Below are 68,357 nucleotides of genomic sequence, written 5' to 3'. Positions count from 1 at the left end.
CCGAGTAGTCATGTGAAGAATTGTTTATTTATTGCATTATTTTAGAATTCACAGGGGGGTGTTTTGTATCTGTTTCCATACAGCTGTGTTATTCATTCTGAGCAATAGTCGCAAAAAAATTAAACCAGACTTGGACAAAAAAAAAAAAAAAAAAAAAACACTCAGCATACATGACATACGAGCATTAATGGCAGTCTATAGATGTACACATGCGTGTATATCTGTTGACTGTTTGTCAATGTTTTAAACTTCATAAAAGGGTTAATTGCATATTCATTAAATTGTAATTTGTTTAATAGTTTTCCAAATTGTAACTGTTGTGAACAGGACTAAATCGATCGCTAACTAAAGTGTTACCAATAAAACTGTACCATTCCCTGTTTCAAGTATTCAGCGATTTTTTAAATTAATAAAAAGTTCCTTATTTAAACATCGGTGTTTGAGGTACAGGTCCCGTTACAGACTTGACTGCAGTTAAATGAAGCACTCCGAAAAAGCATAAAAAATACAATAATACATGGGGAAATATATTATAACTTCTGTGTAGAACTTTAAGGTTAAGTCTTTTATTTATTTGGGAAAAACATAGGTACATTTTTTTGTTTTTGTTTACTAAAATACAATGGATAAAAAAAAAAATATATAAAGAATGAATAAAACGCTTTAAAAAAATATTGGCGTTATTTTTATATGCAATAAAACTGCAAGTATGTGCGCCGCTTAATCTTCATCTATAAGGCGGGATGTCGTTTGAGATACTGACTCCATTCTTGTACCAGTTTGAGCTTAATACCGTGGAGTTTGATTGGAAGGTGCAGTTCAAAATTACATCTTCACGGACTGAGGCATTCATAGAAGGCGGCTGGCTTACTTTAACGGCGCCCTGCAGTAAACCTGCGAAACATGTCGCATTTCAGTACCAGTACATTATGGTGAAACGTTTCACAATGTGATCTTCTATTTGAACAGTGTACAGCTTGTGCGTGTTGAAGGTCTGTGTGTTCATAATATTGAGTTGACGGAGAAGTAATAGAACAGATATTTTAATTAAAGCAATGATCATTTCAAATTAAAGTCTGTCTGAATATTTGGTAAAATGAAAGATTATTTTATAATGGTGCTGGTCATCTATTTATATTTCCTACAAAATCTGGAACAACAAAGTACATTGGGCTCCCAAATGAAAATAACACATTCTTAGTAGTATCATTGTTTCTTTTGCTGGTAAAATCTCATTTGCATGTGTTCTGCAATGCTTTTCTCCGAGATTAAAAAGCCGCATTTTGTGTTCCCCTAAAACTCCACAAATTGTTTTTTGTGCAAGACTGCTTTGTATTTTATTTCGTTAACCTACATTTATTTTTGTATCCCACCGGTCACATCAATAAAGAATGTAAAAAATATGGAAAAACAGTATATGCTTATTTTGTTTCGTAATACATACATTTTAAATTGTAATGTTATCATGCAACATTATATTTAGTCCTATCGAATACTGTCTTTTTTTTTTTTTTTTTTTTAATTGCATTCAGTGAGCCTTGGTGCGACATTTAAAAATTAGCAATTGAGAATGATGTATAATGTCTTATAAAGTAAAAACAAAAATAAAAAATAACAAAGTTTTGTTTATTATCTATGCAATTTTAAACGCGTTCTCGTATGGATGTTTTTGTTGTTAAACAAATGTTAGCTAATCGTAAATTTAATTTGAATTTAAACATGGATTCATTATTTATAAGCACACCTTTTACTCTGCTATGTAACTTCAGTAGCCTATGTTACTTCAAATGCTTTTGTTATCGATGCAATATGGAATGTATTTTGCCTAATAAAAATGCAGCTGGTTATTGCACCGAACAAGATTCGTGGGTGTTTATATTTAAGATTAACAAATCATGCCATGTTTTATAAGGAAAAAAAAAAAAAAAAACTTTATTAAAAAACTAAAAAAATTAAGAACCGAATCTCATTTATTTAGTTTTGTGCATATAGGTGACCGAAACCAATTCTCTCAATAGTCTATTCAACATAGTACACACGATCAGTCACACAATACAAAATTAAATCATTGAACATGCCTGCTAAAAAGATCCACGTGATAACAGCAGAGAGAGGAGTCCTTGTTTGCCTTTTCTTGAACAAGTTAAATCGGGTTGTACTCTGGCCAGTTAAACTACAAGGTTAAGGCGTGTGACGTGATGGAAACTGTTCGGTATCGGAGATCGCTTGTGGTTTGTCAAAACTATACGTATAAACCCATATATATTTATCTACTTGAGTACAGAATTCAAAGTGTTTATGTACTGGTAGTGGCACTAAAGCCTGAAAAATCCAATACTCTGCTCTCACTCATTTGCACAAATCTCTAGTGTCATTTTATTTTACACTGTGGAAGAAGTTAGTTAAATGCTAACAACAATGAAGCCCCCCCCAGATATAATCCTGGTTAACAGTGCCTACAGATACAAGTCATAAACGACGTGGAGCTCTTTGTCGAATGGCATGCAAAATTCAATAAAAAATATTAGCAGTGCAGTTGAAGAGGCAGATTAAACGCAACAGTTCATATCTTAAGTGTTGTCCAAGGAAACATCAATAGAGACCTGATCTTAGCAAGTGGTTGAAGTGAATCGGGGAGGGGAGGAATAAAAAAAAAAAAACTTATAGCAATGGGTACTGCATATTGTCACAGAATTCATTTAAAATTTCAGCAGATAAAAATATGGTCAGAAGTCCAAGTTTAACAACTATTAGTTGAAGCAATGGCTATATAAATTATTTAATATACAAAAAAATTCACACCTATAGAATTGTTTAATTTGTAGCAAGTGCATTAAAATTCCAAATTATATTGCAATACACAATTTGTTACTAAAGTCTCAAATTGCAGCCCACAGTAATGTTTTAATGTGGTCATCAGGCACAACCCAAAGAGACCAGTGTGTTTTTAATCAGTTTGTATATCTTAAGTGATCATGCAATAACCACAAAGTGAAGTCAAAGGCTGCAAAATGAGGGGGTTCTAGATGTAAAAGCAAAATGACACCCAATAAGAACAGCAGTGTACACAAAAAAAAAAAAAAAAAAAAAAAAACCCCTTTCACGACATTACCAGCAAAAGCCCATCAGCCATTTAACAGGGCTTTTGCCCAAAGTGTCCTGAAAAAAAAGTTTTAAACTTGGTGTACATTTTAATGTACAAGGTATTCCACTACATTAAGTCTGTACACCATCTCCTGTAAACCAAGCCAGTTTACTATTGTGCCAAACCTGGGTGGAACACATTCAGAAATTGTAGAATTAAACTTGCACATTTCCTGTACTGTTCAGCAATGTGAATGTAAGAAATGTTTGACGTCAAGCAAACAATTTCCTACCAAGTTGAAGGCCCCTTTCATGCTTGTTACTAGAAGTTAGACCCCTGGTTGTATATCCCATCCTCTTGAATTAACTCTTAGTGCACAGGACACCCATTTAACATTTATATAGCACAAGCCTTAAACCACTTACAAAGTGATTTTGTAAAATGTCTTTATTTCAAAAGGATTGACAAATACTATACAAATTAAAACCATTTAGCAAGCATAAAGACAGCCAAAACCAAACTCAGCAACTTTGATCCAGGTCCAGTGGTGGCAGCTCTATTGTTAGCTGACTGACTGTTTGCAAGAAGGAGTCCACTTCTGCACAGAAATTCTCTATTTCAGGAGACAGAGAAAAAAAAATACTGGTACATCATTTAGTATTTCAGGGTACAGGTTCCTACCCTTTACTAAAACCTCCCCTGTGGACTACCATCTACACAAACTATTACAAAATAATCCTGGCCCTATTACTCAGCAGGGATATGATTAATACTTGTACAAGATATCTCCTCTTTGAAAATTAATATATAGGACAGCTGACTAGCTCATAAGGAAGAGGTTATATGGGTGGAGTGGGAATATTTTGAGGGAACATGAATTTGCTCAGGGCAAGTGGTAGTTAGATCTGCAGTATTAGCGTGTAAACGCTTCACTAGCATTGTCTCCCAAGTGTGAAACTGATACACCCCCTTCAGAATTTGAACACTATTTTAATGCAAGGCTCAGAAGTAGATACTGGTCATTAGGATTTAGAAGAGAGAGTTTGATGGCATTACAAACCTTTCTGGAATTTCAATGGAGACCATTTCATACAAGAGTGCAACACACTAAAACTGTCCAGCTCTTCCTTTGGTGTTGGAGCTGCCAATCCTGCCAAGCACAGGTGGCTTAATCTTTGATCTTCTGGTACATCAAAGCTTTCAAATTCTAGTAAATAAAAATGGAGAATGCCCATTAGCAAGCAAACACCTTCAGGGAAAAGAGAAGGAGACATTGTGTATTTTAAAGGGCCCAGAATAGACCTAGGACACCTGTTACTCCCTTTATAATAGTATTTAGTGAAAACACCCTCTTATTTTGAAAGAATATGAACTTAAATGCTTACCAACTGGATTATATGGAATGAATTTCTCGATTTCTGGATATTCTTGAAGCTCTTTAACCGGTATGCAAACTTTAACCTTTTCAGTTGGCTGTTACAAAAAAAAAAAAATGCTGTACACTTTCAAAACCACATAACATAGTACAAGCTAAATTATAAATCAACCTGAAGTAACAATATCCCTGCATGACTCCCCCTCCCAGACAATATTGGCACACAAAAATAAACCACCTGGAACAGTTAACCTTAGGATTACAATTTGTATTTATCAGACTCTATACACAATGTTTAATATCATAAGAAACGTTAATTGTTCGTTATATACACACACTACTTTACCTTTGCAGCAACCTTGGACTTATGTTTGTTCCCAGAAAAGTCAGGTCTAGTAACAGAGCAGATCTTATTGACAGTTCCCAGAGCCTTGCGAGCAGAGGTGGGCTTAGCCATACCAAAAACCTTCCCTGGACGAGGAGTCTGAAGGACTTTCTCCCCAAATGTATTGGCTGCGAGACAGTTAGAAAATATCAATACCCAAAAATAGACCTGCCAAACATTCCTGTAGCCGCATCATCTGTAGGAGAAGTTGGAATTTGGAACTAGTCCCTTGTTTCTGCAGTATCTGACCATGCATGTACTGAAGAACACATTTAAGAAACGACTTTACAGCAAGGCTAAACACTCTGTAGAAGAACAACAACGTTTTACTTCTAGGTGTATGAGACTGCGCAACTGAACACCTGCGCTTACCTGGAGCAGACAGCAACCTCGTGCGGTTTTTAGGAACTACAGTTGTACCCAGCTCTCCGTTTTCCTTGTCAACAAAAATCATGGTAGCCATCTTCGGTGAATTTCTGCGAATACCAAAACGCAAACAGTAGTATAACACTAACTAGTCAAGGATGGCATTTATATTCTTTCTAATGCTGGAGAACAAACGTATATCATGAATTACTGAATTAAAACCTAATTAACAACAATAGCGAAAACCCAGTCCTTAGCCCTGGAATACAGCTGAACAGGGACAACGGAGTTATCAAACAGGTCTAGCTTAATGCAACTGACTGTATCGTTTGTCACCTGCTGCGTTTTACCAGTGAACATACAAAATGTAATACAACATAAACAAACAAAAAAGAAAGAAAAACAACAAACACCGGCATGAACGGTTAAAACAGGTTTTGCTGTCTTACGTGTTTGTCTTTTCGTTTCCAATCTGCAATCAAGTGTGTTTACAAAAGCAACAAGCACGTTACTCTCGCGGCTCGTTTTAAACCATAACCTGCCATCTGATTGGTTCATAATCATCATCACTATCATCACCGACCAGAAATCAGACTGGCGACTCAACAGTGCGGCTTGCAGGTCTGGAGGAATGACTCGGGTGAGGCGCAAAATTAACAGTGTTTTTAGATGGAAGATGTCAGATTGATTTATGTAAAGACTTGTCATTTTATAAATGTGAGGAGCAAACCACGACCTTTACTAAACTCGTTGGATAAGTGCATATGTTTTAAAGGAAAAAAATACGTAATGTTCTGACTTCTGTTGCTGAGTTTTACAGTATTGATTCATCTACTTACTGTCACTACTAAATGCTCAGGTATTGAAATGCTGTAAATGCTGGTATATAGAGTAAATATTGTACAGATTTTGATGCATGCCCTATTGCAGACACTGTGGTGTCTTGCTTTGTTGTCTAAAGCTTAAATGTTGGTTCATCGTGTATGTCAAACCTAACAACCATGCTGCGTTGATGAAAATAAACTAATAATAAATTAAAGTAGCCACCCCCACAATGTATTGTATTTAATTTCCTTTTGAGGTAGCAACTTCATATTTGCATGTCATAAACACTGAAAACTGTTATTTTGTGAACAATGCGTTTAGAAACCTTCTTTAGCCTGGGACCCAGACGTTGCTACATTGAGTAGACAGGTAGTTGTTGATTGAACACTCAGCTTGGGTTCCAAATGTGAACAACAGTAGTGCAGTGAAAGGATGAAGCGACACCTAGTGACCAGACTTGGATCTCATAAAAACATCCTTAAGAGGAAACCATTCACAAAGACATCTTCTCTAACAAAGAAAGCTTCAAACGATCCCCATTTAACTTCGCGCAACTGCAATGTCCTGTCAGTGGACATAGTTGTTGTAGGCATTGTTAATAATTAAAAATGATATACAGTACATATTTGTATTCACAAGAAACACACTACTTTCTGGTTCTTCAGATAAACTGAACTACATGCAGTTTAAGAAACTGTTTGGCTCACATTCAATTCTACTGGCCTCTAATCTCTTTCTAGTCAACTTTTCTACATAACCAATGATGAAACTAGTATCTAGTGTACATCTATGGCTACAAAATGTTTACCTTGTGTAGTTGAATCTTCTATTGTTGATGGGAAGAACTCAGTTCAAAATGTAGCTCTTGATACATTATTTCTTGGGGATAACATAATGTTTCTTATTTTTGACAGGTTTGTAAATAGACTGATCCCTAAACATTCTGATAAATTATGCCTGTTCTTGTTTATAAACAGGCCTAGCAAAAAACACAACTGTAGTGTTGCTAACCTTGACATCTGACTTTCTATATGTTGTATGGTAGGAAAAAGCCTCTAACTTGAATCTATTTGTTATCTCATTGAAAGAGCAGAGCTGGGTTAGTGTGGTCACTTACAACCCACACACTTCAGATTTTATCAGGTAAAATGCATCTTAACAGAGACCCTGCAATAACCACCAATGTAAAAAAAAAAGTTTGTTTTAAAATAAGCATTAGCTAGAAGACATATCTTCACTGAATATGCACTGCACATGCACCCCCAGAATTCCATAACATTTATTTCTTTCATTCAGGCAATGTTTTCCTAAATAAATCATTTCTTAGAAACCGACTGCAATTGCAGGTCACAGCATAGCACCTGGCATGAATAACAAGGTGGTTTTTAAGAGGTAGAAAAACATGTGACTGATTCTTAATTACATTCAACAGAAATCATACAGATGAATTTCAAAATACTGAATGTGTCATTTGATTTCTTTCAACTAGGGTTCTCAATAATCAATAACACTTGACTGGGTTTAGATTTAAGCCTATGCTGCTGGAGAACAGTATTGTGATCTGGTTTAGAGGCAACACGCATTGGTGTAGGGCTTCTGTGTTTACAAATACAGTAACTCCCACCATCAATCCCTTTCAATATGGATTGAAACGTGTTGTTTGTTTTTCTAGTCATGTTTTAACTAATAAATTGGTTTTTTTGAAGAAAATAGACGAGCAGTAGTTGATCTGTTCGAAGTAAAATAACGAGAATGCGACCATGAATGTCTTTACGGAAACTTTTGGTAAGCAATCTAAATTGAAAGTTGGGCTGAAAGAATTTTGAACTTCTGCATTGCCGTAGAGACTTTACTTTTACTATATATATATATATATATATAATGAAGGCTGAAAACTGGGACAATCACAGTTTTCCCGGGTCGTAAGGTGGTAACCCTAGCTATAATGTTATGTAAATATGGGGTGGTTTATACAGGGCGACAGTCGGTAATTGGAAATAAGTCGGTATTTGAAATTGATGACGCCAACGTGTTGACATCAGTTGCACTCTGGGAAGATGGCGAAGTTTTAAAGTGTAAAACGCAGGTCCGTGGTTTTAACCGTTGAAGTTAATATATGTAAACATAAGACTAATAGTTTTTGGTTCAACGAAAAAGGTATGTCTTGACAATTTTACAATTTCGATTGTGTTTATTGCGCTCCTCATAATAGTGTGCTTGTGTAGTAGGCCTGTGTTTGTCACCGACTCTCGAGTCAAATAGAGGCCGATGAAGAGAGCAAAGATTTACACTGATAATGGCGGAAGTGCATACGTTTATAAGTCCCTGTAGTTGTTTGACCTAGTTGGGGGGGCGACGACAATAATACTGTCTCGTCAGTTTCACTTTAAAACCATTACATATATTAAATTTTTACCCTGAAGACTTTGTGTATGATTGCATTTGGTTTTTGCAGTTCAAGTAAAAAAAAAAAAAAAAAAAAAAAAACAAGAAGTGTGCACTGCAGTTCAATGTACCGATTGAAATGTAGTCCTCTACACACGGGTACCAACGTACATGGCACTACATTTATAAAAGTAAGAGAATTTTTTTTATTGTATTTGTTTTTAAAAAAAGGTGTGTTGTGGTACAAGGTTGAGTCATGTTGATGTTCATTTCAATTTTTTTTTTTTTTTTAGAAGTACAATATAAATTATCTCTTTTCTTCCCTTCCTGTCAGTTTGTACCCTATTCTTATTGCCATGTTGGCCGGTAGTGTGCCAGCGGAGAATGCCAACTCTGAAGGGGCAGAGGGTGTGGTGGAGGAGCCCAAGAAGATGACAAGGGAAGACTGGAGGAAGAAGAAGGAACTGGAAGAGCAGCGAAAGCTGGGTAATGCTCCGGCTGAAGTCGACGAAGAGGGAAAGTAAGTGTTCATCCCTAGGATGACACTGGCTGAACCACATTGCATCAGTCAGTTTACCGCAAAACAGCAGGTATTTAAAGCAATATAAACGACACTGTAGATATTCATTTAGAAACAATAGTACCTTCTGTGTTTTTTGCCCAAGACCTACTGCATTTATTAACAAAACATTATTGACCAATTTTTCTATGATACAGATGACTGCATGAAGAAATGTTACAGGCATAACTTGTTTCCATAATTTCTTTAACAATTTACAGAGATATCAACCCCCACATTCCACAGTACATCTCTTCTGTACCTTGGTACATTGATCCTTCAAAAAGACCAACCCTTAGACACCAGAGGCCACAGAATGAAGGGAAGCAGCAGTACTCTTCCATTGGAGAATGGTATAAAAGAGGAGTGCAAGAGGTGAGAATGAAGCATAACCCAGTTCAAGTTGACCTTTTGTTTCAGAATATAATGTCAGCGAGTTGCAAAATGGATATGTATTACTTTTGTTTTCTATATTCAGGGTCAAGTTACTACTAAATTTCGGAAAGGGGCATGTGAGAACTGTGGGGCAATGACGCACAAGAAAAAGGAGTGCTTAGAGGTTGGTAGTCAGACATTACATTACTGTAGCTACCACTGTGATCTGTCAATATTTGGTACATTCACACCAAACCTAACATTCTATTAATATAACAACATCTGTCATATTCCTTTAAATAACAACGTAGGGCTATTTTATAAACACATAAATAACTTAATTGATATTTTCAGATGCATCACCAGTATTAAGAATTCTTGAGTCTATACTAGGGACTATTATTTATTTTTTAGCAGACTCCCTTATCTTCGTTGTTACAAAATATTAGATTGCTAAATATCACATTACAGATAAGAACAGCACATTTAACAAAGAAGAAAAATATAGTAAATTATTAGCAGAGGTTCTTTCTTTCAGAACAATTCTGCAAGTATGTGGTTTGCTGAATTGCTATGGTATCTAAGGTCCAGCAGCTTACATATAAATAGTTCCAAGGGTTTTAGTTGGTGTCAAATTATTTAGTAGCCCTTTCTGATTTTCATATTATTTTTACAGAGACCTCGAAGAGTGGCAGCCAAATTTACAGGAAGTGCCATAGCTGCAGATGAACATTCACAGCCTCAGTTATCACTCGACTACGATGGAAAGAGAGATCGTTGGAATGGGTACGATGCAGAGGAGCACATGAGGATTGTAGAGGAGTATGCAAAGGTTGATCTGGTACGTATACAACTAATCCTGGAGACTCAGCTTGTCCTTTAGCCTGTCAGTTGTAATAACAGACCTAATAACAACTGTTAACAATCAATTAGTCGATATAGTAGTGAATACACGACAATCATGGAATGAATGTTCCACTTTATTGTTGAGGTATATGTATTGTTTCTTTTAAAGTAATTCTATTTCCGACAGGCCAAACGTACCCTGAAAGCTCAAAAAATGCAGGAAGAGCTGGCTTCTGGGAAGCTGACGGAACAAGCTGTAAGTTCTGCATGGTGGTTTTTGTAGCTTTTTTTTTTTTATATTTGCATATATGTGTTTGGTATCTTGCCTGGGTTCCATTCCACGCCAGCCATCAAATCAATACGTGCTGGACTACTCTGGAGTTGAGTTATAGCTCCCAGTTAAAAAAAATAAATACATATTTATGTAATGTTTGCACTGAATTGTTTCCATAGAAACTAAAATAACCTTTTACCTCGTTTTGAATTACATGTATACTGCTTTATATGACATTTGAGTTGACATCCATACAATAACTATCCCCAAGTATTTCAATATGTTGATGCATCTTTCTTTTTATTACAGAACTCAAGAAAACAATGGGGAGATGGGGAACATAATTCACTGGCAGTACGATGGTTTATTTTATAAGTAGAAGAGAAAAATATAGTATACAGATACAACCGATAAAATATTGCACATAATTCTTTCATATTCTTTGTATTCACAGTATTTATTGCTATAAGAATAAAGTTTGGATCTAGTGAGAGCACCAACGTATCTTTTCCTGAAGTCCAGTTTTGAGTTTTCAGTTCGAACTAATGCTATAATCAATTTGTTTTAAAACATTTTTTACTGTACAGGACTATCATATTTTTTTTGTAGCCCTGCAAAGTATAACTAATGTAATGTGTAAGCCACAGAAGTCCCCTTAGAATTAAAGAAAAGCTAATCTGTTTATTGTTATTTACCAGTCCTGCCAATACATGTATTTGTAAAGAAATTATATCTGAATCATTCCAAATCTTAAGCACTTTAAGAAAAAAACAGATGTAATTTTAAACCAACCAACATTTAATTTTAACACATTTTCAAACATGTTAGAAAACAGCATAATGACTTTTCATTAACGTTGAACGCTTTCAGGAAAATAATTGGTGATCTTGTGAATTCAGAATACTGCAGTTATTTTTTATTACATGGAGTGGACTGGGTCTTGATTTTTACATTGCTTGATATTTACAGGAAAGAGAACACAATAGTGAAGATGAGGATGAAGATAAATATGCCGATGACATTGACATGCCAGGACAGAACTTTGACTCAAAGAGAAGAATTACTGTCAGGAACCTCCGTATTAGGGAGGATATCGCAAAGGTAAGCAGAAGTTGTGAATTAATCTATCAAAGTATAAATTGAATTGATCTGTAGCAGTTAACATTATGCATGAATCGTACTGTAAGTTGTACCACTTTTAAAACGTTGGCATGTGAAATAATCACCCAGGCACTCTTGTAACATAAGAGTGATTTCTAACTAAACAAAAAAGGTTGAAGCAGGTTGGTTGTAAACCAAATGTTGCTGTTTTGCTGTCCTGTACATTGTACTGTGATTTTGCTTGTGTATAACCATTGTTTTTTGGTTTTCTTTTATAGTATCTTAGAAATTTAGATCCAAATTCTGCGTACTATGACCCTAAAACAAGAGCCATGCGAGAGAACCCATATGCCAATACTGGCATGAACCCAGATGAGTAAGTTTTATGTGCTTTTTCTTTATGTAGTAGTATTGCCATCATGCTTTCAGTTTGGCAAACTCCACATACTACAAACCAACATAGAATAAACGTTCCCTGCAGTTTGCTTTAGAGCTCTAAAGATTGTTCTATATTTAATATGTATGCATTTCCATGTTGTAAAACTAAAACAGATTGGGATTGAGCACTAATAAAGGGTGGGCACACTAGGTTCATTTCAAGGTTTATATGATTACCTTATGACAGAGTTTCTCAGGCTGAAGTGCATGTCCTTAAATGTGCATACTGTGAAAATGATTAGACTTCTTTAACCCTTACATTCTGGAGGGGGGTGGGGTGTTATATCTGTGACCTAAAGCTGTTGATAAAGGTTTCAAATGCTGATTTCACTGTACAATCTAAGCTTGAGCAGATTCATTCATCATCTTGGTTTACTGGCACATGCCAGATTATACCATTAGGAATAGCTAAAGGGGAAGACTTATTAAATGAATTATAATACTGCTACTATAAATATATTTTACTAGTTTCAGCTTTTTATGTAAAATTGTTCCTGTAAATATAGGAGTGACACTGCTCTTATAATACTACAGTGCACAAATTGATGTAAATTTTTATTTTTTTGTAGAGTTGGGTATGCAGGAGATAATTTTGTACGTCACTCAGGAGCTACCATAGCCATGGCCCAGACACAGTGTGAGTATTTGCAGCTAATTTTTAAAGATTGTAGTCCTTGTAAATTGTAGAGCTGCTCTGCAACTGTTTTTCTGTGTATACCAAGTTTTTAGATATTTCTTTAAGTAGTTCTTATTTTGTATGCATGCAGCACGGCTCATCACACTGAAAGAGCTGGAAGTGTATTTTTGTGTTTGTTTGATAGTGTTTGCTTGGGAGGCATATGAGAAAGGCTCGGAGGTACATCTTCAGGCTGACCCCACGAAGCTGGAGCTTCTGCACCAGTCCTTCAAGGTGAAGAAGGAGAACTTCAAAAAGGAGCAGAAAGGAAGCATCTTGGAAAAGGTAGGAAGAAATACTTTTTTTATTCTTCACTGACCAGGTTTTATGAAGAATTTCAATCTGGGTGTGTGGATTTGTTTGTGTAGGACTGTCTGATTATTAAAGCATTTAATACAGGTCATTGACTTTAATGAAGGTTATTAGTTGGTTTACTGTTTATTCGTGTAAAGAAATATAATGGTTGTATGTATTTCTCTACTTGTATTAAATTAAAGCTGGTATTGAAGCATCATTTTTATGTATCTTATGATTAAGCACATCCCGATAATGAAACATGTTTGTTGTGTACAGTACGGCGGTGAAGAGCATTTAGATGTCCCTCCACAAGAGCTGCTGCTGGCTCAGACAGAGGATTATGTAGAGTATTCCAGGCATGGAGCTGTGATCAAAGGGCAAGAGAAAGCTGTGGCACGCTCCAAATATGAGGAAGATGTCCTTGTGAACAACCACACAGTGAGTGCAGATCTTAATACTGCAGCCTTCAAATACATAAGTCTGATGTGAGTGTTTTTTTTTTTTTTTTTGCAGACCTAATTTTACTATATTATATGTAGTAATGTTAAGTGGATGGGGGGGAGGGGGGACGATGACACCAGCAGGATTAATACAAAGTTAAAGAGCTAAGGTGTGAAGGTACGCCACTGTTTAAAATGTTTTAAGATTTTCTTTTTTTTTCTTTCTTCCTTTTTTCCTCAGGCACAAAAATAGTATACAAAAATCTATTAATAACTTCTAGACCATACCTTGTGCATAAATAAGACCTGAAATTACTTGAATTGAATGAATGTCTGTTGCTGCTTTCCAGTGTATCTGGGGCTCTTATTGGAAGGATGGCCGTTGGGGGTACAAGTGTTGCCACTCTTTCATCAAGATGTCATATTGCACAGGAGATGCTGGTAGACACAACAATGTGAGTATCCCTCAGGTTGACATATACTTCTCTTTATTGCTGTTTAACACTTATCAGGCTTGTAGAAGTTGGACAAACATCTGTTTTAAATTATGTATTAAATGTTATATTGATGGTGGATATTGTTGATTGCATGATGCTTGGACAGATTTATATTTGGCAGTGTATTCACAAATGTTGTTGGTTTTCTAGAGTGATATTGTTTGTGTACCTGGTGTGGAGGAGATACGGGAAGAACAGTGTGAGGAACCCAAAACTTTAATGGAGGTAAGTTCTTAACACTGCGAATGTGCTAATCATGTTTTAATTGCAGTGACTGTGAGTTGATTCTAATAGGGAATAAACATACGTAGTATTTAATCTGAGAGACCATTAGATTTCCAGAAGGTTATTATAGCATACCATAGTGCCTGGTGTCCATGGCTTTTTGTATTTGTTACAGATGCACCAAGAAAAATTGAAAGAGAAGAAAAAGAAGAAAAAAAAGAAGCATCATAGGAAGCATGACTCTGAAAGTGATGATGATGAGGCCAAGAAGAAAGAAAAACTGAAAAGGGTACATAATATTAAGTAGTCGCTTTTCTATTTTGAAATTGGTTTCAAAGTAGCTTTTTTGTTTGTGCTGTCGTCCGTCCGCTGCCCCTCCCCCCCCAAAAAAGCTAATTTTTGTACGCCTTGCTGTGTTTATGTGTAAGCCACTCCCAAATACGACTAACCTGAATAATTGCATGGTTTACCATAGCATGTGTTTGCAGCACGTTAGTAGTGTTCTATTATTTTAATCTATAAAATATGAAGAAAAAGCATCATTGCCCATAGAGGTTTTACATTGCATTCTCTTGTTGTTTGATGTTAGGCGTTGAATGCAGAGGAAGCTCGTTTGAAACAAGTAGGAGAAATCATGCAGCTGGATGAGCGTAACAGACCATACACTAGCCTGTCAGAGGTACGGGAACCAACAGAAGAAGAAATGGAGGCCTTCAGAATAAAGCGTCTCAGGCCTGATGATCCTATGGCTTCATTTCTTGGCCTGTAAAGAAACTATTTTTAACATGTAAAAAAAAATGGTTATAAGAGTTATACAGTGTGACCAATTTTAAATACTCTTGAGAGTTTAAAGGTGTCGCATGTACAGAAATATTCTCTCCCAGTGGACCATGACACTTGACCAAGAAATCCCAGGCCAGGGTATCAATTTAATGCAGTTAATTTAATGTTAAGTTATTTTTTTATTTTATTTTTTCTAAAGGTAACACCACATTTACATCAGCTCTACTAAATTATTAATAGTTTCTAATGGCTGTGCAGTACGTATTATTATAAATCAAAAAGGGTGTGATTTGTAAGGAGGAAAAAAATAGGTTTCCATCAATTCATTGAGTGGATAGGCTTTAGCCAAGGCAGTTTCTGAACTCTTGCCCTACTACAAGTAGTGTATTCTTAGAGCAGACTACAATCATGAAAATGCTGTCTTGTGAGTGTGATGTCCACTGGATAATTAATACAGGTTTAACACAAGTTTTTATTTCCAATGCATGTAAATACTATATCTGTAAATAACCTTTAAACCACAAGTAACGCTGGGTATGCTTGGAACTTGAAATAAACAGTGTTTCTTATTAACACTTATAAAACATGTGTATATTTATTTAAAGGTGGGGTTTTTTTGGCCTGTTTTGACCAAAAAAATGTATCACTCTGCAGTACAATAATGAGAACACTTTAGTTTTACCGGCTAGAGATGTTTCTTGGGCTTGATATCTGAATGTAATAAAACTAAACACATCTGTTCAGCATTGACTGCCAATTTTCTTCAGTTAATCCTCATTTCTGTCAGTTTTACCCTTGGCATTGCTTATTGTGTTGCATTAATTGTTTCCATTACAATTGCAATGAAGTATTTATTTTTTTTGGTTAATTGTAAAGTATGTGTTTGTACATATGTACATATACAGTATTTTTTGTGTAGCTATATATAATATAGACTGTGGAACTTTACAAATACCCAAAGTGAAAGGCTACCAACTCATGCATTGAGCTAGTCTTGTATTTAACTGCAGGATAAACTTTGAATAACTGCTGTTTTTCAATAGACTTTTTAAATGTTCACGGTGGGCCCACGTCATTTGGAACTTTTTGGGGAAATAAAGTGCAACGTGATTATTCTGTTAATGAGCAAAAAAAAAAAGTTAAATATTCGTCCATAAAACTGCTGAGGGGCTTACAGTAGTGGTCACAGTTAACGGGGCGTTACTCAGGACTAAGGATGGGCAGCTGATTAGGAACAGCCTCGTTGTTATAAAGTGCATAATTTTCTCAGGAAATTATTAGAAGTCTTGTAACCATAGCTGACTTTACTTAAAAATAACAGGCGGTACATGTTCCACAGTTGACATTCTCCACAGCAATATTTTCCGATCACATTTTACAAGGAACATATTTAAACTATTACACAACCTCGAAAGTATGTCCTGTTATCAGTGATAGAATGAAAATAAGTTAAAACGCTGTGCAACAGTACTGAAGAAGTCCAGACAAGGTAATCTTTTGTCAGTGAAAGCTGCATTTCCAGACGGAGTTTATGTGGACGGGGTAAACTTATTTCACTTCACGGAGCACTGCTTGTCTGCAGCGGGAAAGACTGGACATTTTGTTCATGGTATTGTATTTTTCTTTAAAATGTCATTTGAGTTGTATAACAGATTTGGTTAGTATTTATTATCTTTGTTTATTACACCGTGTAACAATTTTTTTATTTATTTTTTGTTCCTGGGTAGTAAGTGTTATTTCCTAATTGCTTATGCCTCAAAAGTATAGAAAATGGCTATTATTCCCCACAAACTTTGCTTTTGTGACCAGGACAGTGATATTTTGAAATATCACTATTTCCTATGGGAAAACGGGCAAATGTGTGTCTTTTCGTTCACATAAAGTCAGAAAAAAAAACAACACATGAATCCAAATTAACATGTATTTATATTAAAGTAATACAAAAATGACTACAAAAGACTTAGAAGTGAGTAGTTTTTCGAGATTTACGATTGTACTGTATTTACAGCATAATCGTAAATCTCGTTATATAGTGTTATCGAATCGTCTTTTTAATGTGTAGCCAATGGAGAATGAGTTTATAAATCGCTTACAGTAAACCAAACCTACAAAACAGTGTGCAACTTCTGAATCACTACAAAGTATAGGTTGTAAGGAATTTACAAGAAACAAAAGTATTACCACGATGGACAGGGTAGGGAATAAACATTTTTAATAATGGGAGTCCGTTCTGCATGAATGAAATGTCTTTGGACACAGCAAAAGCGCTATTGCTCTCTGCAAAAAGTTTTAACAATGTATTTATTAAAGATTAATTTTGATATACAAATATTATTTGTAATCCGCTGTGAATAGGCCCCATATAAATTTATTCAAATGAATACATTTAATTACAAGTTATCAACGTTAGACAAGAATATTGCTACTGCACGCTATATTCATTGATTTTTTTTTTCTTCTAATGTGCCATTTAATAGCCATTAAAAATAAAAAAGATTAATTAATTGGTATTGAAGAGTGTGCTTAGACAAGGCAGTTAGCTTGTTCAGTACCACTTACCAAACTTTAGGGCCAGTACAATTTAATGTAATCCCGTTATCCTGTTTTCCATCTGTTTGGCAGGGACGGATATAAAAAGTATGTTTTCAATTACTATAGAGCGATCAATTGTGTCAGCATTAAAAAAAAGCATTCTGTATGGGAAAAAAAACAATAAGCATATTATTTTAATTTGCAGTTGTTCGTTATTTAACCATAGCGAAATCATAAAACGTTGCTTAAAACGCCACCTAATGCTTAACTAGTACCTGAAAAGAATGATGCGTGGATTTATGGGTTACCCGCTAATAAACTAATACTGTAACATGTATGTTTATGTAATGCCGTTTTTATTGTAATTACATTCGGTCGATGTCTCAACACTGAGCTACGCCATGGTCAAAAACACGTTACCTCCTCCCCGAATACTCAGTACCACATATCAGTGATCAAAAAAGTCTACAAAGTGTAACAAGTCGAAGCACCTTACTTTTGTGCAATGCAATGCATTGTCCCAGCAAACCAATATCTTGGTGCATAAGCAAAAAGCACGTCTGCAGCGCTGTCTAGACAGATGGTTCTTCTGACATGTTGTCATATTTCTCTAACACTTTCATGTATTCTTGTGTATTGCTTGTTCAGGTGCCAGGATGCTTTCTTTTACCCTTCTCGCCTGCTTTGTAGCGTTTGTGGCCAATCAGGCTGTGAGCACTGGGGCCAAGAAAAGCAAGCTGCTCACCATTAATCCTGCACAGCTGGTCTGCAGCATGCCTGGTCCCCCTGGGCCCCCAGGTCTACCAGGGGCCCCAGGGGCCTCAGGCTCCATTGGGAGAATGGGCTTCCCTGGGAAAGATGGAAAGGACGGAAAGGATGGGGACAAGGGGGAGAAAGGGCAACAAGGTCATTCAAATTTCTTTAGCATATCAATGAACTACAGTTTATCATACGCTGGTGTGCATTACAAAACCGGGCCACCAGATGGCACTGTGCTATGCAAACAACAAAGATAAAAACAGTGGTACAGTAATTGTGATTAATATTCAGACTGTTTGTTCAATATTCAGTTGCTATATTACAATTGTATTTCTTTGTTGCCCTTCTTTTTCGTGCTATAGCCTTGTATGGGCAAATGTTATGCATTATGATGTTCTATGATATGCATGTTTCCTGATAAACTGTCATAAAACAGATTTATTTTCTTAGGTGACCAAGGTAGACAGGGGAATCCTGGAAAGGCTGGCTCTAAAGGCAAACAGGGTGTGATCGGCAAGCATGGGCCCCGGGGTAAGAAAGGACCCAGAGGGGACCCCGGCCCGGCAGGGGCGCCTGGGTCGAAGGGCAAGGCGGGGGACACCGGTGAGGATGGGCTGCCTGGTGTCTGCAAATGTGGCATCAATTTGGCTAAATGTGCCTTCTCTGTCGCAGCCACTAAGAGCTACCCGAAGGAGAGGATGCCCATCAAATTCAACAAGGTCTTCATGAACGAAGGTGGCCACTACAATGCCAGCAGTGGCAAGTTTGTATGTGGCATCCCTGGCATTTATTATTTCAGTTATGATATCACTCTGGCAAACAAGCACTTGGCAATTGGGCTGGTGCACAACGGGCAATATAAGATAAAGACCTTCGACGCCAATACTGGCAATTATGATGTAGCGTCAGGATCTACCATCCTGCGCCTGGCGCGGGGTGACGAGGTGTGGCTGCAGATCTTCTACTCCGAGCAGAATGGACTCTTCTATGACCCGTACCGGACCGACAGCTTGTTCACTGGGTTTCTGATATACCCGGACCAGGACTTCCTCAACAAAGTAGAGGAGAACCTCAGCTGACTTCACTGGTTGGACTTATAAAGTAAAATGACAAGGCCGAAAGCTAAATTTTTGGCTTCACATAATTTGTTTTACTTTTCACTGGGAGAATGCATTGTCTCATTGGAATAGTTCAAAAGGATGGAACCTAAATATTTGAAGCAGTATCCCGTGCAATTCTATTCCTGCTTAGCTATTGCAGAACATTGTTTCTGTTGTGTGAAGTGTCCTATGAAAGAAATTCATTGAAGTACATGTAGTGCAAATTCTACCAACCTGATCATTTTCAGCGACAATTTTACCAGTAAAGCCAGAAAATGATTACTTTGCATAATATGTGATAGACCCCTATCGAAGCAACTCCAGTAAGAAAATAATCATGCCCAGTTTTTATTAGCATGTGTTTGTCCTTGTGAAACTCCCAGTGTGCCCTTAACAGATAAAGGTGATTTCTGACCAGTTAGTGGATGCTGTCATGGAACGTATATTTGCTTTGTAATGTATGAGTATTCAAAATAAAATGCTAGTCTGGAAACACATTACACAAAGCTTTTAAAGAACTGATTAATAAAATGTGTGGGTGTGGGTGTGGGTGTGGGGTGTGGGGTGTGGGGGGGGGGGGGCAGCCTGAGAGAGTGGCAGCCTGCAATTAAATGCAACATTGTGTTTAGAAACAAATTCAATTTACCGCTTCTTTTTTTCTATATAAGAGAAAAAAACAGTGAATGAAACTCCCCTCAGGGCCATAAATATTCATGCTGTCTGTAGCACTGAAAAATAAGCAGCTTTACTGCTGGAAATCTAATTGAAACAGCAGGGGGCACCAGTATTAAATGAAAAAAAAAAAAAAAAAAAAAACATGAAAGGGGTTCTTATTTGTTTTTAAAATATACTTTACTACTACAGGAATGGTAATAAAACTCCATTGCATAGCTATTCAATCCATTCCTGGTTTTACTATGGGTTTAATAAGACACACATGACCTTGTTACCTTTACATGCATTCAAACCTGGAATGGGTGAAAATGCTATGGAATAGAAGTCTTATTTCTATTCCTGCACTATTTTTTTACTGTTTTTCTACAGTGCTAAAACAGCTCGATATTTGACCTGTTTTAGCACTGTTTGACCCCATCTTATCGCTGCTTGTCATTGTCTTGAAAGAAGGCCAGGGTGCTTCTACTTTGAAATTATCAGTGAAGATAGTGCAAGGGATGGAACACTGTACTCTAATAAAGAAGTCTGCTCTTTTATCTCCTGGCCTTCCTATTGTGGAAAGAAAGTAACCTCCTCAAAGGGAGGAGCCTCTCTTCTCTCCTGCAAAAGCTCAAGTAGGGGGTTACGGAATGAGTCCAGCTGTTGTCTCCTCACATTAACATTTCTGCCAAGTCAGGCTAGAGTAGGGGGCTTACCACAGGATTGGATTAGCTCTAATCGCTGAACTGGCTGCCAATTCAGTGATGATTTGGAACAGCTTTGTTTACCAATGCACTTAGCGAAACTAGAGACCCCAAGTCTCGCCTTTACCAGCACACAGGTGCCTTAAAGCTCTCTGCAATGTTTAAGATGGTCTAAAAATGTTTAAAGAAGGCGCTGACTTAACAACCAGAACAACCAGTTCATTAAACATATTGAAGATAGGCTTACCATTTTTTACTAGGTCCAGACCAATGTGTCACCATAAGCTCATGTTAAGGTTTTAAATAAGGGTTATTCTACAAAACTACAAGTGGGAAAAAATGTGGGTTGCTGCATTTTATCACATGCCGGTTAATTTCTATGAGTGTACAAATTTCAGAAAATGCAGGTGTTGGACAAGAAATTGGAAACAACAGCTGTAGGTAACAGCCAATTAAAAAAAAAAAAAAAAAAAACACATGCCACTCACAAAACTGATTGATTGATTATGCAAATAGAATTATGTAATATATGAAAGCTCCATCTCCCTGTTGCATCTCAGTTTCAGTCAAGATGGGCAAGACGGTAGGTCTGGCTGATTCAGGGTTGGCAGGTTATCCTGTATCCAAGACTGTACAAATGACTGATGACTGGAAAGTGTTGGGAAGCGGCTGATCGAATCCACAGCGCAGACTTTGTGTAGTTAGAATTGGTAATCCTGTCTATATGCACTTGTGTCCTGTTAAAAGCTTACCATTGTAAATGTACTTAGCTTTACTAAGCTTTTGTTTCTTTGTTTGTTTGTTTTATCATAGTTAACCGCGGCTTGCCTGTGCTTTACCTTGGTGTAATGGAGTTAATAAAAGTCCCATGACTTTCTCTCTCTCTCTCTCTCTCTCTCTCTCTCTCTCTCTCTCTCTCTCTCTCTCTCTCTCTCTCTCTCTCTCTCTCTCTCGCTAACATTATAACAAAGTATAAAATAAAATAAAAATCCACATTTAACAGACAGACACTTTCCTGCACAAATTTACTTAAGTTCAATTAAATTCCATAACAATACCCAGCCAACTAAACAAAGACAACTGTAAATCAAAAGAGCTTCCAGGTTAATTAAATCTTCTTCTTCCTGTTTGGAAAACATTTATTTCTTTTTTTAACCCTTGAGCATACTTACTTTACCACAGGCCTTGTGCATTTTCTATTCGTCAGACATCAGCCTCATGCAATCCCTTTAAATGATGTGCTACTGATATTACCTTGGAGAAGCAAAGGCTCATTTCCTGTGTTTAGTCAATGACAGTAAAGTAGTCTAATAAGCGATCTGAAAAACTGGATGAGCATCCAATCTATACAACTACTAGAACTGAATTTCTTCAAGCGCACAGAATACATAGCCAGTAGCCCATGCTATCTGGAATCAACAGTCCTAGTTGCTGCATAATAATTTTGTAATCTAATGTTGTAATAGCGCAGTGGAGAGTGATACAACATGCTGACAGTTTTGCTAAATCAATCAGATTACCGTTGCACATTTGCAATGGTTAACTTACAGGTGGTACTGCAAGTGATGGTACTGCAAGTGATCATATTTAAACATTCAAACCAACCTAACTCCCACTTTTTTCATTACTTTTTACATTTATTTTCAAATTGCATGTCGCGTAAGCAGGGATTTTTTTTTAAAAAACTTTAATCAAGAACCGTTTTCAACACAAACAATAGAAACATGAAGTCAAGCAGACAAATGAAGAGCAAGCTCTCTGTAGTCGAGAGATCATTTAGGTACAAACGGGTTATTATTAAATGATCCGCCGGTAGGCGGCGATTATGAAAAGCACAAGTGAGTGGACAGTGTTAGGCCAACACACACCAGGGGGTGGGCTACAATTAGGAAACCACCAAAACCCACCCCACCGACCCCAGGAAGGCCTCCAGTAATAGGCCAAAGGGGTGATTATTCCAGATAATACTCCCTGGAGTTTCTTACTGCTCTTATGAAACTATAGTTAAATACAATCGATTTAATATAAAGAGCCATTTCATTTTAAAGGTTATATCAGATGGTATTGAGGTATGCACCCTACTTTTATGTATAAAGAACTTAGCTAATAAAATCATACATTTTAGTGTTAGTAAAACGTCATCGTTTTCATCAGCGTTGAAGTACCATACTACGTCAACATAGTACTGCTGATAGGTTTGGGATTTTTAAAAAACCCCAGGTGTAGATACCAATCCAAAAAGATCTTGTGTGTATGTGTGAACAACAGTAAAATAGATGATCATCATACCCAGGAAGACTTGTATACCATTCCCAGGTAGTCTGAACTACAGTTCCCAGAATGCCCGTGGCTAGTGTCCTGCAGCGCTCGTGTGCAGGTTCATTTGGCCGGTCTCCCAGCTCGCCTCACAACAGCGGAGCTGTATTTCATTCACAGTTTGCTGCGTAAGGGACGGCCTGGGAAAAAGCACGAGCAAAAACTAGTGGAAAACATAACAAATAAAACATAAACACTCAGGTAACCGAAAATGAACACGGTACTGGATTTGTGCGTGTAATTGGAAAAAGTCGATTCATTTTCGTGTTTTCGTAGAAGAAAAGACACAGGGAAACTTCCAAAGGGATTCTAAATCGCAGTATGTTGGAATAAGACAAAGGCTCGGGAGTTCTGAGTATAAACGGTAAGGTATGTTGGTTGTGTGAATGTACTTCGCCACCAGCATGCATTTTGGTAATAATGTATTTTATACGAAACAAAATGTTTTGGGCTGAAGGATTTTAAACCAGTTGAGGAAGCAAAAATTCAGTTTATGGAAGTCTAGGATTGCACGCAGTATCCACGAGTAACCGAATGGAACAATTCATTTACAATATTACAAAAGCATGCTTTGTTTTGTATCTTGTGTATGCACCGGTTTTCGCCCGAAGCTGGCATGGTATATACAAAAAGTGGCGTCAAACAGTCTTAAAATCAGTACACTGAACACGGAAACATGTGCAGTGTACTGCAATACTTATAGAAGAGTACAACCATTCTCTTGTTATAGGGGTTATGTATTAGCCATTGCAGTTTAGACATTTAAATGGCAAGCAGGCTTGTGGAAAATAACATGGGATAACTTTAACTCTGATCTTAGCTGGTACTGTATTATTTAGAAAAACAATAAATACATGTAACATTAATGCATTCAACATTTAAGTTTTTTTTGTAGCAAAAATTGCATCTGACTAGTGTTAAGTATACTTAAAATAACTTTCTATTTAAGAATTCGTTGTATGGGTGCTTTTACATTTTAGTATACTTGATTATTAACTCTAGATAATTTTTAAAGTGGCACTGTTAACTTCACCATCGATTTATATTGGGGACAGTTTTCTGTATAATTAACACTGTGTTTGTGGTGGACTTAGTACTGTGTTGCATGGCGTCAGTCTAAAAAACAACAAATTAAAAATGAAGGTCATTTTCATTCATCAGGTCAGTGTATCCAGCAGTCTGAACGCATTCATTATTAATGCACTGAAAGACAAACATGAATAAATGAGGCCAATTCAGACACACTGCAATGTAACCTACTGCTAACAGTGAACGTCGCCTTCTCAAAATAACGTGTTTATTACTGTGCCAGCTAATTACATCTGTGTCCTTCGTTATGAATGCAATCCCTCATAAGACCAACTTGTAAGAGACATCCTCTCTTTTGATCTCTGCAGGTTTGAAAGCCTGTCCCTTCTGCTGTGGCTGAATGGGAAGAATGGAAATGGAAGAGCAATGGTGGAAGGGCCAACTTGCGGCAGACATCCATCAGGCTCTTCGCATTAAGGTCCCTGTTTCTACATTATCATACTGGAGACTAGTGGAGCCAGTGTTCTGATCACCAGAGTTCTGCTGATCTGTGTTACAAAATGCTACTTTACTGAAAATGATACATTTCCCTTTGCATCATTTTATTAGGAAAAAAAATATAACGGCTTGTCACTGTGTTGGTGTTGTACTTGTCAGTGTTAAAGGCACAAGGGTACCTTCACATTTTCAAATGTTTGTTCTCTGCTGGAACTGTAGCATTGTGGGTCTAATAGATGAACTTTTTATTTAATAATTGCATGTTACAAAAGTTCTGTAAGGCTGAATGTGTTGTGTGGATTAGAGGATACAAGAACACAATTTCACTGGGCTAAATGAGATTTCTTTATTCAGTTTGATAATTGACTGCATGCATGTTAGTAATTAAGACTACAGTGGTAAGAGCCTAATTATCATTACAGGGAACAGTATGCAAAATGGCATAGAACAAGTAATTTATTTAATATGCTGCTCCATTTTACTCGTACACATTTTCTAATTGTCACAGTATAATGCTAGTCTGAAGCTCATAGTCTTCAACGTGGTAATACTGCTTCCTGTGTTGCCTGTGTTCATCCCATGAGGGAGTTTCCCCTCAGTAATATTATATTTATAATGATCAGAGTCTCCCCCCTTGGGGAAGCATTTAATTTCATTCTAATCGAATGTCTTCTCATAGCCCTAATGAACACATTAGCACATTGTTCCATGTGAGTGGAACTGTAGCCCTGTTACATTGTGTACTGCTGAAGCAGCACTGTAAATATAATCGTTAGAACACTATTCAGACAAACTGTGTGCTGATTTTGTAAAGACAGTTTTCCATTAAATCAAAGTGTATTTTTTTCGAGTTAACAAAATGGCTGTTTTTAAAAATGTATCTAAAAATACACATACTGTAATCAAGAAACAGAGGAGGCAGGGGGGTTGTATTTGATTTAACAGCTGTTTCGAACAGGAAAGGTCATTCTTGTAAAACAAAACGCTATGCTGCTTGTATTGTGGTTTAAGTAGCCCAGTCTGTGTCAAGTATTTAGGATAGGGGTTACGGTGTTCTAAGGTATACAGTATATAAAAAAAAAAAAAACTTGGTTATGAAGGACTGTAAAGAGATGAAAGCATTACATTTAGAGCCTACTAGTACATCTATAAAAGTTGGTAGCATGTGGATGATTGCGTTGTCAGCCATGTAAATAAAGCCGGGATCTGTAAACAGCTGTGGAATCCTCAGTTCTAGCTTGTCCTGGAGTAAAGTGGCAGTGGGGACAGTGATGGGGACAGCGCTGTCACACACTGGGAGGGCCAGATGGGTGATAGTCAGAGACTGTCGCCATGCACAACAATGGGAAGATGGAGCACTGCAGGAATTGAGCTGCATCACAACATTCTATTATTATTATTATTATTATTATTATTATTACCTTTTTAAATTCATGTATTTGCAAACTAAACTGGTTGTATTGATTTTGTTACCCTCAGTCTTTTTATTTTTTATTTTACTAGTGACCTGAAAAAGCAGACTGGTCTGTATTACTCCAGTAAGTTCTAGAGTGGCATGGGTGTCTTTTGTTATTAATCAGTCTGATGAATGGTTATCTAACCAAAGGACAACAGATTGACCTTGCACAGTTTAGAAATGAGTAACTAACAGTAACGTTGACATCCCGCTGCTGGGCACCATGTGGTGTGAGGTTTATCAGGGCTTTGCAAGTGTTGGGCTTTTTGTTTTGTCCCAGGTCTGTTTGGGTGGCAATTGAAATAGCTTGCCCTGTAAAGAAATGGGTCCTATTTGCCTGATCACGGATGCAGATTTTGGAATATTGCCCTTTTTTGTGTATGCAAGTCCTACTTGGCAGCAAATGGTGGAGTTTTTTGAATTGTCCTATATATATATAATATATTTGAATTATGGATATATATATATATATATATATATATATATATATATATATATATATATATATATATATATAATTTTTTTTATTGACACTAGGTCAACGTATGTTTTAAAACACATTAAGTAATTCAGAAAAAAATAACACTAAAAAAAACTCAAATTCAGATTTTTTGTATATTTTCTATATTCTTTGGGTTTCCCTTTGTAGTTCATGATGGTACCCAGGAACTGCACTTCCTATGCTCTCATCTTGTTAGATCTGGAAAGGAAACAGATTTGCACAGCCCTCATTCCTAATTGTAGTTTGTTAATGAAGGCCATGCAACTGAAAGGTTGACAGTGCTACAGTAGTGTTCCAGAGTTAGATTTGAAATTGTGAAACTGCTGCTAATTATATATAGTACGTGGAGAAACCCTACTGAAAATCCATAAGGGATATTTAGCACCACTAGAGAATTCCATTTTACACCCATGGAAAGGATCCAGTGTAAGGGGCCTTTTATCTCCCTTAATGAATGCAGCCTCAAGCTTTAAAGTTTCAGCTTGCCCAAGCTCGGGGTGCAGCTGCTGCCTGTTTCACAGAGCCCTGCTAAAGGGCTGCTCAGCCAGCCAAGCGGAACATGCTTTGTGAACCAAGGTCCTGTTTTGTGTTTTCGACACACGTTGGCTCCTTCTAGACTGGCATGTGGCAAAGCAGTAAAGAGGCCATTAAAACTTAAAGTCTGATGGAATTAAAAATGCATCAGAGCCATACAAATATTTGAAATCCTGGCAAATTCTGAAAGGTTGCAGTGTTTCTGCTTAATTGACCATAGGGATTTTCAGCTACAAAACACCCCTATTTTGTTATTCCTGTACATCAATGTTGATCACTGTTTTCATTAATATAATGGATTTGGTTGGAGAGATTTGAGCTTTTATTTTTTTTTTTTTTTTTTTTTTTATGAAATCTGTGTTTTAAAATTGAGTCCTCAGGGCTGAGTAAAGATATCTGTAGGATCAGCTTTGTGAGAACTTAAAACCTAATCTGTTTTAGTAAATGGCTGTGTTAACCCTAATTTAAATGGTTAGACATGCACACGAGACCAGTTTGCAATGTTAAGTGGAGTTCTTAGACGGATAGTGGACAGACATTTTGAGCGCCTCTTTCTTAGACCGCCTGCTGTACATCGCTCTGAAAGAGTTCAGTACAAATTGATCTGTAAGCCAGGAGCAATTTGAATGTCCTTTGTTAATTACAGCTACGTCTAGAATTTTAGGATTGATGTAATTAAATGAACATAATTTTAGATCTTTTATTTAATATCAAGAAATCAAAGGAACTACAGAATTATATTGCAAGTGTCTAACAGAAGCCATAGTATCACAGTATTTCATGTTATGTTTTGAAATGTCATTTTTCAATTTGTCATTTTTTTTCCCATAAAGTATATGGAAAACTACACAGCGGTATGTAATTGAATATGTTAACGTAACATTATTCGGCAGGTTTCATTTGAAGCAAAATGGGTTAATTGTAGAGGGTGGTGCAAAACTTTGGGCCATTGCTGTAGATAGCTCCACTCAATCCTCCATATACCACTTTGGAAGAGATTATCTGCCCTGATGTTGTACTGCTTTTGTTAAGCCTGATGTTGCCAGGCATGCTGAGGCAGATGGTAAGGAAGCAGCCGGTCTGTCTGTTGATCAGTGGACATGCGCTTGATGCTCTCTTTCTCTCTCCACATTGTGTTGTACAGGAGCTGAAGCTGCCTGCTTTCCGGGCCCATTCACCGCAGATTGGCATGCGCCGCTATTTTGCAGACCTCTTGGCTATTCTCAGTAATCGCTACCATCTCTGCCCCACGGCACGCCACCTTGCTGTCTATCTGCTGGACCTCTTCATGGATCACTATGATGTCGCTGTCAAACAGCTCTACGTCATTGCGCTGTCCTGCCTGCTCCTGGCCAGTGAGTATTTCAATGCATTTCATTTACTTATCCATTTGATAACTACTACAGTAATGGTCAAAGTTTGCGCTCTAAACAAATAATGTATTGGTGCAATATGCTGATCAAAAATACACTAAATAGACCATCTAATTAAATCTTATTTCAAATATTGTAAAAAAAAAAAAAAAAAAAAAAAGTTTTCTCCAGCTGAACTACATAGAAAAGAAAGATTTTAAACTGGGCTAAAACCTCCAGAACAGCAGGTGAACACATGTCTGTTTTGACGCACCCAGGACTTACGTTTGATGTAGTCTAGACAGCACTGTTCTGAAAGTTGTGGCATGAGCCTTGAAGCTGGGTGCACGTTCATGCTGCCAAGCACATCTTGGTCAAACAAATATGTAACCCTGGTGTCTGTGGAATCTTCTGAGGCCCTCAGTCGCCCTGTCTCTAAAACTGTCACTTGTCCTTTTTAAAACCTCTTGTAACTGTTTACTGCTTGAAGAGAATGAACACTGTGAGCTGGTTTCTCAGATGGTGGGGTTATCTTGGACTGTCTTACCTTAAATCAAATCAAATGTTTCTTAATTGGATCATTTACAACAAAATGTCTTCATTTGTATGGATCATACTTCTAATAAATAAACTGCCCGTTTAATAAATTAACTATGGAGTGGGCAATTTTCCCATAGTGGAATGGGACAAATGTTTTGGCTAATTCGTTCATCAGCTAGGCAATGAAGAAAAGTTCAAAGTAAAACTAATAGAATTTGGACCCTCTGGGTGCAACGCTTTGGTCATTTAAAATTCCGAAGGCAAACATGAGGCCCCCTTAGTGTTGCTGGAAACAGCTGCTTATATGTGGCCACCACCCTGTTAAAGACGATCACCCCTTTTATCAGGCAGAGTTGTTTTATCACATGCAAACACTACAAGGGAAGAGCAACTTTCTAAAACCAGTGATTACAGGAGATTGGAGATTTAATACTGTGGAAAAAGGTGAACAACTTGGTGTTGTGTTTGGCAAATGGTATAAAATGACTGCCCTTTAAAAAAAACAAAAAAAACAAAGGGATGAAAATGAAAAGACCTGTGTGCAGTTACAGTATAAGTGTGTCTCTTGTACTGAACATACTATATTGTATTATTTACTGCAAAATAAACAAAATAATGAATTACGTTTTTTTAAATAAAAAAACCAAGAAATGTAAACAAGAAAAACATGTCAATCTGTCTGTAATAAGGCTACTAAACTTCAATGCCTACACTTTTTTATACAAAATAAAAAAAAAAAAAGCACACCGCTTTTCTCATAGTAATTATAATTTTTTTGTCTAGACTGCACTTTTTTTCTTTTCATAAGTAATGACACTCCAGTATATCTGTAGTACTGTAACATTACAGAACTACATCTGTTCTGAAGATCAGTTGCAAACTGCTAGAAACATACTAAATGTCTGCTTGGAGATGTAGTAATTAATCTATTGAAGCAAACCAAAGCAGGAAGGGGACGCATTCCCCCCAACCCCCCCAGCTCATCCATCAGCCTGAGAGCTGTCTTCACACATGCAGACGCTGGGCTGTGTAGAGGCTCAGGGACTGGGTGGGGGTGACTGGGTGGAGCTGTCTTCACACATGCAGACACTGGGCTGTGTATGGCTGCTGTTGCTTTTGAGGATCGTTTTCAAGGACTCCCATTGATCCTGGCAGCGGATTTGTATTTTATAGGCTGTGGGAAGGAAGGAAGTGGCATAATGACTATATAGCTGTGTGGGTATTGCGTCATATCATTGTTTACAGACTATAGATAGATAGATAGATAGATAGATAGATAGATAGATAGATAGATAGATAGATAGATATAATGTGTATATATATATATATATATATGTGTATGTATGTTTCTTTTTTTGATACTTTTCTATATACTTTAGCTTTTAATGTGAAAGTAAAAAACTAAGCTATTGACCTTTTTTTCTTTAAGTTGATACATTCCTTTCCATTTATCTTAATGACTAGAGGTTAGTAAAACCAATTATAAGTACAATAGCTTGCTTATGTGTTATCTATTTTTATATCATACTTAATGTTTTTCCCATCTAACATTGAGACCCCTGTCTAACTAGGTTGCATCTGTGCATTAAGTGTAAACTGGCCAAATTAACTACACTGAGGGGCCTGACGAGAGCTGTCAGTTAATCAGTTTATTATAAATTATTAGGATTGCCATTTCCACAGTGAATGGGCTGGTGGTGAGCCATAGAATTGTGACTGAAGTTTGTTTCACGCTAATCCAGTTTACTGAAGATTAAGTAAGCGGCTGATTTGATTCACCAATTGAAACGTAACTTTTTTTATTTTAAAAAACTTAGTTGTCCCTATTTGCATCTTTTTATTTCTCCACAAAGCATTGATTCAGAGCTGTATTTTATAATTGTTTGCTTGTTTGTTTTGTTCTGAACTGTGATTAGATGCGGTTTATAAAATATGTTTTCCCCCAGCCTGGCTAAGAAAAAGCAGTTGCTGGCTTATTTTTTTTTTTTTGGTACCCTCGCAACATCTGTTTTGTCCTGAAAAAGCAATACTATTGCGAGTGCCTCAGGCGGTAAAGTTCTGTTGTCGGGGGCACCTGCCATATGCTGCTTACTGAGTTGAAACAAAATCTGAGTAAACAGCCCCCCAGCTGCAATGCAAACTTCTCCCCACTTAGTTCTACCTTGGCTTCGAGACAAGGACACCCGACAAGAGAGAAGGGGAGTAAGCAAGGTGGCAGTCAGAACAAACACCGACTGAGGTCTGTGTTTATCATGACCAATTGGTCCTTTTTCCCCAGTACAAAACTAATGCAGGTGAATAGGTTTCATAGCCGCCTTATTGCTTATGTACAAACCTACCTGAAATCAATACTGTAGTAATAAGTCCTGCTTGCTGTTCTGGCTGTGGGGGGTGAGGAAGACAGCCCTGTGTTCCAAAGTATTGCCATTGTAGGTCAGGGATCAGGTTGAGAGGGCAGTGCTGTATTGTCCAGACATTTATTATCAGACCTGTTGGTAACAGGCTGCTCGGATACATCTCAAGCACAGTCTCGCACTTAAAAGATTTAACAGTACCTTTTAATTTTTTCATCTTGGATTGCTGAACTAGTTTATTAAATGAGCACCTGGCTTTTCATTGATCTGCGAAAAAGTTTCAGGATTTCAGTCTTTGTATTTTTCAAGAGTAACTAAGACAGGGTTTGCCACTCAGTTTTTGTGTAGGTTTACTCAAAGTACTGCATTCCTCAGGCAAGCACACATTGTTGTAACAAGTTTATTTGTTTACAGTGATGAGGTGAAGTGTGTCTGCTCTTTGGAGCGGAATGGTCAAATTGTTTTCACGCAGGCAATGCTGATGGGGTATTTTTCTTTTAATTAGGTGGGGGAGAAACATTTTTTTGAAGTCTACTTAAATTAAAGTAACATCCAATTTATTTTGGTTTCAATGGACAATAGTGGGAAATTGCTCAGTATAAAATTGTGTCGTCGCTATTATATTTAATAAAAGAATGTGGCTGCTTTTGTGGTATAAAGCTGATTTTAGAAATTAATACAGTTACACAAATTTTGCAGGAATGTCAACAGTGGGCAGCCTACAGGACTGTTTTCTAGACTATTGAATTCACGATTTTACTTATTTCTGAATATACAGTATGACTTCAATTTCTAGCAGTGTGTGAGCCGAAACCCTGCAGGTTCCAGGGGTTATGAAGTAAGCTGTCCTTCTTTGTAACTTGATTTAATTAGTCTTTTACCTTCTGTCGAAACTGAAATGCACGAAAGCAGCTTTTCCTGTGATAGCTGACCTATAGATTTCTATTGTAATCTGAGCACAGCCGTTGGGAAGTACGTGTCAGTCTTTCTATAAAACATGTTTCCTGTCATAGTTAATGTTGTATTGGTGCTAAAATAAGTGTGCCAAGAATGTTATGGAATTTACTCAAATAAAAGTAGTAATGTTAAATATTTAGAAGAGTATCTTTTTTTCAACATTTTGCTAGGATTCATAACTTTTTTTTTTTTTTTTTTTTTATGATTTAACTTCAGAAGTTTCTTGTGATTTTTGAGTGGAAGAAATCTTCCCCAAATGTATTCAGAGATGTTTTAGTTTTGTAGTCGATCAGTGAAGCCGTCTTGTCTGTATTCCCTCATTCTACTGCTGGACTGGCTACCCCTAAGGCATTCCCTGTCCATTATGTGTGTTTAAATTACCTGACAGACTCTCTGTGCCTTGTTATTTCCCATGACCACTTAATTGCTTCTCTTCCACTGGGAGCGTCCTTTGAAACTTTAAAATTGTCTTCAGAGTGTGGATAATCTCAAACGTTCCTCCAATCTTCTTGTTCAGGTGTATCTTTTTAAGCATATATAGAAAATGCTGCAGTGAGTTTTGTTCTAAAGCTGACCTTTTAATTTGTGAACAATTTTTTTTAACTTTATTGTAAACAGAAGATCTGTGTCAAGAAGTAAGACTAGTGTTAGGAAGTTGTGTTTAAAAATAAATAAAGGTCCATGAATAACCTGCAGCCCTTCAAATTAATCTGTCGTTTGAGGTTTTGTCATTAAATACACAGGACTTTATGCAATTCAAACACATTACCAATAATTAAATTAAACTGCTCACTGTGAACTCTTTGTTAATTTGCATTCTGCTCCAGCCCTGCTTAACAATCATATTCACAAAGTATGTAAATTTCAATGCATGTTTTAACATTTAAAGTAGGTCTATTGTTGTCTGGGTCGAATTTCAGTCCCATTGAAAGTCTAGATGAGATAAGCTTGTATATTTGCATGCTGTGTTCAGTTAAGCATTAAACTGCATTGTATTTTATTTCATACTGGGGGGTTTTCTAAAAGAGTATTGACATATTCCATTGCCTCACGTAAGTGGAAAGGCTTTTGGAGGTATATGCTTTCCAGTGCTGAATAAGCCTGAAACCTTGTCAGACTCAGAATCCTGTACATTTTCAAAGAAATGAAAGGGTGTCTGTGTTTTTTTTTTTTTTTTTTGTGTCATCAGTGGCTTGCTCCTACTGTCTGGTGTCCCTGGCTCTGATTTTTGTGTTACCACTTTACATATGCAGGATGTTAACATGCTTGAAGTGGAGAAGTTCTGTAAACTCAATAACAGATCATGGGTTGTGTGGACTGACCTGAATCAAACCCCACCCCTTTAAATTCATAAATTAATTCTTAAAAATCTGATCAGTGATCAATATGCCTGACTGTTCTACTTAACTTTAACATTCCAATACCCTTATTATTCATTTAGCCTAACAGTGTGGTCTCATAATTACAATTAAACTGACTCTGGAAGATGTCACTACTATCTTACAGTATGTCACAAACATGATAGAATTAAAAAAAAAAAAAAGGCTAAGTCTTTTTTGTGTGTATGGAGGCAGCTTTTAGGTTACAGTGCAGTGCCTGTCACTGAATGAACATGAATTTATTTTTGAAGTGGCGTAGATAAAAGGACATCAAGTGGATGAAAGCAAAGCTTATCAGACATCACAGGCTCTGATGCTGCCATGTTTTAATGAGTGGGCATCCTGATGAGGCATTATGGGGCAGGAGATGGTGTTAGAAAATTGCTGTGTTTCAACAGCTTGGAGAGGCTGCTATTACGGGGAAAGGGGGATTTCGGAAGGTTTATTGAAGTGTAGTGTGGTTTCCATGCCATTGAAGGATCCAGAGTGAACTTTGTGGAAATGGTCTCTAACGTCATTGGTGCTCAACTTCATGGACCCTACCAACTGTCCACGTTCAATTTCAATTTATTTTAATTCTGGATTTAACCACAAGGCTTTTTTTTTTTTTTTTTTACACTGGAGACACACACACACACACAATTAGTTAACAATTACAAATAATACCAGAAACTATAATTGTCTGCTTGTTGGTGCGTGTGTTGAAGTGCTTGAGTGAACATTTAAAATAAACACATACGTTAAATAGTCAATGGGCCCTGGAGTTAGATATTTAATTGCTCGTAGAATATTTTCCCTTTTTATTGAAATAATAATAAAAAAAAATAAAGTTTAGTAAATGACTCTTGGAACAGTACATCGCTTGTTATATACTATTATACTAGTATATACTACTATTATACTATTATACTACTACTATTATAAGCAAACAACTTCTATTCAAGAGTCAGGTATTGCCTTTATTAATGCAAGTGAATGATTCTTGAATTCCTTTGAAGAATACAATTTCATCTTCACCCTTGTATCTCCTCTTGATATTCAGATGTATATTTAGGCTGGCTTCCTCCCCCTCTCCCATTAATAACACTGCGGTTGTTGCTGCTCTTTTAGCTGGTGGTTAGGCAGGCATTAGAAGAGTCGCAGTAAATATGTGCATAAGGGCTGCTCTGAGCTCATGCTTGAAGGCTTTTTCATTCTGCTGAAGTTTAACACTCCCTGAGGGAGGTAAATGGTTACATGTAATTAGAAAATTGGACAGGGGGATGGGGGGGGGGGGGGGGGGTAATTAAAAGAGAATTTAACAGTGCCTTGAAAGAAGTGGTGGCCACCTTATCTATGGTCTCCATAGGCTACTGTTGGGTTGCACCGTGGCTCCATTGTGTCCCCCTGCTTCATTTCACAGCCTATTCTTCAGCTCCTTGACTGGGATCAGCATCTCTTCTGAAAGCCCTTGTCACCCTCTTTAAAGCTCATCCGAGCACAGTTGGGAGGCTATTTTCAATTGCCAGTCTGAGTTTGGGGTCTGCAAGCTGTTGCCAGTGCTTGGGTTGAGGTGTTGTTTTTTTTTTTTTCCTTGTCATACATATTTATTAAAAATAAATCACTTGTGGTATAATTTATTTTTAGAACTGTATTTTTTTTCCTCTTCTAAAACACACAAGATCAGGTTACATTGTGGATGGTTGGGGAAATGAACTGTAGATGAATTATGAAAAAGCTCCTGAAATTCAAGACAATAATGAGAAATGGTAAATATGTGGGGCTTGTAGGTTATCTATTATCCAATAAAGATGGTTGGCTATTCCAAAATAATGGTACATAAACATGTACTATAATTTTCAAGTAAATTATCAATTTCCCATCTAGATGGTATTGATGATTAGATAAGCTTTTGAAATAAGTATGTAATGTAATTCTATTCTTCCTAAGGACTGAAGCTTTTAGTGCATGGCCTTGGTAAGAGTGTGCAGGCTTACCTTTATAAAACAGTGCTTTAAATGAATAGAACAGATGTAAGCTTGACTTTTATTACTGCATTGTGGTCTATTCACTTCCTAAGATACCAGGACTACAAGTCTTGAACAACACAGCTTTCAGAGACATGCAAATACATTCTAGAAATGTTTTCATTGATGTGTGTTCACCTTTCACTTCATTGTTCATAATCCAATTCTGAAATAACATTGTTTGTCGTCTTGTATATGGTCTTGATGAGACTGTATAAGCAGCCCTCCTACCTTTGGGTAAAATCTGTATTGCATTGATGGCACAAGTGGAACATCCCTAATATGACCTCTACATGAATGGCTAAGGTATTTATTATTTGGAAACTGCAGAGGGTTGAGTTTGTCTGAAACCAGGACAAATTGGAAACTGTTCTATTGCTAATACGTACAATTCATGAGAGATGTTGCGTTATTCTTATTTCGACATACAGGCTCTGTTTCAGTTCTATAGTACACATTGTAACCCCTCAATGACCTGGATAAACCACAATCTCTTACACAGAGGAAAGGGCTAATGACTAAAATAAAGCAGAGAACAAAGCTTTCTTCTAATTTCTTCTAATCAGTTTGCAGATCAAACCTAAAACAGACCAGACTGACAGAAAACCCCAAGAACTGCCAGCTCTAGATAAATGCCAACTGTAGATATTAAATTATTTGAATATGTCATCTGCTGGCAATTTTGATTCTCATGCTGCCTAATCTTTATCAGTTTTTAGCTATTATTTATTTCCGACTCGGCAGTTCATCAACTGCAGCTGTGGTGTTCATTAATCAATATACCCATAATGCAGGTAGTGTACAAGGAGTAAGGACAAGGGTGCGGAAAGTTACTACACCATGTAGTAATCAACAATGCTTTCAGAATCGGCAAAACAATGGCTGTTTTTTTTTTTTTAAACTTGCAGACAGAGCACACACTACCTGTTAATGTTGCAGTGCTTTGAGCAGACTTGAGCATTTTTAAGCTGCACTCAAGTGCTGCGTTCTTATATTTACAGCCAAAACACGGTCCAGCTGCTAAAACAAAAAAGACCTGGCAAATGTAAGCAAGTGATTAAAGGGACACCTAGGCTGATACTTAAGACATTTTATTACAGTGGTAATGGAAACGGCAAGTGCAGAAGTGCTGATCATAAAGCTAGTATCCGGCAACTATAAAAGATTCCCCCTCCTTTTAGAATACAGCTTGACAAGTGTCTGATAACTTTTTCCCCTTGTCTGGGTTTGATGATGGGCAGTTGTGGAAATCTTTGATGAGATGGAAGTTGTGCTTGGCGGGGCAGAGATGGGTTTTGTGTGTGCATTATTACTCTTTCTTTTGATTTGTTGCAGGCTGTATATTGCTATAAGACATGTGGGAAGTTTAGGCTGGACCTATCAACAGGAGAAGGATGCAGCAGTCATCACTAGGCCTGAGGCTGCATGTCTTCCTTTCAACCATGGCTACTAAAAAGCCCAGACTCTGCTTTCCTTTTAGGGGAGAACCATGCTGTGCCACTTTCTGATGATGAGGAAACTCAGGAAAGTAACGCTCCATAGTTCCAGTGACATTAAAATCTTATTTACAGTGGAGAGCCAAGAATGTCCAAAAGATTCAATTGTCTAACTTGATTCATGCAATCTCATCATTCAACAACTTAACTATGTTGCTGTGGTATTTAATTCCATAAGTATGTGTTACTGGCCTTTTTTGAAAGGTTAAAATATTCCCAAAAAGACAAAGAAGCCCTTGCCATTTGTACATGGGTATAGTTTTGCAGCCAAACAATCCTTTTAAAATGGGACAGTAAAGGTGATCCAGATAGTCAGCGAGGGTCATTAGCTAATCTTTTTCTATATTATTAGCAGCATCCTGTTATAGGACAAGCATACAACGAGTTGTATTTAATGTGTGTCAACCTTTTACTTTACTTAAAAGAAAAAAAAAAAGTCTTAAAGCAGCCATTCTAAGTGCAGCCTCTGTATTGATCAAACACTTCTTGATTTATTTGCGTTTCAGCCAATTTGTTTGCCTAATTATAATGAGAGCTCTTTTGGTTTTCGTCTAATGTTAATTTCCCAGACATCCCACTGTTGTGAAGATATACAGTGTTAACATTAGTGCATCAGATATCAGTCAGTATTCAAATGCTTGTAATACCTTCTAAGAGTGTTTACTTTTGCAGTTGGAGGTTGGGGTCTGACCATTTTTCTAGATGGTACAGACAGTTGGTTTGCCAGTTTGATTCTTCTGTTTTGCAACTGACTTGTTCTATCAATTTGGTTCTGGTAGCCTACTTATTCACATAACTTTAACTCTGTAACTCAACAGCTGTTTTTCTATTTATTAAGCAATTTGATACTCATGAATGTTCTCAAATATTTTGGCTTCTTTTACAGCCTGCTGAATATCAGTATTTAATTGATCAAAGCAGACTAAAACAACTTATTTCAATAACTCAAGAGTTAAAACATTAAACTGAGTAGGCTGTATTACTTAGTATTTAGGTATGTGAACTTTTATGCTTTTTTTTTTTCCCTCCTACATGAGGATGTAAGTGAGCAGCGTGTTTCTTTTTTTTCTTTTTTTTTTTTTTTTTTTTTTGAGAATTAGCATTTTCTCTTGTATTAAGCTTGTGTTTGTGCTATTAAGAAGGCCTGTTAAACATTTGCATCACAAGGAGGCCCCCTCAGGGAATATTAGGAAAGGCAGAGGCCAAAGGGGGCTTCGAGTTGTAATCCGACCCCACGCTGCAGTGGAGAGAAAGGGGACTTGGCTTCCTCTTGGACTGGGTTAAAAGGCTAAAGATCTTATTGGTCAGGAGAGCTGTGAAGTCACACAGCTGTTGCTAGGAGGGGAAAATAAATAGGCCTACTGAAACGGCTTGAGGAAGATTGATAACGCATTGTGATTATATTGAACATGAAAATACACATTCTATTTAGATGAGCTGCAATGCATCGTTTAACGTTGTTGTTACAGTGTTGGTTTGTGTTTTGTTTAGATTTTTTCAATTCAAATATAATTTCTTATGGTTTTCCAACACAATACACTATTGCACAAACCTTTTGCATTTATCGTAATTTTCAGTGAATCTTAATTGCTTTTTTTTTTTTTGAGATAAAACCAGTGAAGGGATGAAAAGTGACTTTGACAAATGTGTTGGACCTCCAGTCGTTATATAAGAAGTGTTCTAGCGCTGTACACTGTTAGCAATGCAGCCCTTGTCTCTGTCTGTAGGGGGATTCAAATGAGCTCTACATTCTGTTCATATCCCACTTGCCTTGTGCTTTCTTGCAGTCTTTCTTTTATTGTCTTGCTTTTGTGTAGATCAATTCAGGAATCTTGCTCTTTGTAGAAGATCAAATGTACGTGTCAAGGATTTGATTATAAAATTCTTGATATGTTTTAAAATGCAAATCATCCCTGCATCTGCTATGAAATAGCCTGGAACACATGTTCATTTGAGCTTAAAAAGGGTAGAGAATTAGCTGCTATATGCTCAATGAAGTTACAATGCTTTTGTTCATGCTTGAGTGCCCTAAAAGGGGAAATGTCTGCTATATAATTATAGAAAACAATTAAAATGGGGGAACATGGCTAACTGAACAAAACTTATATTGTCATTATTATAATTATTATTATTTTTTTTTTGAAAAAATAAATTGGATTGACTCATGTCTCAGTATGGAGAAGAAAAATTAATCTAACATTTTTAGTATTTTACAAAAGGAATTCATTTTTAAAAATAGTTTTTTACACTAAACTAGATCCCACTCCTTTTTATTCTGGGGATAACCGAATTCCTTTGTGCAGTAGTGTTCAGAACTGCATACTGTCCTAAGTGTGGTGTAGCTGTGACATTATATACAGCAGTACAATATGTTGCATTTGTTTGACCTCTGTATATCTTCTTTCTTTTCTCCTTTCAGGTAAATTTGAAGAGAAGGAAGACAGAGTCCCCAAACTGGAACAGCTGAATAACCTGAGCTTTATGTGCACCCTGAACCTGGTGTTGAACAAGAAAGACTTGATCAAGATGGAGGTGCTTCTTCTGGAGACCTTCAGCTGGAACCTGTGCATGCCGACTGCTGCCCACTTCATCGACTACTACCTCTACGCCTCTGTCCAGGAGAACGACCTACACAACGGCTGGCCACTCACCTCCATCACCAAAACCAAAGCCTTCATTGAGAAATACACACACTACTTTCTAGAAGTGTCTTTGCAGGGTAGGTACGAGAGGGGATGGTGATACCATATGCTTCAGTTCAAGTTACGCATTAACACACAAAACAAAGTTCATGGGCCCGTGACTGTTTGGGATTCGCTAAAAGAATGTTTAATGTAATTTTTTTTTTAGGCAAATATGCTGTAAAGGTTTACTTTAAGATGCTAATAAAATATGTTTAACTGTACAGTACATGCAGCATGACCCATGCTACTGTTGCAGAATTTTAGAACCCCTCACAAGGTCTTCTAAAGTTATGCTACTATTGACATGCCAAACCATCTACAAGGTGTTAGAAGGATGTTCATCTGCCTTTTCTGATCACAGCATTTAAGGTAGAATTCCATTGTGGATTTGAGCATTGACCCAATGAATTCAGTCCATGTATATGTAGAATTTGAACACTAGCCAATCACAAATTAGTAGTCACTCCTTTTTTTTTTTTTTTCTGCATATCAGTACATTTTTAAATGTATTGTTAGCAGTAGCACTATGCTTTCTTTTCCATGCATTTTTGCAAAAATTGAAAATGTAGAGGTTTTTCTTTATCCAGCACTCTCAATCTTGTTTTCAGATCACTCCTTCCTCAGTTTCCGCCCATCTCAGGTAGCTGCAGCCTGTATAGCAGCATCCCGGATCTGTCTGCAGATCTCTCCCAGCTGGACCACACAGCTGCACCTGCTCACGGGCTACACCTGGGACCACCTCACCCAGTGCATCGAACTCATGCTAATGTAAGTTGAGGTGGTCTTTTCTTTACAAAATGAAATACAACAATAAACATTATTTATTTTTTAATCCCAGTCTTTTGAAATTCAGTTACTTAAGTCTTTCTCCCCCCCCCCCCCCCCCCCAAAGGGCCCATGACAATGATGTCAAAGAAGCAAACAAGACCAAAACACAGCAGCCAAGTATCCAGCAGCCGCCAGTCAGCTACACACATCTTTCCCAGCACTCCACCCCTCTCTCCCAGCTACACACTCTAGCTGAGGCCCAGGTTTTGGCGCCAGTCGTTCCTCGGGACTACCTGCAAGCTCACCGTGCCACCCTGCTGTCTAGCAGTGCCAGTGCCAGCAACTGCACCTTCCACTCCTACCCCAGCCTTCCATCCAGCCTCCAGCCTCCTGTAAGGACCCTGCCAATCCAGGGGCCCATTTCCATGCAGGTTGCCATAGCGACAGAGCCACGCCACTGCTTGTCTGTCGCCTATGGCAGCAGTTATCTTAGTGGACACCATTCCTTTGCAGCTGGATGTTTTGATAGGTGACAAAAAGTGGGAGACAAATAAGCCATTAATAAAACGCCAGAGAAAAATAAGACATGGGACCAGGGCAAGAACTGTTGGAAACGAGTCTTTCTTTATCACACCTTCAAGCTAAGTGTTGGAATAGTGGGGTTTGTTAAGCATTTTCAGCATTTTATACTGCAACTTAGGAACTCATTGTCACTTTCACACAAGCTCCTAGCAGCCCGCTTGTGAAATAGGTCTGTTGCTTCAAGCATTTGCCGACCATGCAGATTACTAAAGCACATGGTATTTAAATTTCAATCTGGTATGGAGACAAATTCCCAATGAGATTTAATTTTAAGAAAGGTGGTCTGCAAGGGAAATAAAGCAGAGGTATAGATGCTGCTGCAGCATCAGACGCTAATGCAACGCTAGACTATTCCACTCTGCTTTCCTCTGTGGCTTTGTGTAGAAAGCATTAAGGTTTTATTAGGAAGTGGTGGGTAATTCAATCGATTTTTAATGCTAGACCTCCTGCCAGTAAACCATAGTGGTAAATTGCAATCATATGTGTTTCTTGCCTCAGCCCAACTGGGGGCTAGATGAAGCTTTAATTGATTTATTCCACCTGAGAGCATATTATTCAGTAAATCAGAATGACTTTGTTACGTTAATCAGGGCCAGAGTGCATCCACGTTAAACAAAACATAAATCTGGAAGGGGAGTTATTCCAGCAAGCCACTGGCACCTGACCAGACACCTGAAACTGAACAGCTATATTAATGTCTCACATTCCTGCTTCCCTCCAGCACTGCCGTGTGTATTTATGTCTTTACCGACTGTATCTCTCTCTCTCTCTCCTCTCTTTCTCTCCCTTCCCCCATCCAAGTAACTGAAGCTTGAGGTTTCTTGAGTGCCTTTGAATAGTGAGTGAGTATTTCCTCCAGCCCCATCCAAGACCAGGAGCTGTTTTGATTCTAACTAGTAAGAAATCTAGGAAAATACAGTAATTGCCAACGGCAAGCAGTCGATTGTATGCTTCATAATAAACAGCTGAAAAATGTAAAAGCCACCACTGAAGATCAGAATAAGGTTTAATTACAAATACAGGTTCTGCCTTTAAACAAACTGACTCTTAAGAAAAAAAAATTAAAAAAAATATATATATATAAAGATATATATATAATATATAAAATATATATATATATATATATATATATATTTTACACCTTGAAAAAAGCAAACATACAAACGAGATTATCATCACATATAAATAAAAAGATTAAAACCATATGTGACTTACGAATTTGGTTATTACCTTAAAGTTGTCAATTGGAATGTCAAAACCAGTCCGTACTCAAACTAAACATGGTGACACGTGACTGGGTGTTCATTTTCAGTCCGTTTAGTTAACTAAACATTTGTGTATGCAGTGTTAACCTGTGGACCGATGTGACACTGGAAGCCAGCATTTTGATATCTGAAGTCCTTTCCTCTTCATCTTCTTTTGGATTACTGTCTCGAATACTTAAGCACAAGAGCCTCCGACACAAACCTGTGACTCCAGTTGGAAAAAAAAAATACAAAAAGGGGTTCGAAGTCCATTCAATGTAATGCCTTAAGGACTGTGAAAAAGCTTTAAAACCTGTTTAAAAAAAAAAAAGAAAAAAAAAAAAGCTTTTTCAAGCTGCTGCCTTACAAGACTGAACAATTTTGTATTACTGTGACATTTTTTCATCTAGTATTGTTTACATGAACTGTGCTTTATCAGGGACTAACTGATTACTTGAAGATGATGCCATTGAACTTAGCTGATTTATTTATTATATTTCTAAGTGTATTTTTCCTCCTTTAGAATAGTTATATTGATCTGTAAACACTATCTAAAATGAATTATTGGATCTTTTTGTTTTTTCTCATTGACTCTGATTTTGAAGCAAGCCAGGCCTTTTTGAAAAGCTCGGTATGAAATAGAGACAAGGCTGTAAATCTGGGTAAAAAAGAAATACAAAAAGCAGGCTCGCAATTGACATTGGGCTGTGCTTTCACATTCAAGGATTGACTGGAAGTAAAAGTAAGCATGATTGTCTGATCTTGAATGCTATACAGTCCAAACATGGAGTAATTTGTATTTTCCTGCTATGTTTTCACTATGACATAAGCCCAACCTTGTTCCTGTATGAAATTCAGAGCCTATGAAGGCCATGCTTGTACACTTTTGTCCAAGTAATGTGTGACATCACACAACCTACCGTATCAAAATAAATATGTTAAATGGAATAATGTGGGCTACGACATACTTTACAAAAAAACCTGAAGCTGGTCCAATTTTTATTTTACTTTTTTTAAATAGAAACTGTGTGATAAGAGGATCTATGTATTTAATTTTATAGAATGGAAAATTCCAACCTACCAAATGATCCCGTTGTAATGCATCTAATCCTCAATATCTGTATGCATATTTGTAGTGTTTGTTTTAAACCATTCTTATTTAGTATAAGTACAACTTTTAAATGTTCAGACTGCAAGCGTGTTACAGTGCAATAAGCGTTTTCTGTTTTACTTCCGACAGGTTGTTTCCATTTTGATGTTCATTTTGTACCACTAATTCCTTTAATTTATTCTTGTCAGTTGTGAGATTACTTTTTTTTTTTTTTAAGGGTTTTAATGTTACAGAGCATATTGTTATGTTAATGTTACAGATCTTTTTTTTTTTTTAAGCCATAAAAATATTGCATATTGCAACCTATTGTCAAACTGTATCACAAATGTTTAACACAAGTACAAATCTTTAGGCAGGGGTTGAAACTTACACCAGCATTTATTATTTAAGTCACTTGTGGCACATTGTCAGTATGAATGGAATTATTAATTTTACAACAACAAAAATAATGCAAAGACTGTTTATGATTTGCAAAAAAACAAGTCTGGGCCCCCCATACTCTAGCTAACAGCGAGTCACAATAAATAATTAAAAAAAAAAAAAAAAAAAAAAATTGGAGTATTGTGCAAAAGGAAAAAAAAATCTCTTCCCTGTTTCATACAGATTAGGACTTTTGCTGAATAAGGTATTGGGATAAGCTAAGTTGTAATGCAGCTATCACCACTGTACAGCTGCAGATTGGACTACTAATGTGAAATGTGCGTTTTCCAAATGGCACACAATCTGAATTATTAAAGCTCATAGTTGCCCCTGTGGTATCTTTGTGTAGCTGCTAAGCAAACCAATAGAATTTGATTCCATAGAAGGTAAATGGAGTGTAGAGTATTGGAAACCCATATGCCTGTTGATCTGACACTGGGGGAGTATTGGAAACCCATAAACCTGATGATCAGACACTGCAAACCAAACAATTGTTTAACTTCTGGTTTGCAGAGGAAGAAACTGCGTAGGGGTTTTAATGGATACATACTTTATATCAATAGTCAGTGACTACTTTAACGTAAAATGTATGCAAGTCAGAACTGGAGGAATTTTATGTAGTATATATTAAGGCTATTGCTCTCTCTGGATTTGGGTCCTTGCTGTTATTTTTAAAAAACACAAAATGGAATGTAAAACATTTAGATTCCTAAGATTTACGCTTGGCTCTTCCATGTCAGTTATGGCTTGGTGTGTGAGGTGCAATGAGAAATGTACGTGTGCGTTAAATTAATATTGGCTGTACTTCTACATCCAGATAAAGAAACAAATGCTATGTTGAGTGGCCTTTAAGCCTACGATGTACAATTTCTGCTTTTTGCATTAGATTCATTATGTAAATAAAATAAGGGTCTTGCTTCTATTCATTTCAGAAAAGCCAGTCTTCTATGGCTGCTGTCCTTTGCATAATCCCCCCACTGCACTGTTAGTTATGCAGTATAAAATCCCCTGGTAGGATGTTGGTCATTAATGACTCAATGGGGTCCTGTCTGTTTGTGTGCCCCTGCTCAATGCACTCTTATTACTGTGACTACTAATGCGCCTCTTACATTTGCAAGTCACTGCTGTATTTGTGCATCTCCTTTAATTTCAAGCCCCCTGTGTTCGCTGAATGATTTTATTCAGTATTCATTAGAAATGTACAAGACGCTGCCATTTCAGATCATTTTTTATACCAGTGTAGCAATCTGAAATACTGTTCTGTTTTTTTTTTTTTTTTTTTTTTTTTTTTTTTTATTGGAATAAAAAAATCTTTTTGTATTTGTGTGATTTCAGAAGTTTGTTTCTTAACTGCTGTGTAATACTCGCAAACACAAAGCTACTGTTCTTATCATAACCCTGATGCAGTCCAGGCCCATTTCAATTCGGTTAATTTAACCCTTTGCACAATGTTTAGTACAATTTAATACAACATTGTACATTGTTTTTCTATTTAGCTTATGCTCTTTAAAGATCAATACTTAATTATAATAACCAAATTAAAACCCTCTGATTACAAACTGAAATCAAAATATAACAAGGTACTGAAATGATTTCATTGAAAAGGTCACTGTTTATTTAAAGGGAAGGCTGCTGGTTGTCCCTTTGTTCGTTAGTTAAGGTTTAGTTTTGAGTTGATCAAACAAGGGGTCAGAGTGTTTTTGCTTGGAATTGATTCATAACATCCTTTTGGTGGTGGTTTGTTTTACAGCCTTAAAAGTGAAATTTTCAAAACAACAACAAAAAAAAGTGGTTGGTAAGCATGCTTATTGTGTAAATGTCTCTGGTGCAGTCGAATAAGAACATACCCTCTTGTGGCTGTAAATATGTACTGCAGTTTTCTCAAAGGATTGCTAACAAAGCAGATGAGTGAACCAGCAGCAGGAAATCTCTATTCACTGATTGATACAATAAATTCTAATACCTGCCGGACGATTTAAAATCTTCTTATATGTCATTGGAGAGGTTAATAGACGTAGAAGTAGACAATGACAAATATGTTAGATATATATATATTATATATATATATCATATATATATAAATTCGTATATTATTATCTATATTATATATATTATATATATATTAATTTTTAACACAATCAGTTCACTTTGAATTATAATAATAACACGTCAACTGAAAAAAACAGTGTTCGGTCAAAAGAACAGGACCTTGGGAATCTGTTAAATTTTCTTGCTGGTTCTCTTCATTGTGACACCACCTGCTGTAGAGCACTGTAAAGAAATTGGCACAGTATGTCAGTTTCTACAAAAACAAGACGTTTCTCAGTCCAGCCATGACAGCTGTGCAAACACACATCTCCACACAACTGCAAATGAGGTTTTCAATGCTTGACTGGGATAATATGTGTCATGTCACATTAAAACATTTGAAGAAGAATGCTGTACATCGAACTTTAACTGAAGCTGATGAAAGTCTGGTATTTCACCATACAAAATGCCTCCATGTGCTTACTTCAAGATACAACCTGCAAATAGTAAGTCTTACACACAAATACCAGCATCCTGAAAAATATATGCACAGTATTAATTTGAAGAAACATAACACTATTCAGAACACCTGTAATAAAACCAGTTATTTAGTCATACAGTATGTGTTGTAAAGTTAAAAAAAGAAGATAACGATTGCTTATCAAGCCCTTCAGAAATACAGTGAAACTTTTTGTACTAAGTCTGTGTATTCTGCATAAACATCAAGGAAGAAGAATCCCCTCCTCTCTCACCTCGATGAGCTTGCCTCCTGAGATCTCTGCTGTTTGCTGGTAGTTAGGGAATCGCACTGTCACCTTTCCATCCTCCAGTGTCACAGTGGCCTATGGAAGGAAACACATCCATCATTGAAAAACAGTGAATACATAGTGGTGTACTCAGTATATAACCTGTAATGAATTGGTATGGTATGTTATTGTTTTAAACAAAATGCCCAAATAACATTTGAATGAAACTTTGAATTTTTAAGAAGATTTACCTTATTTTTAAATGCAGATATTATATATAATGTCAGCAATATGTCATGATCTTACCTTGAATTTCTTGCCTGACATGGTTTCCATTTCGGATTCCTGGTCAATCACAAACTTGTTTGTCAAGGTCTTCTGGGGGTAAATCTGGGACCAGGTGAACTCGTTCCCATTCTGAATCACTTCTGTAACAGTCTTGAAGTTCCTTCCCTTCTCAATGACATCGTCTGGGATACCTGAACAGGTGAGAACATGGGGACTTCACAAGCCGAAACAAAGGCTTGGTACAAAAACTTGACATTATAGAGACCAGAGTGCCTGCCCCTTACAAACAGATAGCTGCATTGTAATGAGTTTCTTTACTGGAGTCCTGTACTACATAAAGGGTCTATCCATACAGGGTTTAAGAAGTGCAACACCCAGAGAATGTTCAATGTTCAACATTTACATCTTTGCTTAACAAAATGAACTGGCATTCCATCAGAGAATGGAGGATCAAAACATTGGTGCAGCTGGTTCCTTCCTCTTGCAGCACAGTGCTATTATAACAACTAACATACTAAAATACATGTGCATGTGTGACATTAGCATGTTGCTCTCAAATTCATAGAAGCACCGCACTCTTATGAATGCAGATACATCCACTGATACCCTGGCCATCAGATCTATAACAGGAAAGACTGACTTACCGATCTTCTTGAGGAATTCATCGTAGTTCTCCTGGCTCTCGATCTCGTACTTGCCAGTGAATGCCATGGTGATATCTGTGCTGGAGGAGGCTGAGTGCAGGTGAATGTGGCTGTGGAAGGTATAGACTGTCAGAGAGCCCTCCTATTTAAATACAGTGCTCATACACCTTAATGACACTCATTGTGTGACTGTACATCATAAACTTTAATGTGGCACTACAGTTTTGACAAGGTTGCTCTGCATAAAGTCACTGACTCTAATGTCAATGAACTGTCAAAAGTTAATCATCTTCTTGAGACGATAATTCTGTACAAGACACTGGCTCATCTGTGGGGATCTTTGTGTGGCAAAGCGAACAAGAAACTCCAACACTAAAGTGCACCTTTAAATTCTCCTTTTATATAGAAATCAATTTCAGGTGCCTGTGGGTAACAAATAATTGAATTTTAAAGATCCTCCAGCTCATTTCACAGATCCAGTTATCCGAGATTATAAAGCATAAAAATAAAACAGAAATAAAATGCATATTCCATATCCCTTTCCAGATAAGTACAATAAGGATTTGGAATTAGTAGACTACAGTCTGAGCAATACACTTCCAAAAAACATAGTTTAGAGTTCTTAAAGAACGGACAGGACTTTAAAGTCTCATTTACCAAAATATATGTAAAACATGTCTTTGTCCTGTTCTCAAATAAAAATAGCTTATTGTCTTTAATTATATCATTTAATTTCACATTCTTCAACTGTACAAAAATAATTCAGGACTGAAAGGGTTAACTTGAAATGTATTATTGTCGTGTTTTTTTTGTTCTCCAGTGAATTGTAAGTGTTTATAAACCTATAAATAGTTAGAAATATATTATTTTATGACTTTAAATGTGAGCAGCTTTTGTTTAAAAAAGAAAACTCCTTCTAAAAGTCTAATTGAAACTGATTTGGTTGCAGCTAAAAACAAGATCTTCTGACAACACAAATTGGAATGCTGCATTCTTTACACGAAAAGGTTAGATGTGATTCCCTACTGGTCTCAAACAAAAGAAAATGTGTAAGTCTAATCTTTGAACTTCCAGAGGGAAGTGTAATGATAGAAATAAGAAATGCTCAGAGCGGAATCCAATTAAAATGTCAGAATAAATGACAACCATATTTCAACTAATTAAACCAATAACATAACAGTTCGCATCCTAGGAAACAACATCTCAAACATCCAATGCAAAATAGCTTTGCTTCTGAAATGACAATCAAGGTTTAAAAAAAAAAAAAAAAAAAAAAAAAAGTGTTTATCTCTCACTCATCAAATAACATTCCTCCAATTCTCTTATCGTTTTGCCACACTAAAATGTACTTCCTGTGCAGCAGGTATTTTGGACCCACCAGAGCTACTCAGACACACTCTATCTGGTCCGGTGTAATCCCTGTGTCACAAAAAATGAACTTATAATATAATACCTACAGTGACTTTCACAAGAATATGATTATGAGGCAAGAGCTTCGCTATCCTTATAGAAGTGTTCCTTAGTAAAAGTATAGCAACATGTAATAAAGCACAATGAAAGCATGGTAAAGCACAGGCATGTCTTGTCTTGTAAAGGTATGTTTTTTTTTCTTAGAACATTTACATCAGACACAGCATGCTTCCCCAGATCTTCACAAAGTAGCAGTGGACCTACCTGCTGGATTTCTCTCCAGTGACGGTACTACTCTTCATTTTATGCTGTGAATTTTAGTACTAAATCCAAACCTGAGATCCCACAGGAACCCTGCCCCCTAGCTGCCGGTTACACACATTGCACTGTAGGAGCAGTCCTCATCCTGAGCTTTCTTATAAGAAGAGGATTAGTGACCCTGCAGTCTTCCACATACCTGCACAATAGGGAATTCCACACCACAAATAGAGCTCAGATAACAGTGGTGTGGCTTCACATTTAGGGGGAAAAAGAACAATGCATTTAGTTTCTTAAGCCTGACCCCCTTTGACATTGCTGTCTCTACTGTAGTAAAGACAATCACATTCATAATTATTTAAAAGATAATGGTTTAACTGAGGGTTCTTTGAACCACACAAGTCCAGGCTAATAAAAGTTCTTGCCCAGAATCAGGGTTCCTGTACCCCTCAGCCCCTCAACAGTTCCAATGTAAGAAGCACTCTTCTGTTGTGATCTGTAAGGAATTGGACACCCCCCACCCCCTCACAAGTTCAAATTGCTTCTGAGCTCCTCACAAGAGATATAGTGGAGGTGTAAGAAACTGGTGACAGGTATATCCACACCTCACTAATTACTTAAAGGAACAGCTACCCCAAGCTGAAAGGCATGTCTCTCAAATCTGTTCTTCTGACTTTCAACACAAACCCACGAGGTGTAACATATTGTTTACAGTGATTTCCTAGAGGGGGTGGGTGACTTTTTAAAATGGGAATTTGGCCTGAGCACCATGATAACCTCATTTTATTTTATTTATTTTTTTTGCTATTATTTAAAACATTGCCACTGGATCCTTACGCAAACTAGACAGCACCTTCTCTATCTGCATGGAAGGCAGACATGCATGTTCCTCTAGAATACTATTTGAATAAACAACATTCTCATTCTGTATGACGAAATCCAATGTGGGCAATTAACTCATGAGGTGACTATAGGTTTGCTGAGGTCAGGAGAGAACAAAGGCTGAACCCAGGTTGAACAGTTATGAAACATGAAAAAATTCAATTAGTTTATGGCATGCCTGTATACTACTAAGAATATAAAACTCTGTAAAATATCAACTCAGTTTTACAATCGCGAACTGAAACCGGTGTTCTGGTTGGCTGCCAGATTGAAGTGTACTTCGTATGGGTTGTAAAATAATATTCGTGTTGATGACTTTATTGCTGATAACCATGATGATACAGAAACACTGATTAAGAATTCAACCCTTGCATATGTTGATAGGTGACATGGTAGTTGTATCAGTCCAGAGATGATAAGCAAAGGGAAGGAGATGTGATATCTTTTATTGGACTCACTAAACAACAATTAATCACAGGCTTTCAAGACCTCAGAGTCCTCTGTCTTGAAAGCTGGCGATTAATTATTGTTTAGTTAGTCCAATAAAAGTATCACCTCATATATAAAACACAATTCTTTTTGACTCATAGTGTTCCCTCAGCACAGCAATCCCCACATCATCTCAGGAGAATTAAAGGGCATTAGATGTACCTCGATGCCACAACCAAGCCTGGATGCTCTACAGACATTGTCAGAGTAGCTAAAGGAGGACATAGCCAGATTTATCTCTAGTCTTCAGGCGAAAGAAGTTCCCAAACTCTCTAGCTTCAAGGTCGCCCCCATGGCATTAGGGTTTTCTGCTTCCTCTATGAATAATCCATAGAAATATGAAATGTTATTCTCTTTACAATCACCTCTTTAAAGACAAATGTATTGGCACCCTACACTTAATATAAGATCATTCAAGAAAACATGTTAAATGCATTAGTAAACATTAGCCGCTAATTAATCTGACAAAGACCAAAATACACAATTTCTAATAATTTAACAAAACAATCTTTATAAAAAAAAATTAAAAAGCACTTAAGCAATTTTAAGTATGTGTTCATGATAAAAGTATTGGATCGAATGAATGCAGCCACGTATTAAATACCATCTGATACCATCTGCTCGTAGGCTGATTGGCAGACAGATTATCTTCCAACACGACAATGACCATAAGCATACGACTAATTCAACTCTGAAATTCTTGAAGAAAACAAAGATAGAAGTTCTGGAATAGCCTTTGCAATCACTTGATCTCAATCTAATAGAAATGCTTTGGACTGATCTGAAAAACATTGTGTATCCAATATGTCTGAGCTGAAGGAAATATGCAAGACAGAATGAGTCCAGATTTCACCAACAAGTTGTAACATACTGGGTTAAGAATTATCATAAAAATCTAATAAAAGCAAAAGAAGCATACACAAAAAAATAAAGCAGGGGTGGCAATACTGTTGCCTTGAACAAATATTTTAAAGAACATAAGTTTGTTTGTTTTTTGATAATTAAATTAGTAGAAATTGTGTATTTTCCTTTTTGTTTTATTAAAAAGTGGTTCAAGTTTACTAAATGCTTGTCCTTAATCTGTTACCTTTAATGATGGGATAATAACCATAGAGTGCCAATACTTGTGTCTGCGACTGTAAATAAAGAGCTGGAGTCAAGGAAGAACCTGTTTCAGTTGAAATAAGCTAACGCACTGAACAATGTCACATGCCTGGGCAATATCAGGTGGCAGAAACCTTTGGGAGAATGATTTGTGTATTTGCTCTGCCTCCCTGAAATCATCTTGGACCCCCAGGGGTCACTGGGCCCCCAGTGTGTGAACAACTGGTCTAGATTACAGAGTGGATATAAGAGTGGAACGCAACAAAACTCAAACTGCACGACAGCCAAAAAAAATCTGTAAAGCTCCCTTGATTCATTTTTAAACCACTTAGGAACTGTGGTGGTAAAAATCCCAGAAAAAACATTCACAGATTCCATCAGAATGTAATGTAGTGCATACAGCAAGATCTGGATCTGAAACATTTTACAGCGTCTTCCTGAGAAGACAGTGGCCTTGACCTTCTGATGTCTGAGTTTATTAACCTGATTTAGATAAACATCTGATCAGATCAAACACAGTAGCTTTCCAAGATAAAGAATATATATATATATATATCATATATACAGATATAGCTATATATATATATATTATCTATATAATATATATATATCAGGTATATATATATATATATATTTACAGATATATAATATATTCATATATATGGGAGGTCTACAGATTAATGAAGCTAATTAACTGTGCCATTATTTTAAGCTATTTAACATCAGGTCTATAGATAGATGCAATTTTGTTTTAATCTTACAATATTAGTATTGCTACAATGGTTAGAGGAATGTTATGCACACCAATGTAAATGGCTGTTACAGGTGGGAGTTTTACATTTCTATGAAGAATCTGATTCCAAATTAAAGACACTGTACTGCTGTGCAACTAGTAATAAAAGTTTCAGAATTCTGCTGCATGCAAGGCTCGAGAGACACATCAAACAACAGGTCTTAGCAGTTACACTCAGTATATTCTGGTTTATTCCTGCTCCGTTTCTTCTGTCCCCCAAAAATGACAAAATCTAAAGACTCTTGATGAGTGAAATTGTCTGATGTGTATATGATGCCAGCCACCAACACTAATTTAAATGAACAACATTACTATGAGCAAGGTTCTAGCATCTCACTGAACGAATCCTGCAGAAAAAAAGCATTTAACACAGGTAAATAAATAAAAGCCTAATTAAAAGCATGGCATACCATTGCATAATCAAGGTAAAGGACAACTAATATTTTGTCCTTTTAGTTTTTTATGAAGCAACAGTGTAGAAACAGGAATACACCTTGTCTTGAAGTTTCATCAACATCCTATGATTGTGTGTTTGCTGTGCTGGAGTTTATGCAAAGCTGGGAGTGAAATGCAAAGGAGCCCTCTGCTGGAAGGTCAGAGAATGACATCAAACAAACCTCCAAACTATCTATTTACATGGTTACACTACTCAACCATTTTACTGCAGCACAAACCTCAACTGAAATGACTCAGGAACTAGTGAATAATAATAATTGAGATCATTGTCAAAATACACATTGCACTTGAACTGTTATTCCTGCAGCATCAGCACAGAAGAAAATAAACAATAAGCTTTCAAAGATAAGAAAACACATATGAACACAATTCACTACAGTATGTGGTAGACAGTACGCAGAAACCAATACCTTGAAGCTGTAATCATAGTGACGGTATGAATGTAAGGTGTAGCTTTTGCATCTTTAGACAGGTTATAATATTGTATCACCCTGATGTATCAGTCAGTGTCATTGATCTGCAGTCTCAGGTTTGTACAGAAACATCAAAACAACACAGTACCAATAGAGGAGACCACAAGGGAAAAGTCCTTTCAAAGCCTGAATGCCGCATAGCTCCTCCTTATTATATAGGTGCTGTGGCTGCCTTTCTTTCTGATGCAATTATGCAAAGGGGGAAGTTCACTAAGAGAACAATGCTTGGCCCTTATCAATGGTAAACAAGGCACTGAAAAACAAAGCACTTGAATGTCTTTTTGAATGTATGCTTACCTCACAGGAAGAAGACAGCTAAAAGGCAATTGTAAATACCAGGAAGGGGGTTGTGCTTGTCAGAATTATCATAGGGCACTTGAAGAAGCAGAGCACAATGGGGTCAGCAAGCTATGTGTTGCAACAAGGAGAGGATAATCCATAAAATACAGTATTAAAAAAGTATTGTCTGCAAACAGCAATAACCAACAGTAATGTTAGAACACTTCATTGCATATTTATTCAGCTTCCCACATTGAGGAAAGCTGTAGGTTTCTATTTTAGGCCTGATCTTCACAATGTAATATTCATACTTTCTTTTTTGACCAAAAATTCAAAGAATTTAATTGGATGATCTGGCTGAGCAGGACTCATGCCATCCAATCAAATCATCCAATGTGTGCAGCGCTCTAGTCCAATGTAGTGTTCAACATACCAGTCTAAATCATTATTTTAGGAACTCGTATTTAAATGAGGAACGCAGTGCTCACTCTTAAAGAGGTTGGGCTGGATGTTTCCATTCTCCCTTAATAAGCTGTGTTGAAAACGCCCCTTCATTTAAATGACATATACCACTTTAAGGGATATGCAATAAGTAAATAAATGTAATGTAAGAGTAAAGGGTAAATATCTAACAGTGTGAATACAGAAAGTGTGATCATACAAGCTACACTCACCTATTAGTATTAGTAGTCTGGAAATTAACTAGTATTTTGCACTGGTGCAAAGCAGATACACACTTGTGTGAACTGGAGAGAACTAATACAGTCCCAATGACAATATCCACAATAAGTGCTCATTTAAAGGGCTCCTCACACTTTCCTGTACCTTGGTATGCATTGAATCATTGAAACGATGAACAATTGCCTTTTTCATGAAAACCAGATGCTGTATATATCAAGAGGCAACCCTGCAGAGCAAAACATTCAAATGAAATTAAGTCATTGAAATTGGCAAATATGATTATGTGCAATGGTCAGTAATTAAGTAGGGGGTAACTTTATGAGCAGAAGTAATAACACCAAATAGGTTAGTAATTAAATTGGTTAATTGGTTAATTCAAAATAGATTGCTCATAAGGGCATTAATTCTTTGTAGTTTTAGAAATAAACCAAATATTTCCAGGAATCTTGTTTTTCACTGTTAACTACAGAAGTCAAATGTGCAGCATGAAAAGAAACACATAGAAAGGTTGAGCAAACCTGTATTTAGTAAGCTTTGGCCTGAGTGAAATGTTTACAGAGCATTCTATTAAAATCACCTGAGCAAATTCTTAGCACAAAGCCTTGACATTTAACAGGAAACAAATGCAGCAAATTAAAATGAAGTTCACAACAAGGTTCACAGAACAACCTGATATTAGTGTGCACTACACTGTGATCTTGCAGTTTCAACAGTGGTATCTGTTTCAGACTGGTTTTGTCTTTGAGGCTGCTCAGTAGGAGAATGGGCAGTGCAAGTCAATGTGCCAGAGGCCAGGAATATGGCTGAATGACTTGTAAAAGATCTACAGACTGCCTCACTACTATCCACTGCACTGCAGGATGCCTTGGAACTGTGTTAACCTCTGACTGATTGAATGAACAGCTTATAATCCAGTAACAACGACTATAGCGCATCCCAGTACTGCTCCTGCAGGGTTGTCACAATGAACCGCAAGGAGATTTGGCTGAAAGAATGTCTCTCATTTTAAGCAGCAATGATAGTTTTCTAGTGTTACCTCAGATTTAATGATGTGTTTTCAGATATTGTAGGTCTAATTGAGGAGGTTGTTTACAAGTCCCTGGCTATATTTCAGAGTAATTTATAAAAAAATGTGAATTAGATATGTTTAGAATGTTTACAGATCCCTGAACCTAACCGTCAGCACATTCCCTTTCCTCAGCAAACTCTGAATCAGACCACTGCTAGAGAACAATCAAATTCAGTTAAAAAAAAAAAATAGAAATACATTGCGATCATAAAAGACTGCATAGGAAAGCTACATTGCATAACGTGTGCAAAATGAAAAGAACACGCATGGGATTACAATGTCAGTTTACCATGATAACCTTTCTGTATATACTGAGAACTGCATGGCAGCTTTTCTGCAATGAGTTTTGGATGCAATATTCACAGCTGTGGCTTTTTGACAAATTCCTAGGGTCTTCTCTATCTATCTGGAGACTAAACCTCTGTTTAAGTCCAAACACAATTTGCAGTATATTCTTATTCCTTTACCAGAATACTAAGTTGGATAGGGTATTGGTTTTGTTTTTTGTACAGTTGCAAATGGTCTTTGTTTGAAAGGCTGTTTTTTTCCCCTGAAAATTACCACATGAACATTTGACAACATGGTAACATAGGTATAGGGGTTTCCAAACTTGTTTTTACCCATAGCCCAACTTTTTGATCTTCATTTAGTACACAGAGGTCTACTATAACACTCCATTGTAAAGAAATGACCATTTAACGCTTAATGAAAATTATAATATTGAAGCATATCTGTCAAAAATACTGGACTGGACTGAAGTACTGTTGCGTTACAGTTTAACAAAACTTACATTTTTTTTTATATGGTATTTTTATTTTAACAATACATTTTTTAGCTGACAATGTTGCTGCCTCCCTTTGGACCCAGACTCAGTCTGGAAATCACTGCTCTAGGTGTAGCTTAGCAGACCTGCTATATAGAAAATGCATAAAAATATCAATGTCTTGCATACATACCGCTGTATTGAACTTGCTAAAACTATTGCTATCAAATCAATAACTTACATAACTAGCCTTGCCACTGACATTGGATACAATGTGATCAGTAGTGTGGCATGCTGTCAAAACACCAGTGGCAGTTTCTCCACTCCTGTGACTTGAACACTACAGTCTGTCTGCACCTGCCTCTCCACAAACAGTAGCAGGGGATGCAGGTCCGGCTGGATATGTCCTACAGTTGCCACCTGTCCGTTTTCCCTGGATCATCCTGGTTTTGAGGAGGGTGTCCCGGGATTTCAATATGCCTTCTGTGGACAAAGGATCCTGGTTTTCAATCTTATGCTTTCACTTCCATGTAGATAATGAATCTACAGGAACACTGCAGTGCTAGTCCTGTAAGTTGCACAGAAGTTAATACATCAGGACAATATTACCGCAGTATTAAATGGATATATTATTAGACGACTACAGGATTTGTAGAGTTTCAATTTTTAACAACGGTCTTTCTGTCCTTGGGTTTTGTGTGGGACGCCTAGTGTGTTCCCCTGGCTGTACGTGGCATCTTCAGTACTGTACCACTGTAACTAACATCTCTGTTCACTAAGAGGCCTTGCAGTTTGATGATATTGTATAGGTGCTCAGCACTTGTCTGCTTCTGGGTTGACAACTGTTTCAAAATTGGATGGAAGTTAATTTTGCAGTTTACTTACCACTTTGACCATACTTAACTGACTTTACCACTGTCTACAATATTTCTAGAAGTTATTGGTTTTTGGCAATTATCACATATAATAATATATGTATCTGTATTTTGCGTCTCCCGCCTGAAAACAACCCTAAGCCATAATTTGGTTACAATAGAACTTAACAATACTTTCAGCTACATGCAAGGTGTATTGACAGCACACAACTGAATATATGTTCAAGTTAAGTGTTACAGAGACGTTCAGTGTCTTGAATTGGGATGCTTGCTTGATAGAGAGAATGAGACCCACGCAGGTCCTTTTTAAACGTGCGCCTTTTTATGTTCGTAAAAATGCTTTGATTTTAGCACATGGCCCACATCCATACGTTTTCTGTAAACACGGCGAAGGGTGGTCGGTTTCAAAGATAATATTGATAGGCACTTTCTTGTGCCAATAGAAAGCCGGAGGACTTGGAATGACCCAATCGTTGATTAGTATCCTCACCAAGGGATGCAAATTCACTCGAAAGAAAAAGGTATATCAATCAAATGATTTACAAATATTTTAGCCAATAAAAAGACTGTATTTCATTGGTTTCTTTGATTGACCTGAGCATTAACCATTCAAAAACAACTTGGTAGTTTAATTGCCAATCCCAAGTGTCTGTTCTGTATGGTGGGTGGGCGCATACCCTATCAGAGAGAGAAGGCTGAGCGTTCACTGGAAAAGCGGAAAGAAAATGGCGGCCGTGGCTGCGGAGGCTAGAGCTGCTGCAGCATCAACAACACCAGCGGGGGACAGAGTAGCGCCCGAGCCAGAGACACTGCAGCCAGCCCTGGCGGAGCCCAAAAGCGATGCCGAGGCTGTGAAGGAGCTTGTTTCACAAATGGACCCGGAGCCCATTCCTGATCATAGGGATGCCGCTCCGGAATGCAGCAGCCTGGTCAGCGCTGAGGCAGAGGGCAGGCCAGATCCCGTTCCAGAGGCCGCGGGAAAGTCTTATATTAATCCCAGCGAGCAGCAGGAGAAAGATACCATGATGGTCGTAGGAGGTGAAGTGGAGACTGTGACCGCTCTGGCAGACCACGGCCAGGGAATGGAGCGGACAGCGGAGCGTGAGAACGAGTATAACGGCGGAGCTACGGAGATAGCTTCTGATCCGGTTACTGGCAATGAGGTCAGTTATCATGATTTTCAGGCTTATCCCGAATCCGGGGTTATTTCTGATCTAGTGGTTGAGGCGATCTTGGATCCAGACCCCGCTGCTGCATTAGGAGAAGCTGAGATGGAAACACCTTTGTTGGAGGAACCTGTCGCAACTTGTGATCACACGGTACACGTAGAACCAGACGAGACCGAACCCATTGAAACGGGGGGTGAAGCTCGAACTGAGATCGAGCCATTGCCAGAGAATAAACCGGTTGTTGATGGCGTGGATACTGATCTGAAGGATGAGAATGCTGTGGGACAGTCGTTTGTTGATTCTGGTCCACACTGTTCTTCGATAGCGACCCAAGACTCTAACATTATACCGATACTGGAAAATGAGAAACTGTTTGGGACCGATTCAGTTCAAAATAAAGACAGTGACATTAACAGTACTGATATAGTGGAGCCGCCTGTTTTATTATTTGAAGTTAACTCCGCTGCTTCAGAAACAGAGGAACTTGTGGTACCGCAGCCTTTCAAGGTGGAAACCCAACACGGCGAACCAGAAACAAAGTCGATGGAAGGGAAGGGCTCTGTTGTGGTCCACACAGAGACAATCGCCGAGCTAATCCCGGGGTCCGAGGTACGGGTCATGCTCGATCATATAATCGATGATGCGCTGGTGGTCTCCTTCCGACTTGGCGAGAAGATGTTTTCTGGGGTGCTTATGGACCTGTCCAGAAGGTAAATATGACGCCCTGATATTTCTGGAATAGCCATTTAGTCGCACACACAATACTGCGACACGCATGCACAGCAACGCACTGGGTAGTCCAGCCACCTGGACACTCTCTTCCAAACACACTTGTTTAATTTTCGTTTTCACCTTGTGTGCATTTTTAAAAGCCTGCAGTAACGTAGCAAGTTGGAAATGCACAGCGTTTATTTATTTTATTAATGTACAAGTAGTGTTTTAAGTGGGTGATACCTTGGTTTCAAACTCCAATGCTACATAACAACCGGATTTATCATAACGTGAATGTGTTATTACCTCTGCCGTCCCCAACTGAAGCTGTTGCATGTAATTAAGCCACTGTATTCACATTATATAAATCAGTTTAGTGATGTAAATATGGTCTTGTAATTCGGGTATCGGTACTCAATACAACCTTAAAGTAGCATGTTTAAAAGCCAAGCATTTCTTGGATGCTAAAACTGGATTTGAGACTTTTCATTTTTACAGTCTCTTAAAGGCAATATACTATTTAAATAGTTTAGCTTCATGCGCTTTTATTATTTTTTTTTTTATATAATAACAGTGAAGCAGGGGTGCTGGTTTCTAACCATGCATACTAAGCCCTTTCCACTGTGAGTCATCTTAGTTTATTACACAGGCCTGGGAGACCAGAAGGACAGATTATATGTTCAGGATTACCACTTGGAATGAAGGCTTTTCATTTTATATTTGGTTGAACTATTGTGATACAGGATAGGCAAGTTGGGGCCAGACACATCTATTTGTTTATGGGTTGCTTGCACTCCCTGTATCTATGAAATCAGACCCCCCACCCCCAGTTCTACTGGCATGTTCCACACTGACTCTGCACCCCACCTTGTTCTCTTAAGCAACAGTATTTTGTTATTTGTGCTAATTGCAATGCTAAAAGTGTGCATCAATCCCACATTGTCAAAAGCCTTCAACAAGATTTAGGGTTATTGCAAACTTTTAGGAGCAAGTAAAAAATGGGGAACCGGCCAGCACGGTTTACAGTTCTGTGCAGGAATGGGGAAGGAATTCTGTATCTGAGTTTTCCAGGTAGGCTTTAGATCCATTACAGTGTTCAACAATACTACAGACAGAGTCTGATCCTAATGTTTCAAAATCATTATGTATGAAGCAGGAAACTAGAGTCTAATTGAGGCTAGGGTTCAGTTGTGATTATGGTGCCTCTGCCCATATTGTGGTTTGGAAGTACCAACATCTGTGATTAGGATGTTTTGTGGCATTGAGTAGTTCTAACATTCAATTGCAATCCTCAATATTTCACTTTTTTTTTTTTTTTTTTTTTTTATTGGTACGGTTTTTAAAGCCACAGTAATTCAAATGCAATCCTGGGCTGAGAGAATTGTCAAAGTACAGAAAGCACACTGCTTTAGCTCTGCTAAACATTACCCCTCTCTGCACACCCACAACACCTCGGGAGTCCTGAGTGTATGGAACCTAATGGATTACCTTTGAGGTGCCTGTTTTCTCTGTCATATCCTATGTTAATATTCTGAAGTAATTATTAATTTTTGTTAACACCAGGCTGGTGCATTTCACACAAAACACGACTAGTCATTTCAGTGGTCTAGTCTCTGCACTACTGTAGTGCGACAGAGTGGCCTTTGTGTTTAGGCCTTCATTTTCTTTTAAAAACCTTTCTGGCGGGCTCCCAAGTGGCGCATCCAGCAAAGGCACTCCAGGCGGATGTTCCCTATAGCCAGATTGCAGCCAGATCGCAGGTTCAAGTCCAGGATATGTCAGAGCCAACCGTGACCGGGAGCTCCCAGGGGGTGGCGCACAATTAGCCGAGCGCTGCCCGGGTAGGGAGGGCTTAGGTTGGCAGGGGAATCCACGGCTCTCTGCACATCAGTGAACCCTGTGGCCAATAGGGTGCCTGTGGTTCTGCAGTGGAGCCTCCAGATCTGTGCTATCCTCTGGCATTGTATAGGTCTGGTGGCCTTGCTGTGGATCCGCAGTGCGAAAAATGACCGATTGGCAGGAGCAAGTTTCGGAGGACGCGTGCTCCAGCTTCTGTTCCACAAGTCAGTGGGCCGAGGATACAGATAACAAATGGGCACACTAAATTCGGGAGAAAACTGGGGTAAAACATTGTAGACTACTAAATTTATAAAATAAATAAATAAATAAATAACCTTTCTGGCTCCAGGAAAGGCTTGTTGTTTTCATAGTAAATCATTAATATTCTTTGAACTGGAGATAATTTCTTACATGGAAACAAAAATAAGATGTCCCTTGCTCAGTTTACCAGTATCGTTGTGAATTAGTTTAAAGGTAATAACAATGTTTTGATCTGATGATTTCTTATGTCACTAAAGCCATCTCTATCCCGCTACTGTTTAGCTTCTTATTTCCCGACATTCTCACCAGCCACAAGGGAGTGAATTAGCAGACTGTCTCTTTAAGGCCTCTGAGACCCAGCTAATGCTGTTCTGCTGCTCTGAACCAGCTTATTATGATGGGCAAAATGTCAAGGAGCTGAGAAGTGAAAATGATTTGCAGTCCTCCCAGAGGGAAACCTGCCTCAATCCTGCAGTTTTCCTGTTGTGTCTTACTTTAAGTAATGTAAAAAGCAGATTTAGAAGACATTAGCAACCCAAAGCCCACATGTTCTTAAAAACAAGCCAAGAATAAAATGTACAAAAGCCAGACTGTGTTTTACTGTATGCAGTAACCCTTCCACAGCCAACCCCACATTATAACCCCAGAGAATCTTATTGACACGGCTTATCGAGGACTGATTCACTGAACAGTGGCACAGAGTAATGTACATTTGTAGATGGTCCGTTCTTTGGATGTCATGATTTATTTCTCTGCTTCAGAAAATAGCAGACAAACACACTCTCAGCCTACCTTCATCATAATGTGGACCACATTAACTCTGGGTTTGTAAAGATTCAGTGAGGCAAGACTGATGTGCTAACTGTTTTTGGATAACAAGAATGAGAGGACAGGAGGGAGAAGGATCACACACACACATCAGCCAGTTTAACAGTTTGAAATGGCCAGTCTAAATATCAGGAATATCTTCTGCATAGCTTGCCTGCAAAATGAATTTTCTAGTTCCAGTAAACTTTGAGCAACCACATGTCCGTGGAGTATTCTAAATCGCCATTCAGATGGAATTACTGGAAGTGTTCTCCTGGTGTATAATATATAAGTTGTTTGAAATATGGTACAGGGAACAAACAGTCATTTAGTGGTATGGGATTGTACTCTGATGTTATGATAAAAGGCCTGACAATAAAAGAAAACGCTACAGTCTGTTATGCTACAAGTCTTTCATATGTGAGCAGCTGTATGTGCCAAATGTATTTGCTCATCCATAAAGAAACCAGATCTGTGCTTGTAAAACTACTGTACAACTAGGATGACTGCCGTTAAATAGTCATGCTTTTTTTTAGTATTCATTGTGAGTGTATAAATATAGGTAGAGTGTATTAGGTTCATAACTGCTGACAATATCACTTATTCTACACATTATATGAAATAAGTTACATTATAAGAGATTATTTCTAATACATGCTAATGCATTTATAAGGGGTATACTTAGTGTTTGTTTTGTAGATCAGTTATACCTTTATAAATATGCCAAATGAATTGATAACGTACAATATGCTTCCTTTTTAAACAACTGCCTGCAACTGAATAAACAGAAAACCTGCAAATTATACCGTAACAATAGATGTCAGTTTTAATTTCCTTAAAGTGGGTAAACAATACATTTCAAGCCACAGGAAGACATTGCCGTCTCGCCAGCTGCCGTGTCTGTCCTCCGTGCTGATAATGCAGCTAAGACTAAAGCAGTTGGCTCCTATGCTTGGGTTCTGTACTTATCAGAGCTGTACCTGTAAACAGGCTTGGGGGCAATTCCTGTTTTTCAATTCCTTTTCAAAATCAATTTCCAATTCCTTCGAAGGAACTGGGATTGATAGTTTAGAAAATGTTCAACTGCTTTCATTTGAAGCCAATTTAATTGACTAACAGTGACTTCAATTTATGTAATTTGTTGCCGCTGAGAGAAGCACATTTTAATAGAATACTGCTAATTGCCATTTTAGTCAATGGTGTGTTGGAATTGATTACAAAGGAATGGGAACTGGTATTGGGAATGGATTTTGAAATGGAATTGGAATTTTGAAAAACATGCATTGACCCCGACCCTGCTTCTAAATATTTTTGAGCTCAACACAATTAAACAGGGAAAACAAAAATGTAAATACTTGATCTAGATACTGTTACCAACAGTTTGAATGTAGAGGGCATGCCAAAGTCCTTATGAGTTTAAATTATAGGAGGAATAGGCTATAGTAAATTGACATTCCATTAATGGGTGCTGATATTTAGTCTGTTGTACATTACTCAAGCAGTATTTTATTTGTACTGTGTCTCTAAAGGTCTGTCTCCACAGTAGGGATGTAGATTATGGCATGGCTTGAGTGATCGTGGAGTGACAAGATGCCATGATCAGTTTGTAACCTGCTGCAAAAGAGCAGCTTGGCCTTGGGGTGTTTTATTTGTTAACTCTGAGAAAGGTCTTGCTTTTGTTGTGTCTTGTGGGTTCAAAACCAGATTTAAGGATGTCGGAGGCAATATAGATTCATGTGTGGAAAAGCATTGAGGCAGGAGGTCCTCTATTGAGTCTTTTAAAATGTAATGCAACATCACACAGCAACTTTGATCCTTGTGAGGGAGATCAAAGCTGTATCTGTGTTTTTGAAGTGGGTTTCTGTAATTTTTAGAGGTACAGAAAAAAAGTGTTTAGATGCATTTTGGATGCTGTTTTCAACATGCAAGATTTTATTTATTTATTTATTTTGATAAAAATCAGAATAATGTTATAGCCGCTGTTTTATCTGGGGTAGTTTGATGCACAGGTTTCTTTGATCTGATAGTTACTACATATAGAGTAATGCTTAAATAGTGTTACCCTCTCATTGCTGGCTACAAGTAGGTCAGAACAGCAAACGCTAAAAATAAGTAACTATGCACCTTTTTAAATTAAACGGATCAACCCAAGCATCAGCCTGAAATTGGCTCTTAAAGATACCATGTGTCCTTGCATTAGGAATCCTGTTTCTTATGTTGCACACTAGCCCTTTTTAAAATCAATAAATCATGCACACAGCCCTTGATCTACACAACTTGGAGTTCAATGTATTTGCATGGACCGATAACACTAGGTTTATTAGGATTTAAAAATCCCATTACCCACTGTAAGAATTTGTTCTTTCTTTTGTATCCCTTTCAGATTTGGACCCTATGGAATTCCAGTGACTGTGTTTCCCAAAAGAGAATACAGGGATAAACCATATTCTATGCAGCTAAAGACTGAAGCATTCCAGGCAGAGACAGAGAAGGGACAGTGTGAAGCTATAGGGGATGCCCCCGAGGACCCCGCCAAGAATCCACTTGTGCAGACCAACCAATGGACTTCTAAACCTCCGCCTTTGTTCCATGAAGGAGCCCCTTACCCTCCACCTTTGTTTATCAGGGACACTTACAACCAGTCAATACCTCAGCCCCTTCCGCGGAAAATTAAAAGGCCGAAGCGCAAACTGTACCGGGAAGAGCCCACGTCTATTATGAATGCCATTAAACTTCGGCCGCGACAGGTACTGTGTGACAAGTGCAAGAACGGCATTCTGCCGGAGAAGAAGGATGTGAAAAGGAGTCACTCTGACTACAGGGGCGAGGAGAGCAAAAAAAGGCGGAACGAGAGTGTGGCGACTGTGAACAAGAGGCTCCGAAGTGAGCTTAAGGTGGAGGAGAAAGGCCGCAGCACAGAGGGAGTGAAACGCCACGCTGCCGTAGTCTCCAAGGTCTCCAGTGTGGTCCAGACCAAAGGTGGCGGCAGCAGCAGGGTAGTCAAAGTGACTGCTGCAGCTTCCCAGGTGAACAGCTCACGGGTGCAGCTCAACACCAAGAAAGTGCTGCAGAGCAAGAACGTGGATCACTCTAAGGCACAGGATGTGCTGAAGATCGCCAAGGAGAAAGTGCAGAAGCGGCAGCGGGATAGCGGTGGCGATGCCAACATGACGGGCACGGCGGCTTCCAAGGGAACCATTCAGAAAGTCCACTTCACCCGACGCCTCCAGAACAGCAGCGGCAACGCGGCCCCCCTGCCACCCAGGATACGCATCAAGCCCCAAAGGTACCGTAACGAAGAGAACAACTCTTCCTCTTGTAAAGCGGGCTTTGATAAAGTTCAGGGCTGCTGTAAAGGGGTGCCCACGACCACTCCACCCCATTGCACCTCGACTCGCTCCTCTGCAGGTGAGGCCACTTCTTCCGAAAACCAGAGCCCCGCTAAAAGCCCAGAGTCTGAGCCCATGCCTGAGCCCCAACCCGATCCCCAGCCCGAGTCTGAAGCCAACCCTGAGCCTGAGCCAGGGCCAGAGGCCGAGGCCACAGATGAGAATAAAGACCTGGTAGTGGTGTCTGAGGAGCAGGAGCAGGAGGAGAAACGGGAAAAGCGAGGCAGCAAGGGCAATATCACAGTTTACATGACCTTAAATCAGAAAAAGCCAGACTCGTCTAGTGCTTCGATGTGCAGTAGCGATAGTGCAGATGACCTTAAATCGTCCAACTCTGAGTGTAGCTCTACCGAGACCTTTGACTTTCCTCCTCCCGGCTCTTTGCACGCACCCTCCACCTCCAGCACCACCACCACCAGCAGCACCACCACCTCCACAACCTCCTCCTCCTCCTCCTCCTCCTCCTCCTCTTCGAAGGAAGAGAAAAAGCTCAGTAATTCCTTGAAACCGAAAGTCTTTTCCAAAAATGTCTCTAAGTGCGTGACTCCAGATGGCAGGACCATATGCGTAGGGGACATTGTGTGGGCCAAAATATACGGCTTCCCTTGGTGGCCAGCCCGAATCCTTGCTATAACCGTGAGCCGCAAAGATAACGGTCTTTTAGTCAGACAGGAGGCCCGGATCTCCTGGTTCGGTTCCCCGACGACTTCTTTCTTGGCCCTCTCGCAGCTCTCCCCCTTTTTAGAAAGCTTCCAGTTGCGTTTTAACAAGAAGAGAAAGGGCCTGTACCGCAAGGCCATCACAGAGGCAGCCAAGGCTGCCAAGCAGCTGAGTCCTGAGGTGCGGGCCTTGCTGACACAGTTTGAGACGTGAAACATGGCAGGAAAGGAAGGTAGGCAAGCAAGCTGTGCCTGAGATTTCCACTATCCCTGTCGCCTCCAAACACCTCGCCACTGGCATAGAAAATTCCAGCCGAGAATCGCTGGAATTAATTTGGGTGGGTAGAGATCACACAGCCTCTCTAGTGGCCCTACATTTTACAAAGTGTTCAGTTCAGTTTTCTGTCTTTCAGGAATTGGGGCATGCTCTTCCTTGGTTTGTGTTTCTGTTTTGAAACTTGGTTGCAGGTGGACCACAACTTCTCCCCACCCCCACACTCGCACATATGTATTTTAAAAACAATGACTTCAAAGGCCCATTGAAAGCCACGATGCTGTTCATCACACAAGGCAGGCAGATAGGGTCTGGTGCCTCTGGGCCAAGTAAAATCACATCAGAGAATTTTTATTTAAGAGTACTTTTGGAGTTGTTAGTTTTTGCTGGGAGCGTAGACAAAGGGGTTTGTTCAGAAAGGTGGGATGGGGGACGATCTGGATTAAGCCATGGGGAACTGTGAAAATGTTATGTAATAGACTGAATGAACAGTGAGGGAGAAAATCATGCTGTATTGTTAGGTGATTTTATTTTCTTTCTGTATTGTAGAGTATCACTGAATTAAACTCAATCTTTCAAGCATTAAAACACTATTTAAATTAGAAACTGAAATATTACAAAATGTATAACAGTAGATTTGTTTTCCAATTGTCCTGATAAATCTGTTGCAGTAAAAATGGGATGGCTAGAAGCAGAAACAGATTTATAGACTGCAGATGAGCAAGAGAGAAAACTTGCAAAATATTAACGTCCAATTTCCTTGACTTCTATATGCAGTTGCTATGTTAACCAAATATAAATACGTGCAGTTTGTTCAGACAGCGATTGATATAAATCTGTTAATCATCAGTCTTCTATGAATCCCTGTTGTAACCTTTCAGATGTAAATGTGAGTCCAGAATGGAAACAAGGCATCTGATGCTAATAATATTAAAGCCTGACTCTGTAGGCGCCTCTAAATTATGGCAAGTCATTTTAACAAGTCAAAATGAACAATTATGGAATAGGGGATTGAATATAAACAGATAGAGTAATCTGTTTACTGTGAAGTAGAGGCTTTGATTGTTTTTCAAAAGTTTGGTTACAAAGCTGTTTATCGTCTTGTGATTCAAAGCCAGCCCAGTCTCTCCAGAAAGCTGTTTCAAGAACAGCAGCAAAGCCAACGAGTGCTTGTGCTGTAAGGGGGAAAGATGCAGAACAGTAACCCCCTTTTAGTTTAAAACAGCAGCTGTTTGAAATCTGCACCCTTTCAATCCTGAATTTTATTTTTGTTATACAATTAAAAAAGGAACTCCTTTTTTAGTATACATAAGAACAGGATGCACAATTATTTTCTACATATTTAAAACACTACCTCGAACAGGGACCTAAGACTCCCTTGAGGTTCCAGCGTGATTTCTGACCGCATAGGTCAACACACGCCGCTAAGATAAGGACCTTGAGGTGTCCCATTTAAATGCTGACTTTCCTAGTAAAATGCAAATGTTAACATTTTATTATTGCATGTAATTGTTTGTAGAACACAGATTTGTTTGTCATCCAATTAGCACCCCAAAAATAAAATAAAAAGCTGTACGTATGTAGTCTGTCCAGTCATAAAGGCACCAACTCCAGTCCTACCAGGTTTATTTTACAGTAGCAGCATTTGGATGGGAAATTCTTTAACGAGGCTCTGTAGCAGAAACCACACAATGGCTGACCACTAAAGGGTGTCACCCTAAATGGGCTGGCTTGCAGGTGGTTGAGAGCTAGAGATGGCTTGAATACAGTCCAGTGAAACTGCAACGTTTTTAAGTGTAGAGTATTGAAGGATACAGCGTATCATTTTCACATGGCTGTTCTGGGGTTTTGTTAGTGCTTGTACCAGGAAAGCTTGTTTCCTCTGTGACAGACTAGTGTGGGACATATGGTGCCCCCTGAGCGTTTATCTTCAGTGTACAATACAGTGTGTGGCTGCACAATCAAGTAGGCTTCTCGTTGCATTTGGAGGTGCTTATCTGAAATATTTAAGTTTGAAAAGTTGCAAATAAGATATTTCTTTTCTTCAAAGATAGAATGTCATGTGCATGTTTCTCATCTGTACTTTAGCTCAATAACCCAG

General features: G+C 37.9%; 6 protein-coding genes across 9 annotated transcripts in view; 4 read left to right on the top strand and 2 right to left on the bottom strand.

The window, feature by feature from the left end:
- Window positions 1-2,699: 2,699 nt before the first annotated feature.
- LOC121324811 (securin-like) lies at window positions 2,700-5,753 on the bottom strand. The gene is made up of 6 exons (XM_041267001.1): window positions 5,661-5,753; window positions 5,218-5,321; window positions 4,807-4,973; window positions 4,471-4,558; window positions 4,146-4,292; window positions 2,700-3,698 (listed from the first exon to the last, which is right to left on the bottom strand). Exons 2-6 carry the CDS (start codon window positions 5,306-5,308, stop codon window positions 3,607-3,609), a joined length of 585 nt encoding a protein of 194 aa, XP_041122935.1. The 5' UTR covers window positions 5,309-5,321; window positions 5,661-5,753; the 3' UTR covers window positions 2,700-3,606.
- Window positions 5,754-7,893: 2,140 nt separating this feature from the next.
- LOC121324435 (pre-mRNA-splicing factor SLU7-like) lies at window positions 7,894-15,507 on the top strand. 3 transcript variants are annotated; one of them, XM_041266301.1, is made up of 17 exons: window positions 7,895-8,193; window positions 8,492-8,612; window positions 8,756-8,941; window positions 9,202-9,355; window positions 9,459-9,539; window positions 10,032-10,196; window positions 10,389-10,457; window positions 10,785-10,829; window positions 11,445-11,576; window positions 11,855-11,952; window positions 12,584-12,651; window positions 12,836-12,975; window positions 13,264-13,425; window positions 13,778-13,882; window positions 14,075-14,149; window positions 14,325-14,438; window positions 14,739-15,507. In XM_041266301.1, the coding sequence occupies exons 3-17, from the start codon at window positions 8,778-8,780 to the stop codon at window positions 14,916-14,918; spliced, it is 1,752 nt and encodes a 583-aa protein (XP_041122235.1). In that variant the 5' UTR covers window positions 7,895-8,193; window positions 8,492-8,612; window positions 8,756-8,777; the 3' UTR covers window positions 14,919-15,507. The 3 variants fall into 3 exon arrangements, with proteins under 3 accessions (XP_041122237.1, XP_041122235.1, XP_041122236.1); XM_041266303.1 differs by lacking the exon at window positions 8,492-8,612 and having other exon boundaries at window positions 7,894-8,193; XM_041266302.1 differs by lacking the exon at window positions 7,895-8,193 and having other exon boundaries at window positions 8,202-8,612.
- Window positions 15,508-16,196: 689 nt separating this feature from the next.
- On the top strand, window positions 16,197-19,813 carry LOC121324436 (complement C1q tumor necrosis factor-related protein 2-like). Its single transcript, XM_041266304.1, has 3 exons — window positions 16,197-16,541; window positions 18,113-18,370; window positions 18,674-19,813. Exons 2-3 carry the CDS (start codon window positions 18,121-18,123, stop codon window positions 19,300-19,302), a joined length of 879 nt encoding a protein of 292 aa, XP_041122238.1. The 5' UTR covers window positions 16,197-16,541; window positions 18,113-18,120; the 3' UTR covers window positions 19,303-19,813.
- Window positions 19,814-23,110: 3,297 nt separating this feature from the next.
- LOC121323925 (cyclin-J-like) lies at window positions 23,111-42,180 on the top strand. The gene is made up of 6 exons (XM_041265260.1): window positions 23,111-23,361; window positions 24,395-24,504; window positions 28,161-28,371; window positions 39,520-39,819; window positions 40,393-40,552; window positions 40,677-42,180. The coding sequence occupies exons 2-6, from the start codon at window positions 24,427-24,429 to the stop codon at window positions 41,083-41,085; spliced, it is 1,158 nt and encodes a 385-aa protein (XP_041121194.1). The 5' UTR covers window positions 23,111-23,361; window positions 24,395-24,426; the 3' UTR covers window positions 41,086-42,180.
- Window positions 42,181-46,121: 3,941 nt separating this feature from the next.
- Window positions 46,122-47,721, bottom strand: LOC121323753 (gastrotropin-like). The gene is made up of 4 exons (XM_041264947.1): window positions 47,616-47,721; window positions 46,990-47,162; window positions 46,690-46,779; window positions 46,122-46,180 (listed from the first exon to the last, which is right to left on the bottom strand). Exons 1-4 carry the CDS (start codon window positions 47,680-47,682, stop codon window positions 46,130-46,132), a joined length of 381 nt encoding a protein of 126 aa, XP_041120881.1. The 5' UTR covers window positions 47,683-47,721; the 3' UTR covers window positions 46,122-46,129.
- A 10,072-nt stretch (window positions 47,722-57,793) lies between these two features.
- Window positions 57,794-68,357, top strand: part of LOC121323893 (PWWP domain-containing protein 2A-like) — a 15,168-nt gene continuing 4,604 nt past the window's right edge. Inside the window, exons 1-2 of one of the 2 annotated variants that reach the window (XR_005951191.1) lie at window positions 57,794-59,026; window positions 64,318-66,320. Coding sequence is in view for 1 of the 2 variants with exons in the window: in XM_041265214.1 (XP_041121148.1) it covers window positions 57,873-59,026; window positions 64,318-66,196 (3,033 nt within the window). In the remaining variant the exon portion in view is untranslated. The remainder of the gene's footprint in view (window positions 59,027-64,317; window positions 66,321-68,357) is intronic. The other variant, XM_041265214.1, reaches the window with a different exon arrangement.

Source organism: Polyodon spathula, chromosome 12 (assembly GCF_017654505.1).
Source record: "Polyodon spathula isolate WHYD16114869_AA chromosome 12, ASM1765450v1, whole genome shotgun sequence".
Classification (NCBI taxonomy): Eukaryota; Metazoa; Chordata; class Actinopteri; order Acipenseriformes; family Polyodontidae; genus Polyodon; species Polyodon spathula.
Note: the sequence above shows the minus strand (reverse complement) of the source record. Positions and strands in the feature narration are given on the sequence as shown.

What these genes read in the sequence shown, in the direction of transcription:
- LOC121324811 (XM_041267001.1), bottom strand. Translation starts at nt 5,308, where the DNA reads ATGGCTACCATGATTTTTGTTGACAAGGAAAACGGAGAGCTGGGTACA. An exon ending in GAGGTTGCTGTCTGCTCCAG is followed by an intron (nt 4,974 to 5,217) that starts GTAAGCGCAGGT and finishes ACTGTCTCGCAG; the next exon opens with CCAATACATTTGGGGAGAAA. An exon ending in CATTCCATATAATCCAGTTG is followed by an intron (nt 4,293 to 4,470) that starts GTAAGCATTTAA and finishes TTTATTTACTAG; the next exon opens with AATTTGAAAGCTTTGATGTA.
- LOC121324435 (XM_041266303.1), top strand. Translation starts at nt 8,778, where the DNA reads ATGTTGGCCGGTAGTGTGCCAGCGGAGAATGCCAACTCTGAAGGGGCA. An exon ending in TTAGGGAGGATATCGCAAAG is followed by an intron (nt 11,577 to 11,854) that starts GTAAGCAGAAGT and finishes TTTCTTTTATAG; the next exon opens with TATCTTAGAAATTTAGATCC. An exon ending in ATGCTGGTAGACACAACAAT is followed by an intron (nt 13,883 to 14,074) that starts GTGAGTATCCCT and finishes TTGGTTTTCTAG; the next exon opens with AGTGATATTGTTTGTGTACC.
- LOC121324436 (XM_041266304.1), top strand. Translation starts at nt 18,121, where the DNA reads ATGCTTTCTTTTACCCTTCTCGCCTGCTTTGTAGCGTTTGTGGCCAAT. An exon ending in GGGGGAGAAAGGGCAACAAG is followed by an intron (nt 18,371 to 18,673) that starts GTCATTCAAATT and finishes TTATTTTCTTAG; the next exon opens with GTGACCAAGGTAGACAGGGG.
- LOC121323925 (XM_041265260.1), top strand. Translation starts at nt 24,427, where the DNA reads ATGGGAAGAATGGAAATGGAAGAGCAATGGTGGAAGGGCCAACTTGCG. An exon ending in ATCAGGCTCTTCGCATTAAG is followed by an intron (nt 24,505 to 28,160) that starts GTCCCTGTTTCT and finishes TGTGTTGTACAG; the next exon opens with GAGCTGAAGCTGCCTGCTTT. An exon ending in TGCATCGAACTCATGCTAAT is followed by an intron (nt 40,553 to 40,676) that starts GTAAGTTGAGGT and finishes CCCCCCCCAAAG; the next exon opens with GGCCCATGACAATGATGTCA.
- LOC121323753 (XM_041264947.1), bottom strand. Translation starts at nt 47,682, where the DNA reads ATGGCATTCACTGGCAAGTACGAGATCGAGAGCCAGGAGAACTACGAT. An exon ending in TGAATTCCTCAAGAAGATCG is followed by an intron (nt 47,163 to 47,615) that starts GTAAGTCAGTCT and finishes TCACCTGTTCAG; the next exon opens with GTATCCCAGACGATGTCATT. An exon ending in CAGGAGGCAAGCTCATCGAG is followed by an intron (nt 46,181 to 46,689) that starts GTGAGAGAGGAG and finishes ATTTCTTTACAG; the next exon opens with TGCTCTACAGCAGGTGGTGT.